The sequence below is a fragment of the Phaseolus vulgaris genome, chromosome 4, assembly GCF_051622355.1.
Source record: "Phaseolus vulgaris cultivar YP4 chromosome 4, ASM5162235v1, whole genome shotgun sequence".
NCBI classification, from domain to species: domain Eukaryota; kingdom Viridiplantae; phylum Streptophyta; class Magnoliopsida; order Fabales; family Fabaceae; genus Phaseolus; species Phaseolus vulgaris.
Genome location: NC_143501.1, coordinates 49,138,510 through 49,206,895, shown reverse-complemented (window position 1 = coordinate 49,206,895; position 68,386 = coordinate 49,138,510). Strand labels below are relative to the sequence as shown.

Genomic DNA, 68,386 nt, shown 5'->3' with positions numbered 1-68,386 from the left:
AAAAGGACTATTTATGGCTTCTCTTTGATGATCATCTGTAGGGGTTTTTCATCTTGGGGTTTACGTGACAAACATGAAATATGTAAGGGAATAGAAATGCATTATCATATTGATGATCTATTTCTCCAATTGCTCACTGTTTAGATTTTAGTATCAAGGTTTTAAAATGGAGGGGTGTAGTTCATTTGTAAATAAGCTTGTTGCTTGGCTTGTCTATGATCTATATGCTAGCATTTTGATTTTTACTTCACAGGATTTCATGTTATCCTCATTCATTATAAATGCAGATGGCACAAACGCCACTTCATGTTTCTGCTGGTCACAATAGGGCAGAAATCGTTAAATTTCTTCTTGATTGGCAAGGGGCAGATAAGGTTGAGATGGAGGCCAAGAATATGGTTGGTAGTCGTCAATTTTTTCAACTCAAGTTGTTTTTGGAGTATAAATACATAAAATATGTAAAATCTAGACTTCAAGTTAATTGCCTTGTAATTCTGAAAAGTTTTATTTATCTCTGCAGTACGGAGAAACTCCGTTGCACATGGCAGCAAAGAATGGGTGCAATGAAGCCGCACAATTACTTCTTGCTCGTGGTGCTGTTGTTGAAGCCAGAGCAAATGTGATTTTTTGTCACTTTCTATATCATTCAATTTTGTTGAAACCTAACAACAATTACTTTTATGCTTTATAGTAACATAAAAGTTTGTTCCTAACCCTTTCTTGCAGAATGGTATGACACCTTTACATCTTGCTGTTTGGTACTCTCTACGATCGGAGGAATTCTTAACTGTGAAAACATTGCTTGAGTACAATGCTGATTGCAGTGCTAAGGACGATGTAATGAACTTTGTTTTTTTTTTTATGTTATTTTAACATTTTGGGTGAAATTGTCATAGATGCTAAAGCCAGTGAATTGCAGGAGGGAATGACTCCTTTAAATCATCTATCCCAAGGCCCTGGAACTGAGAAACTTAGGGAACTATTACACTGGCATCTTGAAGAGCAGAGGAAACGACGAGCCATAGAAGCATGCAGTGAAACCAAAGCTAAAATGGACCAGCTTGAGAAGGAACTATCCAATATTGTGGGTCTTAATGAGCTAAAGGTACAACTACGCAAATGGGCAAAGGGCATGCTTTTGGACGAGAGACGAAGAGCTCTTGGCCTGCATGTTGGCACAAGAAGACCACCTCACATGGCCTTTCTTGGCAACCCTGGAACAGGTTTTTATAATATGCTCATATTGGTGACTGATTGTTTTTAGAACATCTCATGTGTTTTTTTTTCCAATCAAAATTGGAAATATGTCTTATTATGCACTTAATTTCATTTTCTCTGTTTACCATTTCATGCTACCATATTTAGGTCTCAACTGGATAAAATTTTCAGTAAACATTTCTCAGAAAAACGTAAGGTAAAATGAATGAAGTTTCTCCCACAACTTAAATGAGCGACTTCCTATATAAAAGCTGAAGTGCTAAGTTGATTTTAACTTATGGCATAAACTTGATTCTTTTTATTGTAAGTTTACACATGAGAAAAACTTAATTCATTTTACCATCTTGTAGTTTTTCTCCTAAGTGTTCATTGAGAAGTTTATCCAAATGGGTGCCTTATTATTGATTCTGTTTCTATTCAATTCTCATTTTTTTACTTCAGCAGTTTGGCTTGATCTTCCCATTGTATATGCACATGTTCATGAACACTGAATTGGTGTAGGGGTATGATATTTAGTTGAGATTAATTTATATATGACTTGTGCATTGAATAGGTAAAACCATGGTAGCAAGGATTCTTGGAAAATTACTCCATATGGTGGGAATTCTACCTACTGATAAAGTAACAGAAGTACAGCGAACCGATTTAGTCGGTGAATTTGTTGGTCACACCGGTCCAAAAACCAGGAGGAAGGTATGTTGTTGACTTTAAAATCCTTCCTATCTGTGAAACCAAATTTTCTGCATTGCTTATTGAGTTACTTAAAAACATTGCCTACAGATCAAGGAAGCAGAGGGGGGGATTCTTTTTGTTGATGAAGCTTATAGATTGATACCAATGCAAAAGTCTGATGACAAGGACTATGGGTTGGAAGCCCTAGAGGAGATCATGTCTGTGATGGACAGTGGCAAAATTGTAGTAATATTTGCCGGCTACAGTGAACCAATGAAGCGAGTCATAGGTTCTAACGAAGGTTTCTGTAGAAGGGTGACCAAGTTTTTTCAATTTAATGATTTCAACTCAGAAGAACTAGCACAAATCCTTCACATCAAGATGCATAATTTAGCAGAAGATAGTTTGCTATATGGATTCAAGTTGCATCCCAAATGCAGTATAGAAGCCTTGGCTGCATTGATAGAAAGGAAGACAACAGAAAACCAGCGTAAAGGGACAAATGGTGGTTTGGTAGCTACCATGTTGGTTAATGCTAGAGAAAATTTGGACCTAAGGCTCAGTTTTGACTGCATGGATACAGAAGAACTTCTCACTATCAGTTTGGTAGATTTAGAAGCAGGTCTTCAGCTATTAACACAGTAATCATTCTTTAGCAATCTGATAGATATTTTGGAGAGATTCATTTCAGCTTACCTCAATTTTCTGCAATGGATACACAAGTTTTACATCTACACAATGAGGAGCATAAATCTGCCACAATAGGTGATTTTTTTGGGAAAATTTTTCCTTCTGTATTTTTTCATTGATAATATTATATAAAGGCTTCATTCATGCACTCTGCTATATTTTTTTTTTATCTGAATAAAGATTTGTAGACACCTAATGCAAATCTACACCTTGAGAGAAAGAGAAGTAAGAGAAAAAAAAGTGATTTGATAGAGAAATGAGAGGTGCCAAACGAGCCTTTATAGTGTTTATGTATCTATATATAAATTTTTATTTGCTTGTCATTGTAATTTTGTATGTTATTATTCATTGTGGGGCAGTAATTGGTGATGCTTATTTTATTTTATCAGTAATTTTGTTAATTAATAATGCTAAACTTTTATTTCAAAAATTTCCATAGAATTTCTTTCTTTAATAACATTTAATACCTTAACATTTTTTTCCATGAAGGCTAATAAAAATATATCTCATTCTGTTTCTAATAAAAATATGAAAGAAAGGGAATATCAACTATATTTGGATGTATCTGAATACTTGCTGAATAAAGAGAGTTTTTCTACCTATTAATTTTAAATAGATTTTTCATAGAAACGAAGGTTATTGTTACAAAAAGAAGTTAATACTTTATACTTCATTATTATATTTTTTTATGAGTTGTTCACATAATACATAGAATACAACGTAAAACCGACTTAACAATTTAATAATTATGGCAAAGTAAACATTCACAAATTGTTATTAAAGAATAACGAGCTCTTTTGAACCCAACTTAATTATCTATAAATTGAAAGAACTAATACAACTACTATAAATATTAATAAAATCAAAGGTAATAGAACTCTCAAAAACTTGAAAGATATAGAATGATAAGTATAAAAAATATGAGCTAAGAACAACATTTATTAATAACTAATAACTTTTCATAGAATAAAGAATATAGAATTAAGGATTTATCAACAACTAATAACCTTTCGTAACATATAGAATTATGTTGGGTATGAAATCAAGATTAATTGGGTTGAGCTTTGACGAAATCATTGTATTTGCAATTGGGGTGCAAGGACATAATGAAAACTTAATAGTTGTTCGTGTGGATGTAGATTACAGTTGGTGACCGAACCACGTTAAATCCTGTGTTGTTTATTTTTTACCGTTTGATTCGTGATTATGTGTGTTGCTTTCGCGTATTTTTTATTTATAAATTAATCAAATTACATACAACTCTTTCAATTAAAAAATATTTTTCCGGAAGAAGTAACCCTTAATGACCTATATGAAGACTCAACTTATTTGCAATTGCGTGACAAATCAATGGTTTTACAAAGATTATGGAATTCAAGCTATAAGACATGCACACTTCACCTAATTATTGACCAAAACCTTGTCTTGAAAAATAATCACACAATCTAATAAGCAAAATGAGCTTGTTCTACCCATTAACAAAATTCAAGAAAAAGAAATTATTACGTGCAAGCCAATGATATCAAACACTTAGAAAAAATTTGCTTAAAACAGAAAGAGTTTGTTTCCCCGAAGAAAACCCAACAAATGAAAACAAACAAACAAAAATAGCAAGACACAAAAGTTACATGTTCAAAGATTTTATTTTATTTTATTTTATATATTTTTGTCTGAATATAAAGGTGAGAGTTATTAAGTGATAAACCACCACTAATTATCTAAAAAAACATCATTATTGAAAAAAAAAATTTCTCAAAAAACTGGTCCTTCAGTATTTTTCAAACAAAGAAAATATAAAACAAAATTAGCAACTGAATATTTTGCTTTTTCATGGACATGTCAGTAATTAATCAACTGTTCAGTCTGAAATCGCTGCTAATTATATTTATTATTCTTTTAAAATTTAGTATAAAGTTGTATATTATTAAATATTTGATCATTTAGCAAAATATGAAACATTTGTTTTATGAAGAACAAACTAAATTCTATCATAATTATCGAAAATCATATTTAAGTCTAATAAATTATTTTAAAGACAATTATTTCGAAATTTAACCATTTATTTATTATACGTATATATTATATAATTTCCTATTAGGTAAGAGTAAAAAATATTGCAGGAAACGAGACATTCATAATTAAAAAAATAACAAAGTTAATAAAAGTTTACGATTTACACAAAAATTGTGTACATAAATAAATAGACTCCACCCGAAGCTAAAAAAAACTCAGATATTTTTCATTAATAGGTAAAAAATTTAACATTAAAAAATAAAAGATATTTATTAAAATTTTATTCCTCACTAGCGGTGAGTGTAAGTGGTAACTGCAATAACTGAACACAACATGTTCGGTTTTCGGTGACTGAGAGAAAAAAAAAAAATCCTATTTTTCTGGTTATCCAAACACTCTTTTCTGTGTCTATGTGGGTGTGTTGCAGAGCATAGAAGAAGAAAAATGGTGTTGGCTTCAATTTCAATTGTCTCTTCTTCATCTTCATTCATCTCAGATTCTCCTTCAACTTCTGCTCCCACCAGAAACAGACCCTTTCTCTTCCCTTCCTCAAACCGAACCCCTCTTTTCGGGTTCCCCAGAACACCCTTTTCAAGTTCTACCCTCAGAGCCTCATCACCCTCTTCTTCTTCCGCTTTTACAGCGCAGGAAAATGGGTCGCCGGAACAGTTCCTCGAGAACAATTCCATCGCGGATTTCATGCGGTTCAAAAGCGGGGTCGAAGGTGGTGGCAGTTCCGAGTTGCAGACAGCTCTTGTGAGCTACAGGAAGAGGTTCCCTTGGTCCCTTTTGCGCCCTTTCCTTCAGGTCCCTCTCAAGTTTCTTTCTTTCTTTTTTTTCTCTCTTGGGTCTCTTGTTTTTTATATTTTAGTGTTTCCTGATGTTGTGTTGTTTTTGGTGTTGTTGTAGGTTGACTTGGTTTCGACAATTCACATCGCCGATGAAGAGTATGTGTTTGTCTTTCTGAACATCTCTCTGTAGTCGTGTGTTGGGTGTGGTAGTTGTTAGGAGTTACTTAATTGTAGTGGGGTGTTAGTTATTTGTTAGGGGATGAAGAAGTGGAAGTAAGAAAGTGTTGGCAATGTCAATTTCAAATTTCCAAATATTAATTCCAGTGAGTGAATTCAAGATTTAATAATTTTATAAGTGAAAGGTTGTGATTATTGACATATGTGTATAGTCATTTCAAAGGAAGGTGACTTCATGAATTGTAAGAAATAAGGAATAGATACTTATCAGTGAAGTTTTTATAAGTCATTGTTCATTACCACCACTATGGATAGTTCTTAAGATAAGAAGAACAATGCCGTGTACTCAAGCAGAATAGATGCGAGAGAGTTATTACACTTCCTTTAACTTTTGAGATGTAGATTCAGGGAGGGTTTTTCTCAAGTTTGTTTAGAAAGTTTGTATTCTTATTTGAAATAGTGAGTATTTGTTGAGAGAAATGCTAACAACACACTCTTTCGAGTACACTCTAATATCGTTTGAAATTTATTGAAAATTACAAAGTTTTGTGAATCTATCTTTTATATAGTGTGCCTCACTCATGATTTGTAGTTTCAAAGAATTTTAATCAATTATAAAGAATGTGCTCAAAAGAGTGTTTTAGAAATTGTGTTGTTTAAGTGTTTATCGATGTAGACAATTGGGGTTGAATCGTGTTAAATCTGTGTTTTTTGCTGCTTTTATTTCTATAATTGTTTGTGTTCTATCCTTTAATCTTTATTGTGTGTGGAGATTTTTTCCCCAACGGAAAGGAAGTGAAAAAATTCATGTGGTTCTTGTGGTGAGGATGAGTATAGAGAAATATATTACGGTAGAGGGGGTGTTTGAGTTCTAAGATCAACTAGTGTAATATGTCAAAATTAAAGATGTTAAATTAAGAGTTTGATGAGGGTGGTTTCAGACATATATGTTCATGCAAGTCTAACAAACTACTGATTTGTAGCTTTCGTGGTTTTGGATAAGATTAATGGCATTGCTTATTGATGATTAAATTCAAGCTTTTCTTTTGGTATTGTCAATGTGAACTTCTATTGATAATATTGGTGAGCATAGGAGGGGTATATGTAAATGATTTGTTTAGTGATGTTCCTTGCTTGATAGTACTCCCTTTCTCCAAAATATGTCGGTTCATAATTACCTTGATGAACAAGATGATCATCGTGATATTCAAATTCAATTGCAAGTGTGCATTTTTCTAAACTGCATGCCAGACTAAATACAACCTGTTAGCTTTGTTGGTAGGGACAAACTTCCTAGGTTTTGTGAAGTCTATATGATCAACACTTTTCAAGTTTGGGCACTATTTAATATTTCTTTTGATAAGTTTGAGTGCTTTTTGTTGCACTGACTTTATGTGTTTATTTGGCTTTATGTTTTGATTTCTGAGGAATATTACTATTCATTTGGGTGATCTATTTTATATAAACAGGTATTTTCTGGCCCTCCAGAAGGAACTTGAAAGCTATGATTCTGTCCTTTTTGAAATGGTAGCTAGCAGAGAAAGTTTAGAGAGTAGAAGAAACGCTACTGCTACAAAAAGGCTAAAAGGTTCACGCACCAAGGGTTTTAACATTTTGGGATGCATCCAGAGGCAGATGGCTCAAATTCTTACACTTGATTTTCAGTTAGATTGTCTCAACTACCAGTCTTCGAATTGGTACCATGCAGATCTTGATTATGAGACCTTCAAATTACTTCAGGTTTTAAACTGCTAATTTTTATTGGTTAATTCAACATGGTGCATGATTATGAACTCTATTTGAAATACAACAATTGAAGTGTTACTGTTCTTTCAAGACAATTTATGATTCCATACATTGCATTCAGTGTCATTCATTCACATGTCTCATCATCTAATAACTGTCATTTAAGAACCATCAAATAATATGAACTACCTGCACTGAACTTTGAGCACTTGCACTTTATCATTTTTCCTTGTCCCGGTCTAATTTCATTCTGTAATTTCAGGTTGAAAAAGGTGAAAGCTTCTTCTCTTTTGCAAAAGATATGACCCTTAGGTCTACAAAAGCAGTATTGCAGGCAGCTTCAATTCCGGAAGATCTTGACCCTTTGAGATCCAAGCTTTTATGGGCTTCACGTGTACTTCCTATGCCACTTGTTGGCCTTCTTATCATTGGAGGTGTTTGCACAGATGTGGGAAGTCAAGCATCAGAATATCCAGAAATTGAGGCACTGTCAAGGCTTGATTTTAGTGCTGCAATGAAGGTCTTCCTTGCAAAGAGACTAACATCTGAGTAAGTTCCTCACATTTATCTCTTTCAATCCATCTCTTTAATTTTCATTTTGAACCTTTATAAACATTTTTATGCTAATTCTAGTTTCTTTAGAAGAAGTGATATATTAACAATTTGCACCAGTCTACAACTCCATTTTTTTGTCTAAAATTTTAGTTTTTTTTTTTCATAAAATGACGAAAATACCATTTCTTCATATCATGAATCACAAACAGGTTGTATATCATTATTGTTTCTTTAGAATACATTTTTATTTGAAAGTATAGTCTTTGTTGATTATCCCTTATTTTTCACTTGTAGACTGCATGTACATGTACATAATAAGATTAATTTTCTTCTGTTTAGTCACTATTAAAGATGATCACATATATTTGTAAAGGTTCACACTGGTGACAGCAGATGTAGAGGAGAAATCAGTTATAATTGGTGAGAGAAATAGAGTAGCAATAGAAGCCCTGAAAGCAGCAATGAACAAGGGACACAATAGAATTGCAATACTTTATGGAGGTGGCCACATGCCAGATCTTGGAAGGAGACTCAGAGAGGAGTTTGATTTAGTTCCATCAAATGTAAAGTGGATAACAGCTTGGTCCATAAGGAAAAGGGACCTAAATACTAATTCATTTCCATTTCTGAAGAAAATTGCCAAGGCTTCAGGCTGGCCATTGAACCGCTATCAGACATTGGCATTACTCATCTTTTCATCAGTCTTAGCAGTGGATCTGTGGTTCTGGGAGCTGTTCTTTGGCACTGCACTCAATTGGGTCTCTGAACTTGGCTCAGAACTTGTTCAGTATGTTGGTAATTCACCAATGATATGATCATTGGACTCAGAAAATTCATACTAATTCCCAAATAGGATGAAAAGAATTCTTGTATGTGGCACTGTAGATATGAAAAGCTTTAATTTTGTTTACAGATATGAAATCCCAGCTGTTCCCATTTCTCAAAGTGTTAAAATGTACAATTGTTTGCATTCAATGAACTTTATTGGCAAAATATATATTTAATTAATATCTTGCTTGATTACACCTAACTCTACTTTTACTATTCTCAAATAACAGAATTCTTCAAACTGTAGATGTGTTCATGTGCTCATTTTGGGTACAGTCAAACCAATGGAAAAATTTAGCCATAATTTTTACAATGGGTACATTTATATCCAATTTTATAAATTGGAGAGATATGTTTCATATAATTCGCGCATTATATAAAATTATTATCTTAGAGAGAGGTCAACTGGAGTGGAAGCCAAACGATGAGACCGATAATCTGTGATCGATCCGAAGAACCATTGTCAGATACGATTCTATTCCCCCTTCGTACTACCAATGTGATTCTTGTCTGGCTTTCTTTCGGGTGGGATCTGGAGATATATTTTTCATATAATTCGCGCATTATATCAAATTATTCTTATTTTTACCACATATATTATACATTTTTTATATGGAAAATATAATAATTTCGTAGAAAATATAATAATTTCATGTTTTAAAATAAAGTTTGAAATGAAAAATAATAAATGAATAATTAATTATGGATAACTATTGAATTTTATTTTAATTAAAATAATAATAATAAAGACAGAAAAATTACAAATTTTGTAGAATATATCATCTCTAATTGATGGTGGTTTTGTGAGGAATTGGAATAGAAAAGAAAAACAGATAAATATTATATAAGATTGTTGAAGATATCACGAAAGTATAACAAGTAGCAATCCTAAAAAGAAATAGAGCACGTAATAACAAGTAAAAGTTTGAAACTATAACATGATACATGATCAAAATGTCTACGTTAATGCAGAAGACAACAAAATTAAAAGTAATCCTAAAATTTAAAACTACACTCTTTGATATATTTTTAATATTCTAGGTTGGTTCCATTAACAAAGAACAAATTCAAGTTATATAATAAAAACAATATAAAATTTAGAACATGAAAACATACACAAAAATATTTCTTACATATTATTATTTATATTACCTATAATAGAAGATAGGGTTGAACATTTTAATTTAAGAAACATGTCAAAATGTCTACATTTGTGGAAGTTCATCTTAATCTTGTTGTTCTTCATATTAATCTATAAACATTTTTCATTCAAACTTTCAAGAATTATCAAATAAAAAAAATACTATTATTATTTGTTAATTCTCAAAGATAATGATTGGTGAGATAAGGTAGCCAAATCATCAAAGTTACAAAAATTTGTATCTTAGATTTGTTGTCTTGTGAAATCCATGTTCTCTTTCTATATATATATTAAAAAAACATGACATCATTTTCAAAGGTTGTGTGTTTATAGATTTTTTTTCTTATATGTTATTTAATTATTTTTAATTTTATTTGATATAGGACTTTTGAATTCTTAATACTAATTTTTTTTCTTAATCCACACATAACTTGTCATGCTTCATTATAATATATATGTATAGATATTAGTTAGAAATACATGGCCAAAAGAATGTTACAATGAAAATAATCTTCTCAATTAATATTAGATATTTCAAGTAGAATAAAGATAAAGTTATTTCATATTATATAGGTACAAATTTTAATTTTTTAAAATTATATTAAAATATATTTTAGCCAAAATTTGTTGGTCTCTTCTATCCATTAAGCTTGGTCTTATATAGCAAAATCAACTTACCTCTTTTGTTGTTCCAAATTGAGCATAATTGTTTGCTATTGTAGACAAAATTACCAAAAAAAACTAAATTCTAATGCTAAGACCAATTATTCTTTATTTAAATCATTAGAAAATTGATTTTTTCACATCTAAATTTGATGAAAAGAATAAAAAAAATAGCAAGTTAATTTTATCTATTTTATAAGAAAGAAAAAATCCTCACATAATAATAGAGAGATATGAGGTTAATAATTTGAAAGAGGATGGGACATATGAAAAGGACCAAAAGAGCATTTAACACGTGCACTGTCCTTCCCTCCTGTCTTTTCACATTCATTGGACACAACTCACACTTATATCAAATTTTAAAGTGTGATAAATAAATATTAAATACAAAATTAAACTCTAAAAACCAATTAATAATTTTATTTAACCATTAAGAAAGCTATTTAAAAGCAATTCATACATTTTGATTTGACTTTAATTTTTTAGACTAAGTAGTGTAAAGAGTTTTCATAATACTATTTAATAGTAAAAATAGTATTTTAAAATTATATTTAATTAGCTACAGAGTTTTTATACCAAAGAATCTAAATAATTATTTATAGTCTTTAAAATTAGTTTTTATTTAATATTTTTTAGTAGTGAAAATAGTTTTAAAAAATAATTAGTAAAAGTTAATCATTTTAACATTTATGGCATTCTATAGTTAGATTCTATTCAATGAGTTTAAATTAAATTGTTTATCTAGGAATTACTTTTAAGGTTATTTAATATTTGAATAACTATTTAGAGTTATTCATGTGATTTTGATTATTCATTATTTTATTTTTAAACATAATAAATGGTATGCCGTCATATTAGTCAGATCACTCATTGGTGTTTGTGTTAATCCCTTTACAATTATTATATTAGTAGATTTTTTTGGATAAATTTACATACTAAATCCAAGGTTGTCTTGTTCTTGTTCTTCCATTTTAGTGTCTGTACAAATTTTTGTAGTATTGCTTTGCTGTTCTTCATTTCTTCTCTCAGATATGGAAGAGAATTCTGCTGTGGAGCACCATTGTTACTACCCTCTTCCTGCTTCTGCTGCAAAAGCTGTTCCCAACCTCAGTGATGATGACAAGGAAGGAACTTGTGCAGAGGAAGATATTCTTCACAACAAGCCCAGCACATCACAGGGTAATCCTAGCATCAACAAATATGCACTTGGTGGTGCTATCTTGGCTTCCACAAACTCCATTCTCTTAGGCTATGGTGAGTTTTCACAAAATTAAGTTAAAAGAATCCAATGCTTAAGTATTATCCATTTCCCAGATCAAATCCCCAATAGATGGCAACATTCCAAGCACCTTGTTTCATAGTCGGTGTTCTTGAATCATAGTTGGAGTGTTGTCTCAGTTATTTGATTAGAAAAAGTTGTTAGTAATCTGCCCAATAAAGGCTCCCATTGTGTGTCAAAATGGATTATCACCTGGTTGAAGAACAACACCAAAAATACTGAAAGATTGGATTTAAGTTTTGTCTGCATTCCATGACCCCAAAAATTAAGAAAATTTGATAACAAAGTTGATGAATGTTGATGCAATTATGCAAGACTACATTTAAAAGTACTTGGTATTGATATTTTTGTGTGTGGGTGCTTGCAGATATTGGGGTCATGAGTGGTGCTGCACTCTTTATTAGGCAAGATCTTAAGATCACATCAGTCCAAGTGGAAATCCTTATTGGGTGCTTAAATGTGTGTTCTCTGTTTGGGTCCCTTGCTTCGGGCAAGACTTCAGATTGGATTGGAAGGAGGTACACCATAATAGTTGCTGCAGGAACATTCCTGATTGGTGCTATTCTGATGGGGTTAGCTCCTTCATTCCTATTCCTCATGGCTGGTCGTGTAGTTGCTGGCATTGGTGTTGGTTACTCCCTCATGATTTCACCAGTGTATGTGGCTGAGCTCTCTCCTGCTCTCACCAGAGGGCTTCTCACATCACTCCCTGAAGTCTTCATCAGTGTTGGCATTCTACTTGGTTATGTCTCCAACTATGTCTTTTCAAGTCTCCCAAATGACATAAATTGGAGACTTATGCTTGGTGTTGCAGCCTTGCCAGCTGTTGCAGTGGCACTTGGTGTGTTGGCAATGCCTGAATCACCTCGCTGGCTAGTAGTGAAGGGCAGATTTGAGGAAGCAAAGCAGGTTTTGATTAGAACATCAGAGAACAAAGGAGAAGCTGAATTGAGGCTTGCTGAGATACAAGAAGCTGCTTCTGCTTCCCTCAGAAACAAGGACAAAGAAGGTTCTTCTTCTGATTCTTCCAATAATTCAGGAACCTGGCATGGACAAGGGGTTTGGAAGGAGTTGCTTGTCACACCTACTCGCCCTGTGTTGAGAATCCTTGTGGCTGCCATTGGTGTTAACTTCTTCATGCAGGCTTCTGGGAATGATGCTGTGATATATTACAGCCCTGAAGTGTTTAAGGAGGCTGGGATTGTGAATGAGAAGCACCTTCTAGGTGTTACAGTCATCATGGGAATAACCAAGACATGCTTTGCTTTGATTTCAGCCATGTTCTTAGACCGGTTGGGGCGAAGGACCATGTTGCTGTTGGGCTCATGTGGCATGACAGTGTCTTTATTCTTGCTGGGCTTTGGTTCCACCTTCCTTAAGCTCTCTGGTGACACAAAGAATGAATTGGTCATTGCTTTGTGTGTGGTTGCTGTCTGTGCTACAGTTGCATTCTTCTCTATTGGGCTTGGGCCCACAACTTGGGTTTATTCTTCAGAGATTTTCCCTCTGAGGCTAAGGGCCCAAGGTTCAAGCTTGGCCATTTCTGTGAACCGTTTGGTGAGTGGGATTGTGTCCATGACATTCCTTAGTGTCTCAGAGGCAATAACTTTTGGGGGCATGTTCTTTGTGTTTGGTGGGGTGATGGCTTGTGCCACACTCTTCTTTTATTGCTTTTTACCAGAGACCAAAGGCAAGAACTTAGAGGAGATTGAAGCTTTGTTTGAAGATCAGACACATTCAGCTTAAGAGTAAACTTTAGATTAAAAGTCTTGATCTTTGTGAGAAGATCAATTTCTGAAGTTGAAGAAAAAACTGTGCTGTTGTTGTTCAAGAGATAGGCACACAACACAAGTGCAATTCTTTTTTGTTTAATTTATTGTTTTGCTTGATAAGATACATAGTGATTGATACAATGGGTAGATTATTGAATAGTGAAAAATTCAACATATCCTGGAATTATTTTCTCCCAGGAAAAATTGTTTGGAAATTGAAGCTTTAGCTTCTCTGTTTCATTGGACTAAGTATATTTTTTTTTATGAATCTAATTGTTTGTTCAGTGAGCATATGTCAACAAAGCATGTATATTTTGTGGTCTTCTATATTAATGATGTTATTGTTCAACCAGAGAGACTCTTCATGGATTTACTGTAGTACAAGAATGAATAAAAGAACATCCACATTTCAAAACTAGCATCAACCTACAACAATGTAAGAGCAAATTCACAATGATTTCCAATCAGAAATTGAAGGTGTCCTTGCCAGGTCTCAGAAGGAAATTATTGATATTGTGACTACTCCTTGAAAGGCAAATCCAATGAACCATAATTCAGATGTAACATCTGATCCATAACCTGATTTCTGTTTTACAAGAACAAAACCATGATCCCAATCTTGCGAACCATGTCTTCATCAACACCCTGAATCAGAAACACATAATACATTATGTCATATGTCACCAACACCCTGAATCAGAAACACATAATACATTATGTCATATGTCACATGTCACGGGTGTATTTGTATCAACCCAACATTTATGCTTGATATGTTCCTAAGACAGATCTCATAAATGCAAATGGATTATAGACAAGACAGAGACACATCAAAATTTATCAACCACCAATTGTTTATTCTATCAAGAAGGATTGAATGCCTCTGATTTACAAGGTTGTTATCAGAAAATGATCACGTGGCTTGTTGAATATAAATTAGGTAGGGTAGTGATCAATTATGAAAAAAGAAAAAGAAAAAGAGAGACATGTGTGTAATAATGTATGATCCTTAAGAATCAAGCACAAGTATATTTAGATTTTAGGCTATATACTAGTCTTATGCTCCTCATTTTCTGTGATGCAGACTGGTTCCAAACTCTACGCGTGGCCTTTTTCCATTAATGTTCAAACTTGACTTGTAGGCTAGCCTATCTGTTACTACCCTTATCAGATTTTGATGTGTTGTTGCTTAGTCCTGGTCAAATTTTGGTCCAGACAAGTGCTAGTTGTTGTCCATCTCATTCAACTTCCACTATTAACTGTTAGATAATAGTTATAGTTTGTATTTTACTATGTATAGCACTACAATTAGTCTTGAAAAGTTTCTAATAGCAAGAACCCTCATAAACAATTGTTTGTCTTTGAGTTTGTGATTAAAGATACTATAACCTTCTGAAATCAGTCAAAACCAAAAGGTCACCAATACCAATGAATGGAGAAATTTTCAATAAGATGCAGAGAGAACCACCTGTTTTAACATGAAATAAGAAAATGAGACAAAAAATCAAATTGGGCCAAATTTAGAGCTTGTGGGACCAAATTCTGTATGTATAATAGCTGTACTATCAGAAGCATTAACCTAATATGCAAGACAACAGATGTCCAAGACTGGAAAATACACAAAGAGAAGAATGGCTTAATTGTCAACTCCCTTCATCAAATCCATGACAATAAGTTAGAAATAAAAGATCTAAACAACAAGATTGAAACTTTGTTTTGACCCATCTTTTAAGGAGCATCATCTAATGCTTATTTATTTTCATTTACAAGGTTTGAATTGGTCCGAAGAAAATTAAACTCTGTTCTTTAGAAAACAAAAAATGCTACTTAAAGTCTATATGATAAAAAAACATTAACTACTTCAAATGGTGTGTTTTTTTTATCAGCAGAACAAATCGCATGTTTTTTTTTATCAGCAGAACAAATCGTGTGTATATTAAATGGAAGAAATAAATATCTTTCTTTTGCATCAATACAACCTGCTTTTCTTAAAATGAATAAAATTATCATTTTATTAACTGAATATTTTATAATGAAACATAACTTTTTTGTTCTATAATTTATGAGCTGGATAGAATGATAAAAAAGTGTAATTGTGTTCTTAATATCTTATTACTTATCACTGATGAGTAAGAAATGTATGGTTTAATTAACTTATAATTACATCATAAGACTCGTACATAGGAAGAAATTACATAATATATAAAAAAAACACACTTTATGTTTATTTAATCATTGTTATCAAAGTTTTGGCCAAATGAGCATGACTAAAAATATCAAAACATAAGGTCTGACAGCAATATAAAGTTTTGCAGCAACTGAATAACTGGGTTCTGGTTTCTAAATGACACCTGTGAACAGTGATTTCATAAAGACAAGAGAAAAATAAAAATAAATGGAAAAAGAATAACAGTACACATGCAGTTGTTCGGCATGGAAGATAATTGATTTTGACATGACTATGGCACCCATTTTTCTTCCTTTATTACATTTTAACTCATCATTAGAACCACTTGCTTCAGTGTGTGTACACAATTAACTCACTCACATGACCACATTGAACCACCCAACCACATCTGCATTAGTCCTCATACTTATGAATAATTAATGAGTTATCTTATTTTTGTTCATATTTTTCTATACTTCTCTTGAAAAAAGTTATAACAAGAATAGAATGTGTTTGGAGTAATGTTTTTTTTAGTTTCTCTAGAAACTTGAAATTCACCTGATATGCTGTGAAAATGCATTGGTGTACTCATCTTCTGAGGTAATTGTACACACTACACACAGTCACGTGTAGCAAGACACTGACCTTTCAAGAGAGCAATCTGCATTAAAAAATTTGTAGCCAAGCAAGGTTTTTCTTTCCCTTGTAATGTTGTATTCAGACATAGCAGTATCCAACTTGTCAAAATATACGTTGCACAGGTACTAATTTCATTATGAATCTTTTTGCTCAAAGTAGGTACCCTCTTTGAGATTATTTTCAACATAATAAGAGCTATTTAAATGGTACTGATTTTTGGTAACATGTTATTTCATATATACATATATGGATTCAAAGATCGAAGTTCTGATCAACCATATTATAGCATGTTACTTATTTGAATATGAAGCATGGTTAATTAAGACAAAACAGGGATGTGGTTAGTGATTACTGATTAGGAGAAAGATGCCATAAAATGTAGGAACAGAACTGTTCAGGAAAGGTCCAATTGAACAACCACCACCCCACTTTCATTTTCCCAAGTAGGCTGCATACCAACTCCACCCTCAAAAGTAAAGGCAACGAAACTTACAAAACTTGTTTAATGAAAAAGGGTCACTATCTTCCAAGTTTGGAGATTGTGGGGTCCAGTTAGGAGGCAGAAAAAGAAAATGAGACAACACAAGAGAGTCTGAAGAAGACAAAGGAGAACAACAAAAAGCAAAGCAAAGAAAAGGGAAACCCTCAAATCCATTGATCTTCCGAAAGGAAAAACTAAAGTCTCTTTAATGGCTCCTCTCCTTGTGCCAACTTTATAGAGAAATCTTCACTGAGATCATCACCTAAAAAGAGATACATTTAGAGATTCTCACATACAACTTTGTGTCCCTTATCTGCATCAGAAGGTACCAACCAGAAAATCTCATTTATAGTTAATTATATACATTCTGGAAGTAGTAGTACTATCCTTGCCATCACCAATGTTGCTAAGTTCCATTTCCAGCACCAAGAAGTTCTTTCAAAAGACTATAAAGAACTTCAAGTCTTTCTTCTCCCCGGGTTACCAAAGGCTTCCAAAAACTTCTCCTCATAGCCATTTCTCTTATTCTGTGGCTGCATCAAGTGCCATGGACATTACCAGCAACACAAGTTACCAAGAAATGGAGAAACTGTATACTGATTTCTCAGACCAATGGGAATCAGAAACAGAGAAAACAAAGACAAGAACGAAGAAGAAAGCTGTATCTGCATTGCCATCAAAGCAAGAAAGTGAGGTCTATAGTGGAAGCTACATTAGCTTGTCCAATGCAAGCCATGCTCAGAAGAAGAACAAGGTGGAGAAAAAAGAGGAAGGTGGTGACAACAACCAAAACAACAGGAGGAGCTTAACTCTAGAAAAGGAAAGGCATCCGAAAGAGTCATCATTCATGTCTATGTATATGAAGGAACACAGATACTGCATGGTGGAACAGAAGCTGAGGGAGTTGGAGATGTTGGACATAAACAATGTGGAGTATATATTAGACATTGAAGAGGTTCTTCATTACTATTCTAGACTCACTTGCCCTGCATATGTTGAAATTGTGGATAAGTTCTTCTTGGAAATGTACTCAGAGTTGTTTGGTCCATCTATGAGGCATGCTTCACCTTCCAGAGTCTCTAGGAACAAGCTAAGATATCAGTGAGAGGTCTTAGGTTTGTTTGGCTTTTGTCTTGTTTCTTAACTTCTTGAGACCCTCTAAAGATCATTTGACGTTTTCTTGAGTTGATTCTGTGTTTATTGACCTTCAATTTGGTGGATGGTAATAGCTGTTTGTGTTTTGTTTGTCTAAATAATTCAAAAGGTTTATTTATTTTTGTTCATTATTATATTTTTCATTGATCAAAGCATTTCATTGACATTAACTAATTACGATAAAATATTTTGTTCTGAAAATCGCTGTGTTTTCCAAAATAGTAAATATTTTTTAAGATTATTTGCTGGGTGGTCTTTCTGGAGACTGAGATGCAAGATTAGAGTTCTTTTTTATGTGCTTTCCTTTGGGAGTGAGTGGTATGTACTTGAAGGAAGAAATACAAGGTTTGCATTTATTTTCTCTCTCTAAACAAGATCATTTTTATTTGTTCTCTCTTTAGCATTTTTTTTATAAGCAAAGAATAATAACATTAGACTAGAGTATTTAAGGGATGTTTTAAAATAAGACCTATTAATTCTCTACAATAGTTCTATTAAGCCACAATACAATTTTGATTAACCAAAACCCTCAACTTACAAAGATAAAAGAACAGTCTAAACTCCTCTCTTCAATTTTACAGAGTTTCCCTCTCCTCCATCCCTATACGACAACATCTACACATACCCAGTACATTAATGACATTGTATAATCACATAGATTTTAAGCAAACCTTTAGACATTGTACGAGTCTGAGTAAAGAGAAATTAGTTCTAGGAATTCTATGGATCATCCATACCCAGACATAGATCTGTGTCATAGAGAATAAATCTTCAACATAAGCCTTAGTGTTCTTAAATATAATATTATTCTTATGGTTCATATCATTCAGACTATAGCTACCAAAATCCATATTTTATTTTGTTTTGCATTTAGTTCAAATAAATGGGATTGTTGAAAATGTTGCATTAAACTCATTGTGTACTGATTGAATTCCAACCCATCTATCACACATCTGACAGACAAAATTTAATTTCTTAAATCATACAATGAGATGTATTACAGTTCCATCTTCATATTGACAAAATATACACAAAGTATTAGATAATACTATACCGTACAGACCAATTATATTTTAATACACATTCTCTCATTCACTAAGTGTCAAACAATATGTTTAGCAAAAAAAAAAACACTTGAACACTAATCAAATTCATTAAGTACACTACTATCATCCTGTAAATAGTTAAAAGTAGACTCTATACTTTCCATTTTCTATACTTCCCACTTCCATGAATCTTCATCTTCCTCTTTTAAATTTTTACCCCATAACATTTGGATAAGATATACTTGCAGTTGTGTTACATGTTTGCTCTCAATTTAGGATAAAAACAAATTTAAACCAAGAATGCTTTATTCCTTCTATTTGATTTGGTTCTACAATTTCTTTTTAGTCCAAATCACATTAATTGGATTGAAATTAGGTTGGTTTTACCTGGGTCTTAGATTATAATAAAAATTATTTTATATGTTTTTGGCATTTGTACTTTTTGTGAAGTATAATTGTGGCTCTATATTTTAAAAATTGAATAATTAGTTCCCAAACTTTAAAATGGTGCGAATTTAGTTTTAAAATACTTTAGGTCTATTATTTTTAAAATTGTATGAAGCTATTATTTTCTTGTAGCCATCTTTTTACCTAGAATTCTACGTGGAGGGTAAGCATTCCATGTCAATTTAGTTAACAAACATTAGAAAAATATATATGTATAAGAGATTAAAAACTTACTATATTTTTTATTAGTAAATTTACTACATTTAAAGGTATTAAAGAGACAAAATGTTATATTTAGATGAAATAAGTACATATTTAATTTGGTACTCATATATCATAAGTACATGCAGCTTTCGAAGGTTTTATTTGTGTGGATAATTTTTAGTGCAAATGTGAGGGAAAAAGTGTAAAGGGTCATGATTATCATAATTTGGGGGCATTTAGAGCCATGATTCACTTTAATAGCTCAAATTTTCAAACAATAATCAACATTCTTTTTAATTTTTTATTTCTTTCTTTATATGATACCATCATGGTACTTACATAAATGAAAAGTAAAAAAAAGACTATGAATAGCAAACAATCCTCTTAAAGATGCACGTATAATTTATATAGGTGTTTGAGTTGTTATATAAACGACTCACTCATTTTGCATGCACTTTTGAGGAGGTGATGAAATATCATTTAACTCTCTAATAAAAAGTATTATAATTACACAATCTTAAATGTATTTTTAGATTTAATAATACATTATAAATTCAAAATATATTTTAGATAGTATATTCTAAAAGATATTTTCATAATTAGAATGTCTGAATTATACAATTCAAAATTCAAAATGTATTAAAGCATTTAAAATTTTACAATTAAAAATATATTTACATATTAATAAATATTTTTCAAATTTATTCTAAATTGTATAATCTATAATTTCTTTAATTTAAAAAAAAAACATTTCAGTAATTGTTATATAAACAAAAATCATAAATTTGTCTACATCGTATTGAATACAATCAATTATAAACAAAAATAAAATTATATTGAAAATTAAATTTGTCTACATTAGTGCACTCAATTGTATGCAAAGGTAACATATGTGTGTGTAACTCCCAACATTTAGGTAAATATTTGTATCCTACTAATATAACATGAAGACCATAAATTAGCATATGCATAACAATATATAGATTTATAGTTGGTATGAGACAATCATCTTGCAATTTCACCTACACCAGTTTGGAACGCATAATGTAATTGGTAAATGTTAGGATTATGAATTTTACAATTTGAAATAGATAAATTTAACTTATATCCTTTTAGATTGCACAATACAAAAGGTCATTGGATTGTGTATTTCAGAACTAGAACTGTAACATGAAAACAAAACACTCACCGACAACCACCGCCCAACATCACTACCAAGTACAACAACCACTACCACCACCACCATTAAACATATCAAACACCGCCACCAAGCACACCACCATTGTTCACCATAATGAAACTCAACCAAAAACACACAAAGTCACCTCATAGTGCCACACCTAACTTATTTACATAAGGGTGAATTTGAAATTTCAAAATTTAAGCAGTGCATGTTTAAAACATGCAAGTGTAAAAAGAATGAACCATAACTATAGGCCCAAGAAGAGTATAGAATTTTGATGACTTTTGCTTCTTGCACCCCTCATTTTTTGAACTACACCCATCATACTAGTCAATTGACATATATGCCCTTGAGGGTTTATAATGAAAGCTTAGTTTTGTTTCTCCCTCCTTCCCTTTTCTTCGTCATTGTTGTATTGTGTTGTGCCACTATTGGTTGCGCTTCACATCCTCCCCAATTGTGATTTACTTTCCCTCATCCATTTTGTTTCCTTCTGCTTCGTTCTAACCACCTTCCGTTGTCTATTACCATCATTGTGATACAAATGATTGTTGTTGAAGTGTTGTAGGTAAGAATTTTTTATTTTTTTTGCTTTCCAGAAAGGATGGTATGGAAGAATACCAGATTTTAAATTCTATAAGGGGAGCTACCATCATTATGAAAATTTCTGGAATAAGTTTTTCAGAACAACTTTCCAAAATACTTTTTCTGGAAGATGTTTCCAAAATTATCATTTCGTAAACATATTTCGAAAAGAGTATTTTGAATAACTGTTTTGTAAAACTTATTTTAGAATTTTTTTTTTCTGCATGACTAGGTGTAGCTCTTTAAATAGGTGGAGAAACATGGTTAGAACTAGAGGAACTGTTCTCAGACTAAGACTGATTGTGTATGAACAAACGATCTACTAGACGAAGAGAGCGAGGTGGTGCTAGTAACATTGTTGAAGATGATGTTGTAGAAAAAAATATGGTAGTTGAGAAGGTCCATGTAGCCAAGGATGAACCTATCTTGGAGAGTCCGTGTATAGTTCATTACTCGTCGGTTATGAGAACCATGTTATTAGACAATTATGAAATGGGGTGGTAGGTAATAATGTTCATATACATGCATTAAAGTTAATGTTTTATTTATTAGAAATGCTAAAATGATATTAATTGACAATTGTAAGATTATGGTGAGATGAAATTGGTCACACATGACAATAAAATGAATAAGTTAAGAGCTCCACATGATTATATAGAAGTTGTAATTGAGTTGTCAGGCTTAGTCGATCTTGTTTGTGTTAGGTATGACACTACATAAGAAGGAGTGTTGTTTGCCTTGTAGAGAGGTTGCATCCCAATACAACACATTCTCTCTCACAACCTAATAATACATATATATTCCTTCCTCGTTGTCCATTGACGTATGCAACTTTAATATAACAATAATAAAATAAAACTCATAAATAACTTTTCTTGCCCACTTCAACCGTTCATCACGAGTAACAAATACTTACATGACAACTTTATATTTCACCAAATATGTTTCACATATGCATGTTATGTAAATATTAAAGTGGAAGTAACCTTTACCGATACCACATCGGTTGACAATGAATCAATACATTTGTTTATCCGACATTCATTATTCAATGCATTACAAAATATAGAATACTCCATATCAACATCATCTATGGAGTACTCTTCCTCCAGCATCGACCTTCAGTCAAAATCACCATTTGAGTCTTTCCATGGAGTTCGTGCCTTTAAAATAAAACTCCCAAAGGCAAAATTGGTATTTTTAGAAATTGAGAGAGTGATAGTAAAATTGTGAGGGTACAAAAAGCAAAAGTCAGTTTTGAAGTCCAATATTCTCCTATTGGGTTCCCAAATTTGGGCCCTTAACATACATATAGTGGGAAGCAATGCATGTGCAATGGGATAGTGTGACATTGAGAAATGAATTGGTATGTGACATTGAGACACACACACACATTGAAGATGAATTGGAAGTTGAAGATGAAGGCATGAGCAGTAAAGCAAGTACAGAATTAAAGGTTTCCACTTAGCAGGCACATATGGTGGATCCCATCTCATCTCATCTCCCACCCACTGAGATCAAGGAATTGAAAGGAAAGGCAAACAAGGAATCCCAGTGACAGACACATGCCAATCATGTTCCAGGAGATATATTGTTCTTATGTGCACCTGCCTCATTCTTCAACACAAGGAAGATTCCACTAGTATCCATTCATATTCCAAGAATATGGGGTCAATATCACTAACAAAAGTGAGTTGGAGTCTCCCCCTTGAGACAAACAAGAGGTGATTGAGGAGCCTAGACTTTCACCACTGTCTCACTCAAATGCCTATCTATTGGTAAAATCAAAGGGCTAGGACTCATTTTAGGGCTATGCTTTCAAGGAATATTGTTCTAGCCAGCTAGTATCTAGGGCATGTTAGATAGAATTACCATCATGGCCCAATTGACCTATTTCCTACCACATACTACTGCTATCTAACTTTAAGGCATTAATGGACCTTGCATCATAGATGCTCACTTCCTTCTCATCCAATCAATCAAAAGTTGCCCTAGCTACCTACCTCTAATTCGTACCCAAGCACCAAAACAGTATCAAAATTTATGCAAAATTTAAGACTTCAAGAACCTTGTCAAGGATGCATAATATTGTTGACTAAGATATTTTCCACCTACTCTTTCACTATACACTTGACAGACTCACAATTCAAGTATAATCAAGTATTCTACACATATACCATTAGCATAAAAGATAAACAAACTGATATCCCAAGAACCTAGTCAGAATTTCGAGATGAATTCAACAGATGAGATAATTTGAGTCTGTGGAAACTATAGTTTCTGTGATGGATCAAACATCCCTTTGGAACAGCTTATAAAAACAGTTAAGAAAGATTAATGAAAGCACACGAACTTTTGTCTAATCAAAGTGTGCAAATGTTTTATCATGTTGGTTGAAAGTGAAACTCATTTGTTGACTTTTGTAGAAGAAGACGCGTGGATGAGAGGACCCTCCTTGGTTGTACGATTCAAATATGCATGCTTTTGATTTGTCAGCACACTGAACAGGAACAAGTTTGTTTTATTTTGTCTCGCTAGATACATAGCTTGCTCCTTTATTTTTTACACGTCCTTTTGCATTATGATCGAGCATCGTGACAAATAACCAATTGGTGTTGTAAAATATCCCTGAAGGTGGAGAAGAGAGTGATAGAGAGATTTCACGAAAGTGGTAATGGAATGCAACATCTTTGGTTTGGAATCCCCAGAAAACGTGGAGTGAAGAATGGTGCAAGTGATGTACAAGACAAGTTGCAAGTGGCATGCATGGTCCATGGAAACTGTCACCCAACTGCTTCAAGAGAAAGCCTCTCTCGATGGAGTGTACAAAGATGAACAGTTCCCATCTACAAATTCTTTTCTCTCTCTCTCTTTCTCTCTGTGTTTCAAAAAGGAAAATGTTAAACATGAGATCAAATGTACATGGATGGAAGGAAGAAAGAGAAGAAAAGATAAACTAAAAAAACTGAATGAAATTGATAGATGTGACAAATGATGTAAAGATAAAATAACTTGTAAGGAAAAGTATCACTCAAGAAACATCTTCTTTTTACCAACCCAACCATTACTGAAAATTATCACACTGCATGTTCCTTAGTAAAGATTTGAAATTACACCCAAATGCCAAAATAAATTTACATTACAATCCTAATAGTTTGAGTGTATAAACAGAAGAAAGAGGACAGAAAAAAAGTAATAGAGATATTTAAGATTACTACCAGAAATGAAAATAAATAAATATGAATCAACTCAACTCAAGAATGATCCAATTCTTATACATCTTAGACAGAAAGTTCATAACTGTCCAAATCACAACATGAGTCTTTCACAAACAACAAAAGGAATCACATACTCAACTTAACACAAATAACTTGTTTTTAATCAAAGGATCAAGACACCAACATGAAAAGAAAAAACAAGTTAATGGAACTTTGAAAGAAACTCAAGACCAGACATTCAGTTGAGTCAAAGAGAAAATTTCAAAATGATCAATCACTCTTCCATAAATCCGAACATTAAAAAAGTTATATTTGTTTTCAATTCATTCAAGAATTGAAGCTTTTGAAAACCATAAGAGGTTGGTGGTGCAGGAAGAGGTCCTTTTTTAGGTTAGTTTTTTTTTTTTATAGTGGAAGATAATGGTAACCTAGGTTAACGACGTGACACACACATAGTGTGTAGCAAAGAATCTTTGGTTCCATATATGAGTATATCCCTTTTCTGTTTTTCTTTTTGAGTCTCTAATGGTTCTGACGAAGGGTCATGGTCACACTCACACGCTCACAAGCCTGCATGTCTTGCCCCTTTCATCTACACGTAATAAAGTTGAACAGAGAAGATCCGTTTCCATGCCAACCTTCGCAACCATCGTGCCATGGTGCCCATTTTTTTGCGTCTGTGTGCATACATTTGACAAATATATCTTACTAATTTCTACAGGACCATTATTAGGTCTTCCTAATTTTCTTCTTCTGCCTATGCATCAAACCATGTCAATCTCCTAGATCCAGGACAACCTTCTTTTAGGGTTTACTTTTAGTTGCTTAATCACCAAAAACTCTTTTTCAAATTCTGCAATATCTTTGTTTCTCCGTTCAAAAATTATAGAGAATCTTGTATTAACCTATTGTAATGAATCAACTAGGTAGATTGTAAAGCATAACTAAAACTTTAATTAAATATTAATTTTAAAAAAAAAATTATCAGCAAATAATTAATAAATTAAAACAAAGACACTTCAGGTGTCCCAACCCCGTATATAAAACCAACTCATACCAATTACGCTAATAATTTTTAGAAATTATTTATTAATAATAGAAACTATTTTATATACTAATAGTTTTTCTAGTATTTAAAATAGTGTTTAATTTAGGCTTCAGGTAGCTTGTCTAATTTTGCTTCGACTTGTTTTTTTTTTATTGGTGTTTCGATCCGCTAACTTATTTGTTCATGATGTTCTTTTAGGTGTCTTCGTTGGTTTTGTGTTGATAGGTTATAGCATGATTGCAGGGTCTCTCTTTTGAGTGGAGTTGTTAGTATGCATATGAGTTGGATCACCCCTTAAGTGATTCGTATTTATTTATTTTTTTGACTAAAAAAAATTTTGGTTTCTAAATTAGTTTATATTATTGTTAAATGGTTTCTAAATTTGTATCTAATAAGCTACTAAGGTTTTTGCTACCAAATTTAGAATCTAAATAATTGGTAGTTAAAATCTTGGTAACTAATTAGATACCAATTTAGAAACTATTTAATAATAATAGAAACTAATTTAGAAACTAAAATAAAATTTAGTCTCTAAAATGGTCTCTAATTTAGTCACTATAGCAACTATTTTTTTTTTCTAAAATTGATTTCTATTTCATGATTTTCTTGTAATGATGTCACTTATTTTAATATAATATTATTAGGGGTAAGGAAATAATGAAATTTGGAGATGTATGTGCGTAGCAATATGGGGTATATTTTAGAGATAATGTGGTGGATGAATGTTTGAAATCTACTAAGTAATGTTCCTCTTTGCAATATTTTTGTCTTTTTACGGTTTATATACAGAACTTTGTGGGATTTTTATCTACTGTTCTCTCCCTATTTAAGATGTATGAGACTAATATTTTATTTTATTTTACGTATTTTGTGTATATGAGTTGGAGTATTCCCAATATTCTTATTTTTTTTTATTAATATTAAAAAAATAACTTGAACATGACATGTCTATAGATGTTCAAAATTAGAAGTATTGAGAAAAAGATGAAAGATGAAGTGTTGAACATGAAAAGTGCTTAGTTAGTTTAAGGGCATACCAATGTTGACCTTGAAGTTATGTAAATAATTAAGATGAGAGGCAAAAGGCATGTGAGACATATTTGGAAGTGAGAAGGTTTTGAATGTGAGCTATCTGAGAGTTCTACGTGCTCTTGTTTTCCTCCATAAATATTTCCAAAAGAAAACTAATGGCAAATGGTCCTAAAGAAAGATACGCCACACTCATCAATCATATGGTCATTACAATAAATTTCTTTTTGGACCACGTTTATGGATGGCATGGATATTCATGACCATGTGCACCACCATCCATTCTGTATATCTGCATTGTACAATATGAAAACTGAGTTTTGGGATTAAGTTTCAATGGTTTCACGTGCCATTTGGACCATATGTAAGTCCTTCACCCTTAATGTCATACTAGTTGACACTTTCCCCTCATGTACCTCCTAATAAATAACCATCACCACACTTCCTAACCCTAAAAATAATATAATAACATTATATATATTTGCTATTTACTTTCTCCCTTCCTTCTCAAATGTTAATTTTTTTTAGCATTTTCAAAATTAAAAGTTGTTTATATTTGTATACTTCACCTATTTTTTTAATTATTTTATATGTATGTACATTTATTATGATGTAGAAAATGAAATGGTAAAATAAAATAAAAAGTTTAATAAGTTTTTTGGTTCTAATATTTGTCGTAATTAGTCGATGTGGTCTCTATTTCTTTTATTCTCAATGAGATCCTTTTTTTAAATGACTTGATGTGATCATTTTTATTAATGTTGCTGCAATGACTAACGACAGAATGAAATGTGACATTTTAACTTATTAGGTGAATATTATGTGACCTTTGTAGTTATTTACTGAGGTGGAAAATGTTATTTTGTGAAGATTATTTTTGACAAGTCAAAAAACTAAAGAGACAAATCAAAAAAGAAAACTAAATTAGTGAGATTGAATATGTTCCAATTTAGAGAATACAAAAAGGAAGCTTCTTTTGGGCAGTGTGACTAGATGTGAGAACATGGTGACGATGAAAGAGTTGAAAAATCTCAATCATGCATCCTATCTAGTGTAAATCTGGGTTGTCATCTGCTAAAGATTGCATAGTTTTGTTGTCATATGAACTTTTTTTTTTTTCAATTGAACTAGACATCTCAACTACCACAATCAGTTGCATCCTCTTCATAAATATGTATGATTTATGACTCTTATATATATTGATGCAACATTGAAAAGTGCAAACTTATTTTGAGAAAATAATATTATTCTACTGCAAAATAGAAGAATATGCAATCCAAAACTTCACAAGCTCACAAGGACTATCACCATCTTGAAATTAAACCATTGTGCTAAAAAAAATAGACTAGATGGACCTCCTTTCTTTTTCTCAATTATATGCAGTACTAACCCTCACCATTACAAAAAGAATAAAATAACTTCCACAATTCTGTAGTCCTAAATGGAGGAAAGCATTCAGAAAGATAAATTTTCCCCAATTACAGGTAATGAATTTCCAATAAAAATATAGAAAATATCATGTCAATTTCTACAACAACTGTAACCAATTTCTAGATACATTTACAAAGTTCTACCTATTTTCTAGAACTCCTACTCCCACAACCATGAGAGGAATTACATTGGTTTTGCAACTACAACTACACAAGGACGAGAACCAATAACGAGAGATTGATAAGGAATGAATGACAAACTTAAACCCAAAAGAATAGAAGAAGATATTACAAAGTGGACTTTAAGCCTAACTCAACCCCATAAAACCGGTTCATAGGTGAGGTTTGCACCCACTTATATACAATGAAAGGTTCTAATCGCTAGTCGATGTGGAATCTCCAACAGAAGAGAAAGAGTAGAGGGAAATAAGATAACCTAACTACAAAAAATGGACAAAGATGATATGATCTCATCTGTCACTGTACAACTATTTTAAATCATCTACAATGTGTCCATGTGCATCTGTGTAATCATCACATCCTTAACGATGTCAACGTCAATTGTAACAACAAATTGACTATATTGAATTCTTTTCTTCTTTTTTTATAAAAGTTTTCATGTTAGGCATCACTATGCAACTTGACATCTCAGCAAGGCTGACACCTCAAGTAACAACAATCATCTGCTATCACATGAAAAAAGTATTATTAAAAAAAGAAAAAGAAAGAAAATACAACTCACATGTTAACAAAAACGATACATAGGTAGACTATACCTATTCATAAAGAATTCTAAGAACAGACTAGATGTAAGTCTATTATACCAATTAAATGATTCTCCATGAATGAACCCTAAATTAGCCAACTTATCATCACGTGCATTCCCCTCCCGAAAAATATGAGTAACCCTAAACCTGATTGTCCCACAGTAATTAAGACAAGAATTTCATCGATTACGAAGCATCCACGGAACATTAGTCCTAGCAGTAAACGCAGCACAAACCAAGATCGAATCACATTCAAGCCAAACATTAGTAAGTCCCATCTTTTGAGCTTCCTCCATAGCATGTATAACTCCATAAAACTCAGCAACCAAAACAGTCTGAACTTCAAGAAACCCTGAAAAAGCACCAATAAATTCTCTCATACTCCCACGAAAAATACCTCCACAAGTAGCAAGACCAGGATACCCCCTAGCAACCCCATCCGTGTTAATTTTAACCCAACCTGGTGAAGGAAATTCCCATCTAACAGGAAGAGGACGAAGAACTTTCCCACTACGAGTCTTAATACCAAAAAACTCAATCACGTTGAAATCCAACATATCATTCTTCATTGAAGCTTTAGATGAATTTCCCACTAGACAAGTTAAATCTTTTAACAAAAATGAGAACTATATTGAAAAAATTTTAAAAAAATTAAGGGACCACATTGACTAATTGCGACAAATAATGAGTTTAATAAATCTATTAAATCTACAAAAGTTATAAATATTTTATTAAAGTCAAGAAAATTTACCAATGAAAACAAAGTCAAGAATATTTATTTAATTCTTTATTGTTTTAAAAAAAATAAACAATAATTAAAGAAAGAAAAGAAAGTATTGTTTATTCAAAAAAAATCTTAAATATCATGTTCTCTCACTTTTGGTTAAATATGTTGTTGCAGCTTTACACTTTGATAATGAAATGTTTACCTTTAATTAAGATAATATCAATTACTGCTACATATCCTTCCAAGCTAAAAGAAGAAATAAATAACCTTGAAAGGACTAAAATATGATGCATGCACATCAAAGATGGTTTGTAGGTTCTGTTCTTTTTAATTAAATTAATTTTTTTATAAAAAAAATATTATCAATAAAATATAACCTTACAAGGTCTCTAACACAAACATGATGAAAGATGCAAATTGCATCTGTCATTGATTTCGTTATATACAAAAACACAAACTAGTTACATTCAAATATGAGTTTTATATGTTAGCTTGATTGAAAGTATGGATAGTGAGCATATGAAAAAAATTTATTATAAATAAATATAAATTTATTTAGAAGTGGTTCAATCATTCTGCAAATCAAACCGAAAACAATTCGTTACTCCATTCAATCAAACTTAAGCTACTAAATAGAGAAACATAATAACACCAAGCAAGCGTTTTACTCAAACTAAAAGTCTGCAAAATCAATGACTTTTAATCATAAACAAACATATTAACGGATTTAGAAATCAATCCGATTAGAAAAAATAAGCATATGCAACTTTAAATGTAATCCAATATTAAATCTTTAGTTGAAAAAAAAATTAAAATAATCTATCAATGAATTTATTCTCATGTTTCGAGATGTTACCAAACAACTACCGAAATTCAAACACTCTAAAAAAAACATTAATAGAGGTTGGGAGATAGTTTTGAAGTAAAAGTAGTTAGAGATGTATAATGGTTGTCTTAGTCTTGAGTAGTGATGTTATCCCTGTTCCACCGTCATTACAATGAATACATTATTATTATCACTATCACATTTCTTAGAATAGATAGATTAGGACACTGCAAAATCAAATTTGATATCCTTTTCTTTTATCATAAGAATTTTCAAGGCATTTAGTTTGAACTTGCTTGTCACTTTAATGCTCCCTATATGTGCAATCAACCCTAGACAAATCAAAAGTTCCATATATCTTTTTCTAGTATGGAATCACATGTATCATTATATATATATATATATATATATATATAGAGAGAGAGAGAGAGAGAGAGAGAGAGAGAATTATAAAACCAGTTTAGCTGTGTTATGGTCTAACACGGAACAAACTTAAAGGATTTGGCTGGCTATGTGGTTTGTCTTCATTTGGATACATAGTTTACATATAAATAATAATATTTTTAAAATATTGCAAATGCAAAATATGTTGTAGATTTTATAAAATTTAGGTTTAAGTTGTGGTCAAAATGAAGATTTTCCTTTCTTTTTTAGGAATAATCAATTAACCATAAAAAAAATAGTCCATTTCTATTTTCTTATTAGGATTGAGATATTCATTAAATATCTCATTTTATTTATTTTATCAATAAAAAATTATTTGTTGAAAATTTTTCTAAAATAACTACTTGAAAAAATTTAAATAATAAAATATTATATTTGGATGATAATAATAATAATAATAATAATAATAATAATAAACATAAATAAATAATAATATACACTTAAAATAATTCAATAAAAATCAATTTTAAAGAAAAATAATAATTAATCATTATATTATATTATATTGATTAAATTAAAAATTAATTTCAATACTAAAAAATAATAATCTGTATCTAAAATAGTTTCTGCTATTAATAAATTTTGTAACCTAGTTTATAAATTGGTATCTAATTAGCTATCAACTTTAAAATTTAAAATCTAAAATAATTGGTAATATAGTTAATTAGATATTAATTTATAAATTTTATTAATAATAAAAATTATTTTAAATACTAATATTTTTTTTAACTCTAAAATAATATATAATTTAGTTAATATAATGATTAATTATTTCTGTTTTTAAAATTAATTTTTATTTATTTATTTTTTAATGATATTTAATTATATATAGTGGTTATATGAAATGATAAGGTGTTATGATGTTTATATAAATTTAATGTAGATTATATAAACTTTGTATATAACTTTGTATACATATATATATATATGTTCCTAACATATTATATCCAATTCTGAAGTGGTTTTCAGTCAAAGTGGAAAATGGTGGTTCTAAACACAATTTTTGTAGATGATGTTTTGATTTGACATTTAGTGGTTTGGCGAGTGCAGAGCTTGAAATGGTATAATTTTGTGTAAGTGTGTGGTTGATTTGTTATTCCTCATTAATGTATTTGAAAAAAATAATATTAATAAAAAAAATAAATATAAACTAATTGAGAGATGATATAATCTTATAAAAAAAACACAACAAACTCCATCTTTCACCTTAGAGTTTGCTGAAAAGCTTACAAAACTAAAAAAGAAATAACTCATCGAATAGCAAATTAAAACCACAAACACATTCTACATAAAGAGAAAATTGTGGTTGAGAATCACTTAATAAAAAACATCAGAGATTTGAGAATATTTTTGAAGTAAATCGAAGGGTAAGTGAAGAAATATATGAAAATGTGATCCAATAGCCCTTATTCTATGAGACAAGATGTCCTGGTAAATGGTAGTAGGGTCAATCTATAAAAACCAAAAGAAAGATGTTAGTGGGAGAGAGGAAACGTGCACAAATCCAAAAAGAGAAGAGATGGATGCATTATCTTCAGGAATCATTGCTCCTATGTTGCCTCTTTTCTTTGCTTTCATATATCATAACAACATACTTTTATTTTTTTATTTTTTTATGGGTTGAGAGAAAAGAAGATAAAGATGGGAGAGAATTAAGGGTTGTTAAGGATGGAATTAAGAAATTAGATATGGGGCATGCAATAATTAGTTGGTGGTCCTCTTTTCTGAAAAAGGAAACCCTTCATGCATTTGTGTTGTGTTGTGTTCTAGACCTATTTATTCATTCCTCTTCATTCAAAACCCTATTAAGATTATTCTTTCTCTTCTCTTCTCTTCTTTTGTGTATAAAAATCTCATCATCAACTCTCACTTGGTCGGAACAAAACACACCAACCTACCTATCTTTATCTTAATACTATACTCTAACTAATAACTATCTCCATTATGGCTAAGTTTCTCACTTTCAATCTAATTCCAAAATCATTTCTGGTTTACCTCTTTTCTAGCAATATTTTCTAGAGCCTATTGCCACTTGTTCTATTTTTTATCAATAAATAATAAAAATGAATAAATAAGTATATTTAAAGAATATTCACATAATCTTTCAAAACAAATCAAATGACTATTACATGAGGGTTCCCAAAACCGGGCTCTCCAAAACATAATCCATAATATCATGAACCTCCCCACAACCTGTTTCATGAATTCTTGAAAAATTCTGACCCTTTTGTCTGCATTGATATTGTAAATATCTGCATTGATATTGTAAATATCTTGGTTTGTCAGTTTTTTGTGTCAATCTTACTGTAAAGTAGATTTTTTGTCAAACAATAAATTTTAATGGATTAAATATGTTTTTTTTTTCTATATTTTCACGCGAAATTGGTTTCTTATCTAATCAAAACTTTAAACCGCATAAGTATTTATAGTAGGAAAAGTATTGTTGGACTAGAATGTTAACATATTTCATGTTAACTTATTTTTGATGTAGATATTATAATATTATAATACAGTATCCATTAAAAAAATTATTAAAAAAACATTACAAATATTAAAAAATTCTAAAGTTTAAATTAATAATAAAACTAATTTCGCGTTACAATATAAATACAAACATTAAATTAATTTATGTGTATTTACTCGCACTCTATGTTTGATATATATATATATATATATATATATATATATATATATATATATATATAAATTAAGTTTTACCATGTTAAATCAAAATATTCAAGAGTATTGTGTAATAATATAAATTTTCAATTTGTATCGACGTTAATTAGTATCGTCATCACATTTATTGAACTTAATTTCTTTTTACAAAATCCATCATTTAATTAAAATATTTTATAATATGAATTATGTTTACAAAATCTTCCATCGAATTATTTAGAATTTCAATGATACGTGTGTGGTTAACATCATATATGATTTTAAAATACATGAAAATAAGATATACTTAATTTATTTCATTATTACAATAATTTAATTTTAATAAAATTTTACATAAACAATTAAGATAATAATTACTTAAAACTCAACAGTAAAGAAATATATTATGTATAAAGGTATTAAATGAATATGTTAAGTTTAAGAAGAAAAATTTATTAATATATTTTATTTTCATTTTTTAGTTATTTATTGAAACCTTTTTTCTTAAAAAAATAGCTTTAGTCTTTTAATAAATGCATTATTTTTATTTGTTACAAAAAGTATACAATTTATTTGTGAGTAAATTAATAAAATATGTTCAGTAATTCGTCCAAAATTAAGTCCAAAATTTTTTAAAGTTAAAAACTATAGTAATTTTAGAATAAAAGTAGTATATAGTTTTACTCTCTTTTTTAAAGCTCCCCTTTTAATTTTTGGTTCCCTACCTTATTTAGATGAATGGGAAACAATTGCTTAAATTGTTGTTAATAACAACACCAAAAGAAGTTGTGGTCAATAATTAAGCCTAAACCCACAAGTAAAGTGGAGAATTTATCTTATGTGTAATTTCTCCTAAAAAAAATAAGTTTGAAGTATATAAAAATTAAATAGAATTTAATATTTTATGTTTATATTATCATTCATTCATATTTTCATAATAACTTTAAAACACATCTACATCATTTCTTTAAAAAAAAAAAGATTGTATTCATAGTGTATGAAAAAATAAATTTTCATAAAAATATAACCTATATTTATTGAAAGCTTCATACTATTTTTCTAAATTTTTTTATAAATAAAAATAAATAAATTAAAAGAAACACTTCATAAGTTTGTCAACCCTTATATACATATATAAAATATATACATCTAACTAATAAGAGATACTCAAACACACTACAAACTCCATCCAAAACAAAAAATTTAATTATCTTATACTCGCATTATACACCATTCATTACAAAAGTATAAAATATTTTCCTAATATTAGGATGAAAATCCACATATATAAAAGTATAAAATATTTTAGAAAAGGGGTGAGAGTGATGAAACTATAAGATTTAATTAATGACAAACACTACAAGAAAATCATGAAATAAAAACTAATGTTAGAGACAACAAAATAATTAGTTGTTATAGTGACTAAATTAGAGAACATTTTAGGGATTAAATACATTTTTAGTTTCTAAATTAGTTTATATTATTACTAAATGGTTTCTAAATTGGTATCTAATTAGCAATCAAAGTTTTTGCTACCAAATTTAGAATCTAAATATTTGGTAGTTAAAATTTTGATAGCTAATTAGATACCAATTTATAAACTATTTAACAATAATAGAAACTAATGTAGAAACCAATTTTTTTTTAGTTTCTAAAATAATCTCTAATTTAGTTACTAATTATTCTGGTCTTTAAAAATTATAATTTGTTTTTATGTTATGAATTAAACTTTGAAGGTTGGGTTTGTAGGTGTTGGTATTGAGAGAGATGAATGAAAGTAAACGATGGAAGACATTTTTGTGGATTTGAAATTTGAAGAGAGAAAGTGGTCCGTTTTGATGATAACGATGGAAAAAGAAGATAACGAATAAAGTAATTGATTTTATAATAAGTAAAATAATGGGAAAAAAAGTAACCTGCATAAGTCGTGTATATATAGATAATCAAAGGGCCACTTTCCTCTTCATGGGAATTGGGACCTTTCCTTAGTCTAATGGACTTTTTCTTTTTATGCTATTGGATTTTTCTCTTTTTCAATGCCTTTTCCCAATCTACTTAATTAATTACATAATATTCATACATATCATCACAAATATCATACTACCAAGGCCAAATCTATCAATACAACAACCATTTTTTTAAATGATGTAATTTTATTTTAAAAAAATTAAAATGAAAAAAAAAATTATTGAAATTGAATTTTTTTCATCAACAAAATTAAAAGAAACGGAGTGTTCAACCCTTATACAAGAATAAAAAAGTCTAACCAACTTAAAAAATATGACAATAATAGCAGGACTACTCAATCTAAATAAAACATGAATACTCAATCTAAATAAAACATGAATGTGTACTAAAGTTGTATTTTACATATACAATCCATTTATATAATTCCATTTATATAATTCTGAAAGAAAAAAATTTGTTGTCTATTTTAGAAAATAACAAACAAAATTACACTCTTTGAAAAAAAACCATAGAACAACATTAGCCAACATTACATAAACATAATTTGTATATAGGCTCAAAAAATTCCACTAGCTAGGTAGGTAGATAATGCAATGTACAAGATATACAAATGTGTAATATGGAAATATAGTAGGACTAATTAATTTCAAGCCATCGAAACTAAAAATACACATTAAATTGGTCGCCACCAATCCCCTAGTTTGGTGAAAATGGATATATTTATGGGAATCACACATTCTATACACACATATATGCCCTCTCATATTTGGTTTCTTTTCCATCTTTTCTTTTGTTGCTCAAACTCCTTTTTCCCTTTTGAGGGTGGTGTACTCAAATGGGAGAGAAATTGTTTGGTACACAGCAATGTGTCAAACAAAAGGCACCACCAAGAGGCTTTTTTTTTTCTTCTTTTCTTTTTCTAATCCTAAAACATTTGCATCTTTCAATTCCCACATCATGCAAGTGGACAAGGGAACTCCAAAACATGCGTGGCCTCAGCTTTCCAGCTATGTTCAATATCTTCTGCAATCCTCTTTGCATCAATGGATGCACCAAGCAGCCCACGTTTTGTGAAACCCACTGCATACACTCCATTTTCACCTTTCCACCCATTTGGAAATGCCTTTCGGGGCAACCCATCTTTCTCACTGAACATCTCACTCCCCTGCTCAAAGTAAATTTCAACCACAATCAATACTACTAATCATATTATAAAACAAAGTTCACTACTTAGTAACGAACCAAAATCTTTATACAAGAACCAAAGTTCACTACTTAGTAGTGAACCGAAATTCTTATACAAGAACCAAAGTTCACTACTTAGTCGTGAAAGAACCAAAGTTCACTACTTAATAGCGAACCGAAATCCTTATACAAGAACCAAAGTTCATTACTTAGTAGCAAACCGAAAGTCACAAAAATGAGTTAATACTTATACGCAAGTTATTGTTATAACTCGAAAGAAGATTTTTACCTTATAAATCAGTTTTATAAAGTTGATTTTATTTTCGATTTATAAGGTTGGGTTGATAAAAATTTAGTTTTTAATAGAAAAGAAATTTATTAGATGTATAATTGGAAAAAGGGTGGAAAGTTTTGATTGTTGGTGAAAAGGTTATTTACTGGGTATTAGGGAAAATACCAAAACTATACCAAAGTTAGGAAGAAAGATTAAAGGAAGCACCTTTAGCCAAGAGGGTACATTGCTTTTGTAACCAGTTGCTAGAATGATGGCATCAAAGTTCTCAACTTTTCCATCAACAAACTCCACCGCATTGCGTGCTAGTCGTTTAATTCCCCGGCAAACCTGCACACATAATTGGACAGGATTTAATGTTGGAAACAATGAAACAAAAAAATGTCTTTTGTTTTTTCATTTTGTTGGCTTTGCCTTGGAGAAAAAAAGCAAACTTGGTTGATTAAGACAAGGAAACAGGATATGATGAGAGGTCTTTTGGATTTGATTGGCAGAAGGGTATGTTGTGTTATCATGTTGTTACCTTAATTTTTCCATTTTTGATCTGAGCCAGTGTCCCAACATCCAAAACTGGTGTCTTGCCGTACAAGTTCTTGAGCTCTAGAGGCCCAAGTTTTGGTCTGCGAAGTCCAAATTGAGCTGTGTCTCCAAGAATCAGATGTGACAACAGAAGCAAAAACTGATCCACAAAACGCATGGGGAACCACTTCAGCAAGAACATTGATAAACCAAAAGTTGATTTCCCAAGCATCTGCTGTGGCAAGATATGCACCTGCATCAATGAAAAGAAAAAAAGATCACATTAGAATTGAAAAAAAAAAAAAAAGTGGGGTGAAAAAGTGCCATGGCTCGAGAAACTTTTTAGGGAATTGTAGACACGAGGAGGCTGATGACAATAATCTTTTCATGCTTCCAGTTGCTTCTGTGAACACTGACACGCAGTGGTTGTGTGCAGAGAAAAGATTGATCTTATTATTCTAAGATTTTGGGATGCTGACCTTGTTGCGCATGCAATTACAATGAATGAAGTGAGAGAGAACAATGACACAAACTCTTTTGAGTCTTCTAGTTATAGCAAATATAGTATAATATGTTAGCAGACTGTGTTCACTCTCCAGAGTCAAAAAACATCACAGATTCAGAACTCACTACAAGCCACTATCATGATTTGGATGGGAATATATATATACACATTCATTATTTCCATATATTTCTTCTCAAACTGTGATTTTTTTTACTTTTGCACTGTGATATCATTAGAAATGTAAGCGTTTTGGTACTAAACCATTAGTTCAAAGAGTGATTACATCACCAAAGAGAATTTCTGAATAAAAAGTACCAAACTTGAATTTTGGAGTGTAGCTAAGAATTTCTCTATTTCACTACACCAAACTCATTATTCTTTTATGCCTATAAACATTTCAATTATATTACTATTGTGTGGAAATTTTTGGCATGTTAGTTTAAGTGCAAGTTTAATTTTGTTAAGTATACAACATGACATATCAACTCAGCTAAGCTGATAACTCAACTAACAACAATAAGTGAAAGTTTAGTTTACGAAAAGAAAGAGTAAGTTTTTTGTTAGGTGATTTTGAAACAAGAAGCAATAATCTGTGCTGAAAACACATGGTAAGCAATTAAACTCACCGCATCTCTAACCACTAAGGAAGGACGAGCATTATGGTTGCAGAGATCCAAACAAACCTCCATTCCTGAATTTCCACACCCCACTACCAAAACATTCTTCCCACAGAACCTGCTTCCACTCTTATAGGAGCTAGTATGTAGAATAGTTCCTTCAAATTCTCCCATCCCTTCAATCTGAGGCCTTACTTCCTCAGCACACTCTCCAGTAGCAACTATAAGCCATTGACAAAGATATTCTGCTGTCTCCTCTTTCTTGTGTCGACCTTGAGTCTTGACCCTCCAAAGCTTGCACACATGATCAAACTCAGCACTGATCACATCTTGGCTGAAGGCAGGTTTTATGCCAAAGTGATCAGCATAGACCTTTAGGTAGGCCAAGAATTGCTGCTTTGTTGGATATGAAGGCAAGGTTTTGGGGAATGGCATGAGAGGGAGCTGACAGAATTGCTTTGGGAGATGAAGACGAAGGCGATCATAGGTCCTGAACTTCCACATTGAAGCTAAGCATTGAGCTCTTTCAAGGATCAGGCTTGGAATACCCTTCTGTTTAAGGCATGCTGCTGCAGCTAGCCCTGAGGGACCAGCACCAACTATAACTGGTCCCGGAACAAATATAGGGCTTGCCATTTTACTCATCTTTATCTGCTGCTGATAACAATCATGGACACTTTTGCCTTCTAGTTCCTTCAAGTAGTCCATCAAGAAGGTGTGAGGCTCCAAGGGATTTGGTGTTGGTGGAGCTAGAGTAGATGCTCTGGTAGAGTAGTTTTTTTTTAGATTATGCTGGAGTGTTTGTTTTACAAGCTTGTAGTAAGAAAACTTACAAGCTTGTAGTAAGAAAGCTTAACTAATCTTATATAAGGATTGAAGTATTCCTGAAATATCTCTATTATTTACTTTCAGAAAAACTCACTCAGAGAGATGGGAGAGTTTGGAGAGTGTGATAGATTGTTTGAAGATATTGGAGGCTAGTGAGACTGAGAAGGTGCTGAGGTTATGCCAAAGGGAAACCATGAAAGACAAAACTCAAGTCATTTACTTACCAACTCTTTTCATCACCTGAAGAATTGAGTTGATGAGATGATGGTGATTTGATGTGGTGAGTAAGATTGGAGTATGGAAAATAGTGTGTTATAAAGCTGTAATTTGGTTGAGGAAAGTGAGGGTGAGAGCTTGAAGTTTGGTTTTGTTTCAATGGAGGAGAAAGCGGGAAGCAAGAGACATAGAGCAACTCTACTTATGGACACCAACAAAGTTGAGGAATAAAGGTAGTTATTCACAAGGGATTTCTACTGGGGTAGTGCCTTAAATATATATATGTCTCAATATATATATATATATATATATATATATATATAGGTTATAAAATCATGAATTATTAAGCTATTTTTTAATAGTAAATTATACTTTTATGTCGAACAATAAGATTCAGGTAGAATGAAAAATTACTTCAAATACTTCATGTAAATATATATAAAAATAAACAAATCTTAGAAGAATGAAAACAAAATAATTAAATAGCGGAAGACTACATCTAAAAGAATTAAATGAACTATTTTATTTTTTATATTAGAATTCATAAAAAAAAGGTACAAATATATTAATGGTTGAATCATATTGATGTTAAAGGTTACACAGATCATTGATAGTCAAAATGTATTAAATTATAATTCTCTAATTATAAGATTTATATATATATATATGAGATGGTTAATAGGAGGTAATTAAAATATTTATTATTATGTTGACTAAATTAAATATTATTTTATAAATTAAAAAATTATTGGTATTTAAAATATTTTTTATTATTAAAATAAATTTAAATTAGATATTATACTAACTAAAAATACTTATTAATAATCAAAATCTTTTTAAATATCAACAATTTTTTAATCTATAAGATAGATCTAATTTTTATTTTATTTATTTTTTAATTTTTTTTATAAAAAATTTTTATGTTAGACATCACTATGCAGCTTGACATCTCATAGATTTAATTTAATTAATATAATATTTAATTATTTTTTATTTTTAAAATTAATTTTTTATAGTGTTATAAGTATAACAAATGATTAAATTTTTTGTATAATAATCATAACATTTTTTAAATGTTTCAATTTTATTTATTTTATTTTATCATTATGAAAATGTAGAAAGTGTAGAGATTAAATATAACATAGATACATTAATCATATGTATACTATTTTGTATATGAGTTAAAATATCTTAAATATTCTATTGTTTATATTTTTTTTTTTAGTGATTAAAAAAAAGTGATAAGGAAAAAGTAACATTAACCAACAACTAAAAATATGAACCTTTGATCCACTCCAAGATTTATTTTTTGTTTTGAAAAAGGAAAACTAGAAAGGGGAAATATTGTAGGTATAAAGACAAAGGCACTTAGAGATCCTATTGATGGTTGTAGAAAGTACTTTCAACTAAATACATAAAAAAGTGGACATGACACGTGGAAGGTCTCAGTCAATTCCAAGTATATTTTTGGGATGTTTGGTAGTTGGGTCCATATATAAACAGTAAAAAACTACTCACATTTCATCACTCTCACTAGTTACTATTATTTTACTTGTTTACCACATGAGATCTTCATCAAAATTTGTTCTATACTATCAAATATGTTTTTACTTCGTAGTTTTTTTTTTAATTAATTTATTAACAACAATGAATAAAGAAACACTAAGAATATTTCAACTCTTTTATATGTTTTAGAATTAATCATGAAAGATGACACCATAAAAAAAAATTCTTTTTGGCTTGGTTTACATTCTTGTATCAACACAATAGTAGAAACAACAATATTGAATATTGATAGGAAATGAGTAAAGGGTTAGACTTAGGCCACAGAAATCATATCTAGTAGATGTTTATGTTTGTAATTTTTTCTAACGGATCGATCAACTCAAGGGTTGTTTACGATCTACAAGGTTGGATAAGAATATTGATCTGAGTTTAAGTATTTTGCTCATTATGTTCGGTATTAATGATGGAAGGTCCTTATTATTTTTTCTCCTGCAATTTTTCTTTTTGCTAGTGTAAGAGTTCTTATCAGGATTCTCTGATTTTGTTTTTACGCTTTTACATAATAGTTTTTGTATAAAGGTTGGGATATTCCTGAAATACCTCAGTTTATTTTATTTTTTTCTCCACTAATAAAGAAAAATAACTATAAAAGAATCATTTTGAAATTAACAGGGTAAAAGGTTTACATATACCATTCTCTCTTTTTTTATTGATAGAAAAATAAATTAATGAAATATTTAAAAGATAACTCTTATAAAAAAAATTTATATACATATATCTTGTAGTCTCTTGATTATTCATTTACATTGTTTCTAATAAAGTTGTTGAAGCTAATTATATAGTGGCCCATGGAAGTCTTGAAGTGTTAGTGAGTTGGTATTTTGTGAGATTGTGCTTGAAAGTTGTTTCTTTGTCTAAATACCTAGACAATATAGACTTTTGCACTCAAACTTTATATCTTCTTACTCTTTCAGCTTTTCATTTTCAAACATTAGCTTCTTTCAACTTCAACTTGGCCTAGCTTAGTTGTCGTTTACTTTTAATCTTCAATTTTGGTCTTTCTTTTTTCTTATGTATGAGAACAATTAGGTTTAATTTTAAAACATCATGCAAAATAACTGAATATTTTATATCATCATTAGACTAACCCTAATGAGTTATTTTAAGTTTGAGTCTACGAGAATATATTCCTTTATCGTAAGTTCATATTTTTTTCTCCTATTGTGATATTTTTATTTCTCCTTTTTCATTTTTCAACAACAAAATAAATATTTATGAAACAGATTTAGAACATATTTTGTTGGAGAACTCAAATCGACTAGAGATAAGAATATTTCATTGTATATAATAAGTGGGTACAAATCTCATCCTATGAGCCGGTTTTATGGGATTGAGTTAGATTTGTTCACTTCATAATATGGTATCACAGTCATTTCGAGTTTATCCTAACATTATCGGATTATTCATAATATGTTATCTCACGCACGAACAGTCACTATTAAATAAAAAATAATTAAATTAGATATTATTTTATAGATAAAAAATTATATATAGGCAGAGTACTTTTCACTATATCTACCATCTTTTGAGGGAAATTATAATTCTCAATTCCACTGTGAAAATGTTTAACAACCAAAATACTAATATAAATTAAGATTTTCTATAACAAACTTTAACTTAAAATTAATTTGGTTCAAGTTTAAATTAAATGAATGAATTATCCCCATAGTCATACCTTACCATACTTGTTTTTTAAAATTTAATTGAAAGAGTCAGACAAAAAAACAGAAAATGATGAAAAAATATATATTTACAATGAGTTTTATGAAACTGAATTTTATCTCAAATTTAGATTTTAGTTGAGTCAATTTTTGAACTGTACGTAAATTATATATATACTTTTAAGAACTGACTCCATGAAAGTACTTAAATTAACTAGCTTGCCATTTCTTACTGGTTTTATTAAACTCTAACCTGCAACAAATATTGAGATATATTATTACTTTTCCAATGAATTTGTGACAATTATATACTTTTATTCCTTTAGTTTGAAAAAGAAAAGAAAAATGTGAACTAGTTAGAATTAATTTTTACACATAAAACACGAGATAGTAATTTTGTTCTCAAATTACCATAAACATTTACTAGATACTGTGAAAGGAGAAAATATCTTTGCTGCAAAGAGAGATCACCCTATATATCCTTTAACATTTTCCATATTTGAATGGTTCTGAATTGCAAAATGGAATATACCTTTCCTACTCAATTCTTGCATCAAAAGTAAACTTCCTAGTCATGTAAAATGTTCATCAAAAACTCCACTATTCCACCAACTTCATCATCACACTAAGTTGTCAAAGGAACCATCTAAATCTGCACCTATTCTTTTGGAGAATCTTTAAATTATATCAGCTTATTATAATAATATTTCTCTGTTTTATATTTAAACAGAAAACAAAACATAAGTATCTTAGCTCATGGTTCTTTCCTTCCATGAACACCCTTTTCAAGCGTGCACACAAAAGCCTTTTGATGGTTTCCTCAGGCTATTAGATTGTTTATACATAAGATCTGTTCCCTTTTCAACAAAGAAATCATAACTGCAGGAGCTGTATATCCAGTCAAATGACTCATATATGCCTGTAGCTTTATACATAAACAAAAAGTATTTTTGCCTTCTTAATAAAAAAAATGTCTACGTTAATTGGAAACAGCTCGAAAGGCAAATGAATTTCAGTAGTGTACTGGTTGGATCCGCACGACCGACACTCTGACTCGGCATCCAGTCCAAACCAACCGACACAACCAAAATTATTACGCCTAAATAGGATTAACGAGTTTAATCAGCAATCAAGTACTAGATAATGCACTCTTAAGCAAGATCCAACTCCCTAATCTGGCCCAATAACAAAGGGTTCAGGATAATTATATAAATAGACACAGATTTCAAGAATCAGTTACGTCATAATCTAGTGTTAATAACACTGAGTGTCGAATACCAAATTCCACTTGAGCATCCGAGTACCTTTTACAGATACTATCTGTCCGAGTACCTTTTACAGATACTATCTGAGTCCAAAACTAGTTCGGAGGAGGAGTGGAAGAGCGAGTGTAAGAGTTCAACCGAGAAAAGAGAGTAAGGTACGGATCAACGAAAGAGTAATTCGAATCATTCTCTTAATTCTGTTCTATAACAAGTACGATACAATTCAGATTCACGTGGTATAAAATAATTATATGACAGTATATTTGGATAAAAGCGTGTGCATGTGTTTGTATATTAATTAGTAGTTTCCACAAAAATGATTGATCCAACAAATATCTCACGTGTATTGAGACTCAGTTTAATCTGAGTCTTGGGCTTAAATTTTCTGTTTAACTCCTTTTTGCTTGTGCTGAACATAACACATGATTCTTGAACATTTTCTGTAAAATAAATTTGAGAGAGAATTGATTCCAAATATGAAACAAAACACACCCCACATTGGCATTAGTATCTGTCGGGCTGGTCCCTCAAAGATTCATGTTTTTCTCTGCAGTCCAGCTTTGAGGCAATGAGACTTGTTGGCTGCCCCTATTTTCCATTGAAAGAAGGTTTGATTGGATGTTTCATATATGTTACACGGTCAACTTATGAGTGTGTTAGAGACTTAGTAGTATGAATTTTCATATGGGTAATTACTACTTATGCAACAGGTTATAATGAGAAAGATTTTAGGCCATTGTTGGTGGACATCATCACGTTTCAGTCTGACAAAGGGTTCTAGGTAGATCAACCCTGGGTCCTTGTGATCCTTTGATCAAGCCTAGTCCTTTCCCTCCTCCTGTACAAAACCAATAACATTCAATCCCTTTGCGATAGCATGATGCCATCTTCTATGTAATACCACAAATTTTAATCTCCTTCTTTAACCTCCACTTTCATTCTAATGTTGACCATCTTCTCCACGTACTAAGTCTTTCTGCTGCCATGCTTGGTTCTACATATATATGCAAGGAATCAGCTACATGGAGTCTTAGTTAACGATCAATGATGCTATGATAAGGACGTGTTGAATCAGTTAATGATGTTTGGGCAGCGATTTGGATTGCTGTAGTAACTGGAATTTGAAAATACAGGAATAATGTAATTTTTAGGGGGTGTGGTTGATGTTTTAGAATTGTTCACCTAATTTAGTTAAAGGTTTGATTTTGGATTATTTTCAAGTCACACACAACTTGTTTCTGTTATTCTGACTGATTTGTTATTCTGACTTGTATGAGATTGGTTAGTTGATGTATTACTTTGTTGGTTAATACTTTAGATGTTTTTTGAGAATTGGTAGGTGTGTTATTAGTTGTATGTTGGAGGTTATATGTTTAGGAAGACTTAGGGTTATTTTCCTGTATAAGAATTAGACCATCCTAATGAATTTACATTTATTTTATTTTTCTGGGTGATAAAAAAATATATACACATATAATATCAACAAATATATCTTTCTTTTCTGAACAACAAAATGTTAATCAGATCAACAATAAACTAATTTAAACCTCCTTCACAAGAGAGGTGCAAAAGTTCCATTATTTCTGTGCATGTATCCAAAAGGTGATTGCATGTTAATTACATCAGTAATTAATTGTTCCTGATTATGCTCCTTTTTTTCATGTGTATATACAAAAACAAAAAAACAGAAACCGAAAGGTTAAAACTGTGCATGATCTTAAGAGCATGATAAAATTTCATAAAATAGGGTTTGTGGGATAAAATAATTGGAGCATTTTTCTGAGTCAACTCCAAAACAGCTAGGGATCTTGCTTTAGGTTAAAGGAGATGATATATTATTAAGAAAAACATGCACATGTAAACAATAGTTAAGGTTACAATCAATGAATTCTATTTTTGTTATTCTCAACCATGAACTAAAATACACTTTTGGAACGCAGTGGTTCTATATATAAACTCTTCTGAGCAGCCACTAATTATATTATAATGGCACACTAATGAAAAGGCTATGCATCCATCTCTAGACGGTTTAAAAGGAAAAAGAAACCCTTAATTTTCTCAGGTCATTTGATGTAGCCATGTGTGTCAGAGATATCCCTTTGCAGCATTTGGGGTTTATTTAATTGTCACTAGTTTTAGGCATATATAATATTAGCATGATTCACTTGATCCATTGCACAGGAACTTAGAACAATAATAATCACCATGAAAAGAACCTAACTATAGCCTTTACAAGTACTTAATGTGCTATTAGCTAACTCCTATTCGTAGGTTTGTTTTATCGTTTAATAACGTTTTTTAAAAATATCTCTTTGCATATTAATTCTTAATCAGAGAGTCAGCCCCCACTATTATGCTACATTAATTGTAATATTATTACTGAACTCTAAGAGCGTCTTTCAACACACATCAAGATCTTTATGAACACTTTTCTTATATCCATTATTTATGGATATGATATTCATATGAAATTTGTAGTGGCCGATTCTAAATCACAATGAGTTATGTTTAGGGTAAATGATATGTGTGTGTTTGGCTTAGTAAAAAGTCTACATTATATTTTTTATAGAAGAACTAATCAAGTAAAAAGAGAACTTTTTATGTTGATTGTTAGTTTATTTCTAAGAATAATAAAATGAGAAGAACTCTCTCTTTGCATATTTGATAGCTTAACACGGGAGTAATGGAGGATGTAATACTCTCATAGCAACCTTCAAACAATATTGATTATTAAAGAAAAAATATTGTTTTTTTGCCACCAATTCATCATAAGTTTAAAGAAAATGAATATTACAAAATATAACATGTAATAAAAAGGAGAGCATAAAAAATGTTGAGTTAGAAGTAGTGGAAGAAGTAGTTGTACCAAAAGATCATATGATATGTGAATTGCAAGAAAATGGGTGAAAAAAAGTCTAATAGGCAAGAGAGAGAGAACGTATTTTTGATGGAGGGAAGACATATGTATGGTATATCTCTAAGAACCCTAGAAAGTATCAATTTTAGGAGCAGGTCATAAATGATATTAGGAAGAAACTGACTAAGTGGAAGGGAAGACCCCTATCCTTTGTTAGAATAGTGTGTCTTATAAACTCAATGTTGTCAACTATGTCTTCGTTCTATCTATTTGTGTTTAAAATATTTGGGTTGGTCAGTAGAGAAATTGTAAAATTACAAAGAAAATTCTTATGAGGCTAGGGACTTGAGGAAAATAAAATAGTTTGGATTAAGTGAAAGAATCTATGTAAAACTAAGGCTTGGGGGGTTTGGAATTAAGGATATTGATACTTTTAATATAGCACTCTTAGCAAAATGTAAGTGGAGACCCAGGACAGACTGACAGGGTATGTGGAGAAAGGTAATAGAATCTAAGTATGGTTCATGGAGGAGTCTAGAAGAAAATGGAAGTACAAGAGGGGAGTCAGTGTAGTAGACAGATTTAAGGAAAGTATGCGGAAAAAACATCAATCGTAATTGGTTTAAAACAACGTAAGAATGGGAATATGCTTAAATTATGGGAAAACAGTTGTATTACACAGATACCACTTAAGGACAAATTTTCTAGGCTATATGATATCTCACATGGTAAGGAAAAAACAACTGTTAATCTAGGTAACTGGCAAGAACAAAATTAGGAGTGGAAATTTGAGTGGAGCCGAAACAGATTTGAAAGGGAAAAGGAACAAAAACTACAACTAATGGATATTATAAAGGGGTAATCTTTAAGAACATAGAAGATGATATATGGGTGTGGAAGGGAGGAGAACAAGAATGGTATAATGTAAAGTCAACGTATGGTTGTCTGAACCAATCTGCATCTGATAACTACAACTGCTACCCTATTTTATGGAACACAAATTTGTCCCCAGGCTAAACATGTGGCATGGAGACTGCTAAAGGGTAGAGTACCAACATAGGTTAATTTGGTACGTAGGGGGTAGAGTCACCTGGTACTCTTTGCGAATTTTGTCATTAAGTAGAGGAAACAATCTCACACATGCTCTTAGTATGTATGGTGTCTTATTCTATCTGGTGCATGTGTGGCAATTGAGTTGGAATCCAATCAGTTCATCATAATAACCTAATGAAACATTTTCTAAATCTTAATCTAATGGAATTGAATGATAAACATAAAATTTGGAATAGCGCATGGGTAGCTATTGTGTGCATTATTCGGAACCACATAAACAGGATAATATTTAAGCAAGGAAAAGTATATGATCTAGAAGTTTTTGTATGGCACAACTGAATGCCTAAGTTTGGCTATCAAATAAAATACCTATAGCTAAGTTTTCATATTCGAATTGGGTAATGTATCCAAAGGAATGCATGAAAACTCTATGATTAGATGGAAGACAAGGATATATGATGGCTTGATTACATTAATGGTCAACATAAGAGTTTATCAAATCTGTGTAATACTAATACCTCCCAAAGTATATTGGGATTGTTTACTTGTTTAGGCAGGAGAAAGAGGTTAAGTTATGTTTGGTTTGGTTGATTGGATGTTAGTTGAGTGAGGTGGACAACAACAAGATGAATAAGAACTTGTAGTTTCACGAAATTGGTGGTTGAACACTTGGCCAAAGCAACATGAATCATCACAATCGTCCTAGTTCAAGTAGTAAAGATTTAGGTCAAGACATTTATTCAAGATGCTACATAAGAAGGGAAGACTAAGGGCACAACCCTAGATTGTGGGGATACATAAACCTATAAGGATGACAAGGATTCAAAAACCTCTAATGTGGGCAACTAGGTATGGAATTTATTTCTAGTTGAATTAATATTGTAGGAGACATTGTCTCAATTATCTAATAGTTAGCTCGATGTTATTGAGTGTAAGAGACTAGAATTTGTAAAACTGTAATATCTTTTGTATACACATTAGAACATATTTATGAAGAGTTTCTTTTGATTTTATTCTTTAGTTGATTAAAAAAATGTAAATAATGTAAGTTAACTTTTTCCAACTATGCTTTTACAACTTAATTACATTGGTCCATGAGTGAATAGCATGTTCTTGGACCTTTTGCTCCATTTCCATCACTGAGTATTGGTTTCTGATTTTTCTCTCTATCAGCCTATGCACGTTGCTCCTTTAAAAAGGAGCAATTACAGAGAAATGGCCATTGGAGTGATTTGCAGGGTAAAATTTGTGACAAAAATGAGTCGGAGAAATTAATTAATTAATTAATTATATATATATATATATATATATAAGTTATAAATATGCAAGTGAGTAAAAAGAAGATTGAAAAAGTGCATTTTTTTCATCTGCCAATTATTGATGTTTGGATTATATGTATGAAGTGAATGTGACTTGCACTAGCGATATGACAAACAAGTGAAGAGCTAGGTAGCAAACCATATATTATAATAATTAGCTTGTGATTAGCTTCAACTAAAATCCAACATCATAAAAGGAAACACCACTGCAACTAAGAATCCTCAAAAGAAGGAAACCTTATAAAACATTTTTCTTTTACATGTATATGTGTATACAACACTGTCTCATGAATACCACATCCTATTGGGAATACAATGATGCACATCCCAGCAAATTTGACTTTGTTAAAGCACTTTCCACAAAGGGCACTTGAGAGAATCACAAATCTTAAACATTTAAATTTCCAAATTAAAGTTATCAGAGATGATTGGTTAATCAGAAATATTAATGGGTATCTGTGTCTGTCTTTGTCTCACTTTCCAACCCTAAACATTCTTTTTTATTTAATTAATCTGCTTCTTTCTAATTAGGGCGATTAAGGAGTTATATGCAGTGCCACTATATGACAAAGGAATCTCAGTGGGAGCCATACATTTCAACTCTGATTAGACCCTCTTTTCTTCAAATCTTTCTACATTTCTTCCAATGTTTTCTAAATATTTAATTGCACTCACTTAATCTTTATATTTATTTATAATATTGGAGGTCTCATCAATGGGAATGGGTGCTTTTTTTATCAACAAAAGGAATATTAATGAAGGAATACTTAACATATTTCAACTCATATATATCCTTGTAACAATCATCATCAGTTATCTTCTTCTTAAAAGAAAACTATCTTCCTCTTCCAGAATATCGTCAATATAAAATTGTTCAGAATTCGATATCAATAACAATTTATATATATTTTTCTTTTTTAACTTATCGAATCAATAACAATTTATATATATTTTTCTTTTTTAACTCATTATAGTGTATTCCAGAATATCTTCAATATAAATTGTGCAGAATTCGATATCAATAACAATTTATATATATTTTTCTTTTTTAACTTATCGAATCAATAACAATTTATATATATTTTTCTTTTTTAACTCATTGAAGTGTATTTAAAAAAAAAACTGTGACAATGCATTGAGTTTTAAAATAGACAATAGACAATACTTTAAATTTCGGATTCGAATTCGAATAAGTGGTTGACTCTAACAATAAAATAACGGTTGGGCATGAAGTCAGAACCAATTGGATTTGGCTGACTAGACACCATGTTTTAGTGAATGGCCTTAATAATGGTGTCCCCTTTAAAATCTTTATTTAAAGAGATCAGTTCGAAAGTTTTGCAATCTTGTGTAATTACTTTCAATCAGTTTCTACAACATTTTGTCTTCTCTTATTTTCTTTAGTTAGTTCCTACAACAATAACTTTTTACTAAAATGTGGATATATAAGAAAATTCAAAAGTAATATTTTTCTAATAATAATTACTAAAATACAATGATTACATATGGTGATAGTTTTCATGATTAAATAGAAGCTTATTTACTTATATTTATCCAATCTCATCAAAATTAGAAGTTTATATTTAAGATCAAAATTAGATATGAAATCATGTCTTGTTGCATTCAACCAATCCTTCCAGATTTTCTTGCTTATTTTCCTTCACAGGAATAAAGTATAAATTGATATGATTTAGGAAATTACGTGGTTGGTTCATTGCTGAGAAAAAAAAAAAAAAAAAAAAAAAACAACGTGGTTGGTTCATAATTTAATGTGAAGTTGAATGCAAAATTTCATTTTACAAGAAAAATATTTGAAATTATGTGCAATAATTGCTTTTTTTGAAGAAAGTAATTAGGTGCACGTATTAAGAGTTTCAGAACTCATAGCCAATTAATTAGTTAAGGAAAAAGTACAATTATTGAATTTTTGTGGTATCCAACTGGAAGAATAATGAACAAGGTTGAAACTAAGGTCCTCAATAATAATAATAATAATAATAATAATGGCTAATTAGCTAGTAATATTTGGATTATTAAAAAATACTCGTTTATTTTTTTTTTTTAATACATACACCTTCTACATGGGACAATTTTTTAAATTAAAGTAATTAATAAAAATGTAAACAACGGTAAGAATGCTAATGTTCTGCTTTAATTAAATACACAATACCAATAAAAAAATTAAGTATAGATTGGTGATTAATGATTGATGTATCTTTATATCATTGGTTTATTTTTTTTTTAAGAAAATAATAATAAAAATGATAGTGGGAATTTATATCATATCTCAGAATTAGAAAAAAGTAAGAAGAAATTGAAGAAATCGATGACCCAAAAATATGATCTAAAGAAAGTTGACACGTGTTAGGACCATTTATTGGGCCACTCCTTTAAACTTGGATATGGCCCGTTGAGCAATTTTGTAACATTTTTTCTATTTTCTTTTGCTTAATTTTGTAATATACTTAGGGTCCACTTTGCAACCTTTGCTTGCAGATAGGTCCTTAATCAAGTTTATTAATGTGGTATACAAAAAGGAAACTTAACTACACTTTTTTTTAGATATTTTTTAAAAAAAATTAATTAAATTAATTAGATTTTGTAGGTATTGCAAATATAGAATTTTAGCTTTTTATATTTTAATTATAAGAATTAAGATTACTATATTTTTCAATTGTGCGGTTTTAATTTATTTTTGACACTACTATAGCTATATGATTGCTATATTAAAATACATCAATTTACATAATTAAATATTATAAGACTAAAAATCATACATTTATCACATCTAAAAAGTGTAATGGATATAATTGAAATTCAAAATACTAAATCAGACAAGGTTAAGGACACCAAATATTTCTTTATTTTATTATTTTTACTTATCCTTGTCTCGTATTAATTAATTGAACTGCTTTTTAAGTATTTTCTACACTATTCTAACAAATTTTATTCAGTGATATATATAGCATAAAGATTCTAATCACATTTCCTTATATTCATCACATATATTTATAGTATAATAAGATTCTTTTATGATTATTAATCTCATATAATCCTCAATAAAATGTTTATTTTCTGATAAGTACTGAATAAAGAGTGAAGAAGAATGAAACATAAAATGTTGATTATATGATTTCATTCTATAAGAAGTCTTGGTTGGTTAATGCAAATTTATCAAAAATGAGACACCAAATTTTGATATAGGGAAATGTGATTCAACAGAAATGAAATTTGTGGTGCCTTTTGTTGAGCTTCCATGCGGAAGTTCGAATGGGCTACTTCTTCCTGCACCTCCATACCTTCTTGTGTCACCCCATAAATTTTTTGTATTCCAAAAATACCCTTATTAATATTCTGGATTACATAATCTGGAAGTCTTTTTCTAGATCCATAATTAACTTCTGGATTATGTAATCTGGAAGCCTTTTGTGATAAGCTTCCAGATTACATAATCTGAAAGTTTTTTATACATAAGATTAGCTACCAGATTACATAATCAGAAAGTTTTTTCTAAATATGAGACTGCCTTCCAGATTATATAATCTGGAATATATCCGGATTACATAATTCATAGACTTATTATTTAAAATCCAAGAGAATGGCAAAAAAAGGATAAAACAGTATTTTTATATTTAATATGGGTAGCATAAAAAAGTATGGAGATGTAGGAAGAAAAAGTCGTTCGAATGACACGGGTCATAAATGTTAGGCCACAAGCACATTATGATTGGGCTAAGCTGAATCAAATTGCGGACCCAATTTAACTGTGATCTTACAATCCAAATTCACTTAGGCAAATTCTCCTGCAGCATATCAATTTCAAATTGTATCCAATTTGCAATTAAAATAACAAAAATTTCCTGTAAAATAATGAAAATGACCTTAAATAAAAGAATGGTGTAAATAACAAAATACTTTTGAAACTCCTTTTCCTGAGTACATTTTCAGATTTGGATTTCTGTAACACATTTATGAGTTCTGAATTTGGATTTCTAAAACACATTTCTGGGTTCTGAAATTTCTTTTCTGGAATGCATTTTTCAGATTTTGTGTTTCGGATTTTCTTTTCCAGCACACATTCTGAGTTCCAAAAATTCTTTTCGTGAATACATTTTTAGATTTTGTGTTTCCAAATCTTTTTCCATAATGTATTTTTGTATTTCGGATTTTCTTTTCCAAAACGAGATTTTGATTTTGAATTTTGGATTTTCAAATTTAAAATGGAGGGTAATTTTGAAAAATTTAAAAGATGATAAGGTACATATTGAAATTGATATGGATATGGTGCAGGAAGAATTCACCATTCACTGAACTATGAGGGATAAATTGCATTCATGGTAGATTTCACTTAAACAAATCATTGGCTTTTGCTTCTTGCAACGCATCAATTCTAACATACACTCTATCACTTATGTAAAATGATAAAAATGTTAATAGGAGTGAGAGGTACAAGTTATAATGTATTCTAGATTTGGTATCATGGAATAGAAATTCATATTTGTGTTTCTAGAACACTTTTTCTTATTGGGCTTTCTGAAATAACTTTATGGAATACTCTTTCGTTTTTAGATTTTGTTTATGTTTTTGGATTTTGTTTTCTGAAAAAAAAAACTGAAATGTATTATTTCTATTGCGAATTTGTCTTTCTAAAATGAGGTTTTTATTTTTCCATTCAATTCCAAAAATTTATTTCTAGAACACAAAATAATATATTCAGGATTTTCTTTTCTATAATATATTTCTCAATTTCATATTTACAGTTTCAGAATGAACTGTGTAAGACTAATTCTGAAAATTCAGAAATTGATAGGATACAAATTAGAATTGATTGGGTGTAGAAAGCAAAAGCCTAAATCATTTTGTAAAGATAGTTCATAAACATAGCCAAGACATAACATGACATGTTTTTTTTTATTAGGGTTTACTTACTTACCAAGACATAAGATGCATGTTTTTTGGTTCTCAACTAATTGACCCTAAACTTATGGAAAAAAAAAGTTCTTATTTGTATGAAATTAACATATCTAGTGAAAAGGATTGAAGTATATTAGTAATTTAACCTCATTATGATAAAAACATGAAATAGAAACCAATTTTAGATAAAAAAAAAATAATTAGTTGCTAAAGTAACTAAATTAGAAACCATTTTAGAAACTAAAAAACAAATTGGTTCCTAAATTAATTTATATTATTGTTAAATAGTTTCTAAATTAGTATCTAATTAGTAACCAAGGTTTTAACTACCAATTCTTTAGTTTCTAAATTTGGTAGCAAAAACATTGGTTGCTAATTAGATACCAGTTTATAAATCATTTAACAATAATAGAAACTAATTTAGAAACCAAAAATTTTTTAGTCTTTAAAATGGTCTTTAATTTAGTCACTATAGCAACTAATTATTTTTTGACACTAAAAATTAGTTTCTATTTCATGATTTTATTGTAGTGCCTAAGTATAATGTTGGAGATTCGACATCGACTAGAGATTAGAACAATTCATTGTATATAAGTGGGTGCAAACCTCACTTCATAAGCCGATTTTATGAAGATGAATTAGGTTTACAGTTCACTTCTTAATATGGTATCAAAGTCATTTTCGAATCTATCCTAACGAATATTTGTTGGGCTTATCAGGTCACCCGCTATCGAGTTATTATCAGACCTCCTATCATACATGAAGGGGTGTGTTGGAGATCACATCGACTAGAGATCGAGATAATTAATTGAAACTTAAATTCAGTTCTTAATATATAATTTTCATATGGATGGTAGAGAAATTGAGTTTGCAAAATAAAGTATGATGCAGGAACTCCATCATAGAATAGCAACATGTAGTAATTAAAGTATTGTGATGCAATTTATATGGTACTATAAGTGGACATTGTGAGATTAAAAAGTGATGGTTAACGTATAACACACGACATGGTGGTTAATTATGGTTAAAACTGGTGGCACGTAACACGACAGATGCTATTGAGGTTGGCATCATGAATGAATGCATATTAAACTGCAATTGCATGCGTCACTTAAACAATAACACTTTGATTATTTTATTTTGTGAGTAACGTGGGTCATTTACATTCGCAATTTTGTTTTTAATATGTGGTCGCAAATCACTGTAAGCTTTTTAGGATGAATCTGTGACACCAATTTTTTATCTCCCGAGACAAAGGGTTTTGTTGAATTAAGAATTTGGCAAGAAACAAGTGTCACATTGTGTGTTGTCTGAAACTGTGGTATCCACTGGTGCAAGCACACGTCTCCTACCCTAACAAATAGGAAGAAAAAGAGTAAAGAATGGAATATTTATTTGATTTGTAGGATCTGTACTTTGAAAAAGTGCATCTTTTCTGTCCTACAAATGCCTACTAGGACTGCCTCTACTATCAGATTCATATCCTCTTTTCTTTATACATTTTTTATTTATACATATTTTACTCTAAAGTATAACATGCCTTAAGATCTATTAGAATAAGGATCAAATTAATTTATAGTATATAACTAATTATAAATTTTATTTTATAAGTTGTTCGAGATCTAGGTCGACTAGATATAAAAATATTTTATTGTATATAAGTGGGTGTAAACCTCACCTCTTAAACCGGTTTTATGGGTTAAGTTAGGCTTAAAGTCCACTTTATAATTTGGTATCATAATCATTTAAAGTTTATCTTACCAAGTGTTTGTTTGGTCTATCGTGCCACCCACGCACGAGCTGTCATTTTCGACGTGAGGGAACCTCATCCATGAGTCGATTTTATGGAGTTGGGTTAGGTTTAGAGTTCACTTAATATAAGTTTATCTTATATAATGGTTAAATATATTTTTTATTATGTGATATCATGTAAAATTAATTTGTGTTTTTAATTTAAATTTTAGATTTTTTTAAATATTTGTATTAGGAAAACTATTGAAAAGAAGTATGTTAGTTTTGTTTATTTGTTCAACAAATTTATAATATGAACTATAATATTAAAATATTTGAATGAATTTGTAATATGAACATTTTATTGATTTATTGTGGACTTAGATGTTATAATACTTTAATATTGTTTATGTTGAATATTTGTTTGTTATTTAAGAAAAAATTCTTATAAGTATTCATTCTAATAATTTCTTTCTGAAAGTATTTTAAAATATCTAAAATTTAAACTATAAATAGAAATTAATTTCATGTTATATTAAAAAAATAATATATTTTATCCTTTATAAAATTAGATTTTTTAAATTATAGATTAGATTAAATTATAAATTAGTTTCATAAATAATTTTATAAGATTAAATTAAATTTAAAATTCATTTATTAATTCATAAATAATTTTATAAGATTAAATTAGATTTAAAATTCATTTCTTAATATAACTTAACTTTAAAGTTAACTTTTATAATATATTATTTATTTACTTTATCATTATTCAACTTTTTACCTGTTTTCAAAAACTATTCATTCAATGCCAGCTGTTTTCGATATTCTTTTTCTTCAAATAAACAAGTCTAGTTTCAATAATAAGGAATACGTGATTTCTTTCGAAAATTTTCTTTTAATTAAGTTTATTCTGAAAGAAAAAAATTGCTGTTTCTATCTTACTTCTGAATTAATCTTAAAAGTTCATGACTTTCTATATTCATTATTCATACGATTATTCTTGAATTATTAAAATATATTAAATTTTATTTTCGGTCACCTATGGTCTTAATCCATTCTGCGGGATAAAAATACGATAGTACAAAAAATTGGAGATTTTTTATTTATTTTTTTATTTATATTGTTTATTTTTTGTCAAATATATAAAACTTTTGACTCTGGTAATGATTATATAAATTGAAATGGAATTATAAATTTTACATTAGATACTATGCATTTAAAATAAAAAATTTATAAAAGTTTACAAATTTAACATCACACTCTATTTTGCATTTGATTATTAAAATATACAGTATAAAAAATCATATACTAAGAAGTGAATATAACTTACTCGTATGTATACAATCATAATGAAAATTATTAATTTTTTTATAAAACTCACACATTCTGTATATTTTTTTAATTATGTTGAATAGTCTTACTCAATAGTTAGTGTTTCTATTATGAATAATTCGTGTAGAAAAATTATTTTTCTAATCATTAATTATAAATATAGTCAATGATCAAACATTCAGATGTACAAACCACACTAATACCCATTACAAAATTATCATGGTTTAATAAATATATCAACATTATTTATTATCGAACAAGGTTGTAATTAAGAGAACTATTGAATCTTTTTTTTTCGATCGGTCTACTCTTCCCTTTTTATTTTCGAATGAACTATTTTTACACCTTTTCCACTACTCGTTTCAATAAAATCTGAACTCAGATAGCATATATAAAAAACACTTCAACATTTAAGTAAGTTTTCAACTTTCGACACTCTATGTATTTAGTATTAGAAAATGACATACTTATCGACTTTAATGACATAGAACACACCAATACACTATTAAATATCATTTATTACTAAAAAGTACATAAAATAACTTGAGTTTAAAAAAATTGCAATGAAACATCCTCAAATCATCTTGGGAGAAAAGAAGTCTCTCTTTACTTTTATAAAAACAATGTCCTAAGATATTTTGTTTAAAATGTCATTTTTATGGTAATAATTATTTATTTTATTATTTATAGTATTATTGTAAAATGGGTGATGAGCTGTAGAAGTTACACGTGGTGGAGCCAAAGCAGTAATGGAAGTGATGGGTTCAACGTCCACCGCAATACTGTGTGACAGAGTACCACCATAACGCTGCTCATTCTTCCTCCTGTGTGGTGGTCTGTGAGTGAGTGCAAAAGTCACCACCAAGTCCTAAAAATTATAGTGTTCCATTTTAATATGTTTATATTTTCTTACATATAAATGTAAAATTTATTTATTTTTTAATTAAATACATAATTATTAAGAAAATTATTTTAAATTTAACTCAATCCAATATAATCAAATTTAAAAAGATTTGTATTATTTATATAATATAAAATATTTTTATTTATCGATACTGAATTTATCACATATCTCTTACATCAAAATTATGTATATGACACTCTATATATATAACAATTTGATAAATATAATCTGATAAATTTGATATAGAATTTATCACACATTTCTTATATCGAGATTATTAATTCATATATGACACTATATATTTATGAATAATTAATAATAATCTGATAAGATATGATTTAATAAATTTTTTTAGAATAAATTCTAAATAATTTATTTAAAATTAGGAGAGAATTTAAATAATTGATATTAGAAAATGGAGTTTAATAAGTTTGATCGAATCATATAATATTTAAAATGTTTGATAAGTATTTGAAGATGTAACAGGAAGGAGACACGAGTCATGTAGTGGCCCCACGTGAGTTGCACGAGAGGCAAGGTGGTAGGGGTCCCGTTTGAAAAGCGAAAAGACCGTAGAGTTTGTCCTTACGTGAAGCCTGGGACCCACCCAGTTCCCACTTTTTCTCCCGTTACGTTCCATTATTCGGAACGATGTGGGTCCCGCGTTCGCCACAAGATGCCTCGTCCTCGTGACGCGTGTCGCTGCCACCAGCTTAGATGGTCTGGATTGGGTCCCACATGATCAAATTCTCGCGTGCATCCGTCGTCATCCCTCACCCTATCATACTCTATCTCTGTGCCTTTTCTCTTTTCCTAAGCTTTAATTTACAATATTTTATTATTATTAATCTTGTTCAACTTCATTTTAAATTCTAATTCTTTTTTCAGCTTAAATAACTTAAATCGTTTTACTTCAGAATTAACTTTCGTCCAATAATTTTTTATTTGAAATCAAATTCAAACAACTTAAACTTTTATTTGAAAAAATTTCACAATTTTTCTTAATTCTTATGAAAAAATTATTCTAAGACTGTTAATCATATTGCTTAAAAATTAAAGTATAATTTATATACTTATTTTTTTTTCAATCTATCAAAACACTTTTAAAGATAAAATAGTAACGAAAAATCTTCAAAAACAAATAATATTTTGAATACGTTGATTAACCATCGAAGTTCTCGAACTTCTCAAACTTCAGGATGAAGTTTAATGAAATTTAATGAATTCTCATTTCTCCATTATATACTATAATTTTTACTTAATTTGGAATCTACAATTGTTCATGTGAAGAAAATGGAAAAAAAATTAGGTTTCTCTTGTAAATTTATATAACTTAAAGTAAAATTATTTAAAATCATTTTTAGAAAAAGGTAAAATCAAAAATTTATATCATAAGTAACTTAATTTAAGTTTATAAAACAATATTCATTTTTTTTTTCGGATAAGAGTTTAATAATGAGTTTATTAAAAAGGTTAAAAAAAAAAGTGTTTCATTGTTAGTGTTGTGTTGCCAACATACTAGGTGTGTCTACAAATATATTCTCTCTTTTTTTACATAAGAAATATATTCTCTTAAGAATAGAAAAATGCATATTATTTTGTTTGTATTGGGTTAGTGTTGCATAGTTATTCTACAGTATCATTCCTTTACATGTTTTAGAAGCTATGACCTACATGGTTAACATGCTAATTATATATTAATCAAATTTAATTATTTCAAACAAATTAATAATCAGTTAATTTATAATAAAAGAAATTCATTTTATATTTTTTTTTCTATGATCAATGTTTGGACAACAACACTGTATTTCTTGGATATTATTTGTTTTGAAATGAAATAAATGAATTTTTTTAAAGCAAATTGTAGAAAAATGTGAGGGCAAAAAGTGAGGTGAAGTGACCTTAAAGAGGGACACACGTGGGTTCAGAAACACACTTGCATTGTCAACTCTTTGTAGTAGAGTGGAGTTTCCACTCGTGTCACTGTTATTAACTTATATTTAAACAAAACTTTGCAGAGAAAATTAATTAAATCATTTAATTTATCGGTTTTGGAGCCATAATCAGATGATCAATAAACTTTATAATCTCAAATAGTTAAATAAGAAAAAAAAATAATACCTTAATTATCTTTATTAAAAGGATACTGTTTTATGTTTTCACACAGTTGATTTAATTCTTATTATCCAAATTTATAGTATTGTGTTTGAGATTGAAAAACTAAAGTTGTTATTTCATTTTATAATAAAATCAAATGGTAGATATTCAATTAAAAACTATAAATAATTTGGATATTTAATATAATAATATTTTTTTAAATAATACTCAATTAATAAGAAATTTAAAATTTAATTATTTTTTTATATGAAAATACGAAAATAATAATAAGTAAGATATCGGTCATATTATTCAAATTGATAGTAAAATAAAAATAATTTTAAAAATATAATTAAGAATATAAAAATTCATGAAATACTTAAAGTTTTTTTGATATAAGAAAGGTATTGAAATGTTATTAGTGTATATGTTGAAGAATTGGTTTAAAAATAATAGTAAAATGATAAAATTTGAGTTCTTTATTGAGATTTTGATAGCATTTTTATTATGACTTAAAAATATAGTAATTTTAATATTTTTAAATATATTGAATTCATCCTAAAAAATTAATAAAAACAGAAAATGTGTACTGAAAATGATGATGTAAAGAAATGACGTTGAAGAAGATTACATAGTTAAAATAGTTGGAAGAGAAAGAAAGAATAGAAGAGTGATTGGAATGTGTGGAAGAAATAATTGAAAAAATGAAGATGAAATAGGAAAAGGTTTGAGACATTGGATGCAGCAGAGCAGTGAAAATGATGGGAACAAATAATCAGAGATTCAGAGCAGTGGAACAAATAATCATTATGTCATCTCTGCTAAATATTTACTACAAACTATATTACTAACCAAATATCTAATTCTCTTTTTTATCACTTTATTTTTTATACTGTTTAATAAATAGTAACCAACTATATAGTATATGAAAAAAAATAATTATATGTTAATAACTCCAAACTAAATTATAATATGCACATGTATGGTACATTATGGTCTCTGATTTTTTACTTTGGTTTTCTATTTGTTTGTTAATTTTTTTTACTTTCATATTCTATTTGTTCTTTAATACTTGATTGAAGTTAATTTGTAAAAGATTATCTAATAATCAAAGTAGATAATTTGTATAAAAATGAATGATATATCGATGAAAACGTATTTTTTATTTTTGTGAGACAATGTTTATTTATAATAACTATTTTGTTTATGGACCGTACTTAATGCATATTCTTACTAAAACAACATTATTTGATTTATGGTGTATTATCTAATTTATATCATATTATCTTATTTATAATATATCTTTTTTTTGTTTATCTTAATATGTTAAATCTATTTTCGACAGACTTCTTATACGAGTAACTTCATCCATTTAACTCCAATTAATACATAATAAAAAAGAAATAATTTTTTTGTTAAAATGTAAATCTTAATTAAAAAAATAAATTAATTTTAAAATTATATTATATCACATCATATAATTTTAATTTGGAGATATTCACTTATCATGAAATTATATCATTATTAAATTAATTATATATCATGAGGTGAGGTTTGCACCAGCTCGTACGTGGGATAACATATGATGGGTGGTCCGATAACAACTCAATAGCGGGTGGCCTGATAAGCCCAACAAATATTTGTTAAGATAGATTCAAAATGACTATAATAACATATTATTAAGTGAGTTTTAAGTCTAACTCAACCTCATAAAACCGACTCATGAGATGAGGTTTGTACTTCTTATATACAATGAATTATGACGTGGGATCTCCAACATAATTGTTAAAATAATATTTATGTGAAAAAAAACAAATGTATTACCCTGACTTGTCAATTAAATAAATAATAAATAATCAGAAGAAATAAATACATTCATATAGACATACAAAGTTTATCCAATTTCAAACTACATATTTATTTACATATCAATCAAATTTTAATTTAATGGAAACAAACATACTTTTTACCATCTAATTCTTAAATTTCATCATACAATTCTTAAATATTTAGTAGAGAAAAGTTGTGTTTGCATTTAATTAAAATAATTTAGAAACATCATGTTTTTGTTTTTTACCTTCATGTAGCCAGAGCATAGAAGTAGAACCTGCAGGTTCTGCATACAGAGGCTGCGCCACATTCAGAATACTGCATTGTTTCAGTCTTCATTTAGTACCTTAATGTTTTAGTACATTCATGCTTCATTTTCATCTAAGTATATCTCCAACATTTTAGGTCCATTAAAAATAAAAATATTTTATATTATATAAATAAGTGTAAATATTATTATGTAATTTAAATTTATAAATTTGAATTATATCTAAAGTTTATTTTTAAGAAATATAACAAAAGTATGTTGTAGCTTATAGAGTTTTAAAATTAATATTTTTCTTTTGAGATAAAAAAAATATGTTGCAGTTTAAAAAATGTAAATAAATTTTGGATAGTAATGAACAAACCGTAACCTTTTTGTGCTATTTATATTAATTTCAAACATTTTGTTATAAATTTTTTAAAATTGGAAACACTTGTTCTGGTTCATAACATGACTATTTTTTTCTGCAATTTTTAAGCAAACACACCAATAAAAAGTAAGTCAAATTATTTTATCTTAGTTTTAAACATTAAAACATAGAATATTTGAATTTATTAAAAATTATTAAACTTGTAACATGATCACCATTCGAAAGAGGTTGGAAAATAAAGTATTTAAGAGTAGAACGAGTGTTTAAAAACTATTCAAAAAAAATATCTAATATATTACAACTATGATATATACTTTGATTTTCTTTTTATTAGTATTTTCCTTTTTTAATATATTACTAAAAATTATTAAAATAATTTTTAAATTGATATATAATATTAATTATCAAATTTTTGACTACTTAGTACATTATAAATTAGTTTTTAATTAAATTAATGATTAACTTTCTCATTTTAAAGACTAATAAATTATTTTTTTAAATTATTTTTTCTTATAACATTTTCTATTAGTACTTTTCAATTCTCAAACATATATTGTTATTACTTTTCAATTTTCTTTGATTCCTTTTTATTTTACTTTTGGCTTTTTATTCTTATTACTTTGATGAGACCATGAGTTAAGGTACCATATGTAACTCAAGGTATAAGTGTGTTCCTTATTATTAAATTGTTTTTTTTTAAAAGCCATTCCATTTCAGATTATATGACAAAAGTAAAGCAAGATAAGTTTCAAATTTGGTGACTTTAGGTTACACATGGACTAAAATGTACATCATCAATGACAAAAAGGTTTATATCTTAAATAGGAAAATTTACGAGGTTTATATCTTAAATAGGAAAATTTATGTTAACCGTGTAATTCGTTTTTGTTATTATAAATATGGGTAATTTTTATTTACTACGTGTATATAGGTTAATCATGTTTATAGGAAATAATTTTATTTAATAATTATTTTGAACCAGCATGATTTCATATTTATGACAAAGAAATTATTTGAAAAAAAAATGATTTTGATTATTAACTAATTAAAGTTGTGAACCTCTTGAATGACTTTAAGTTTTAAAAACCTGTTTCTCCTATACACTCCAATTGATTTAAAAATTCAGCTTTTTTAAAAGTTAGGTATGTGTTGAACAAGTTTTGTAATTGTAGTGTCTTTAGTTTATTTTTTATTTGAGTCGTGGTGTATTTAGTTATTTGAGTCGTGGTGTATACGACTCCAATTGATTTAAAAATTCAGCTTCTTTAAAAGTTATGTATGTGTTGAACAACTTTTGTAATTGTAGTGTATTTAGTTTATTTTTTAATTGAGTCGTGGTGTATTTAGTTATTTGAGTCATAATACAACAATTGGTGGTTTCGCAGGAATGAGTCATTACTTTAATAGTTGGAATTTGGCCCAAACTACTATTTGTCTGAGTACTACCACTCCCAAGAAAATTAGTGATTCTCTCAAGCCTCCACCATGGGGCCTTTTCTTTTTGAACCTCTAGAGGAAGAAGTACCACCTGATGTCTGAGATGACGTTGATGGGTGTTAGAGTCAAACAAGAGTTGTATGAATCGACATGTTGTATAAGTGAGCGAGGAGTTTTCCATTGTGTCGCATCGAATTCTGGCTCCTTTGAGATGTAGTTCATATTGCTATCATTAAATTGTTGAGATTGGACTCGATGTTTAGCTTGTCGAGTTGTCTTGACCTCATGTTTGGTAGCATGATCAACATCCCATAACTCTTCCATCAAGTCGTGGTGCCTGATGATATTAACGCTTCACTTTGCTTGAGGGCTTTGGCTGAAAATTATTGAAAAAAATTACATTGATAATCATAAATAGTGCTTAATGTATCTAAGGTGATCTATCAGTTAAATATATTACATGTATCAATACATCCCACACTTCATCCTCTATCTTAAAACTTTTTGAGGTTTCGTTCCATTTGAAACCACCAAGTCACCAAATAGATTGTGGAACTCGCGTCATTTGTTCTTTATACTTTTCTGCCTGATCTTGACATCATTCTTTGTAATCCCTACCAATCCACTCTAAAGTAAGGATTTACAATGTTAGAGTAACCATGGATAGTTCAACTATCATCCATTTAATTACCCAATCGTGTCTCATCAACCATGACACTGAGCAGTCGAAACTTCATGTTCGCGATCCATTTTTGTGTTCATGAATGTCTGCAAATGACTTTGGAACAATACTCTTCCCATAAACTATGATAAAACCTAATAAAAAAAATTAAACTTTCACAATAACATAAGCAATTGCATACCCTTATATTCATAAAGGTTGAATGTGAACATTAAATCAACAACTTTTTTTTACAAAAATATAAACATTAATTCTATAACATTAATTATTAGAATAAGTTGTACACATTTCATTCCTTACATTATCTTGAATATGTACATGGGGTAGATGGGGGTACCCAATGACACATCTTATGTTTCATGTTTCCCTGATTAAAGGATGCCTCAAGGTTTGATACAATGAGACTTGTTGGATTCTTTTGAAAGTTAGAAAGAGCTACCACTACAAGAAATCATTAGGCCAATGTTGCAATCCAATGAAAATGATGAGATGAAATCAAAAAATTAGTTATGCAAAAGGGTTAGGTGACACAATTTGAATCATAAAAGTAGAAGAAAAATGAGGAAAAAAGAAATAATGTTTTATTGAAGGATTATGTGGGATGAACTCATTATGTGTATAATATGCTTACTTATAAATATATTTATTATTCTCTGTGATTCTTATATCTTCTTCCGTGATATCTTATATGTAATTCTTCACAAAGTTTTATTAATTGCTAAAACTTATGTATCTACTTTTATATTATAGTGTTTTAGTAATTTAATGATCTATTAAATTATATACAATTCTATCGATTGTTTCTTTGATAGGAAATGTTTTTAAGCACGTTACTTGAATGCTGCATATTTGTCTTACAAGGAATACATCTTTCTTAACATTTGTGACGAAAAAAGAGTATTCAAAGTGCATGTGCTTGGTGATTTTCTTAAAAAATATTTTTTACATTTAAAAATTGAATACATGTTTGGCGATATTATTTTTTTGGAATACATTTTAACAGCTATTATGCTCTTTAGTTTTTAAACTTAAAAGGTCTTTAACTTTGTCTTTTTAATTTGTTATTATTCAGATTCAATTATACGTGGTTCTAATATTTATTCTCACTTACTCTCTCTTGTCTTTTAAACTATAATTTTAAAAACTTCTAACATAAATTTCAATAATAAAAAAAAACACAACACCCATAATTTTGTCATGTTCTTGTGTTTCAAGACAATAAAGAAACATGATATAGTTAAATAAGATCATTATAAATTTAAATTTGTCTGTTTGAATACTTATTAGGTTACATGTCCAAAACTCATGCTTAAACCTGGTAATTTTTGCAGGAATGGAGGTAATTAATATAAGTAACTGTGTTATGTTACATGGTCCACTCCAGAAGTATTTATTAAAACATTAAAAATAAACAAAAATAAATATCTAACAAAAATAGATATTTTTCTTCTTTCTTTTCCCCTTTTCTTTACACAGAATCAACGCACAAAAGGATAGAACTTTCAAAACAAAGGACAGAATCCAAGATAAAATCTTGTGGCAGAAATAATTCATTCATATCATAACCTAAAAAATAAAAACTAAATCTAAAACCCACCTTCCAACAGCGAAAACGGATAAGGCGGCAGCGCACTCCCCTCCGCCGCCATTTCCCCAAACAAACTCCCACGCCCCAAATATCCTCCACCCATCGCCGGCGCAGCCGGCGTCACCACCGTCAACGGCGTCGTTACTCCGCCGCAATTATACCCATAACACCCTTGTTCCCCCCAATACCCCGCCGTCACCGGCGAACAAATAATATTATTATTATTATCGATTTCCAAACCCGTCTCCGGCGATGAAGACATGATGTTACCTTCGTCTTCTTCAAACTCCGTCTTGATGCCGGAGGAGGACGAGGAGGAGGTCGCCGCCGTCGAAGGCGGAGGAATGAGGAGGCGTCGCTTTTTCTCGCCGAGGTGTTTTTTTTCTCTTTCTCGGAGAATCCGAGAGAGAACCTGCGGGTCTTCCACAACCTTCGACAGAAAAGCCATCATTTGTTGCGGTCGTTTTTCCGTTGTCTCTAACCTCTTGTTCATTCCTTGAAGCTCTTCCTCCAAAGCTTTCTGCTCCTCCTTCAACCTCGCTATCTCCATCACCATGGCATCGTCGTCCAACTCCTCAAACTTCAGGGCATGCAAATGCGATTGCGAATTGTTGCTCCTCCCTCCGCCGTGCTTCCGCCGCACGATGTTCCTCAACAAATGCTTCTGCCCCCGCAGGAACCACTCGTTCGCGAATTCCCACCGATCCGGGTCCACCTTTCTGAAAGCCTAACCAACATAAATTAAAACATATTAAAGCTCCCGAATTTAGAAAAAACAAGAGATACCCAGAAAGAAAAATCTAACTTTCTGAAACTGGGTTCAGTCCAAATTGAACAAAACTCAAAAAAAATTCATATTCTTTACATGGGTAATTTATACGTTGCCCATAACTCACATATAAATTCGATTATTAAAACTAACCTTTTCTTCGAAATTTAAAGCTATATATTTAGGAAAGATTTGTATTAAACTTAAGACTTCAATGATACTGCAAAATTGAAATGAGTAATCCATGTTTTTTATGAAAAGTTTACATTGTGGGGAAGCATAAATTAAGAGCAAAGAACTGTTGAAAAAGAAGTGTAAGAATTGAATTTGTTGGTTGGGTTAGAGAGTGAGGTGAGTGATACTAACGTAGGTGTTGAGTTGGCGAACGAAGCTGGAGAAGTTGTTGTGCTTGAAGAAAGCAGGGAGCAGAGAGTGGGAGAAGTCGAGGGGATCGAGGACGATGAAGCTGTTGTTGGCAGGGCCCCACGTGATGAGTTTATCGGTGGTGGGATCGTTAACCATGTTGTAGGTTTTAATGACAAACGGTGCGATCCCGTTGTTGGTGTTGCCGATGATGTTGTGTTCCATCATTCCATGAAGAAGGGAAAAAAGGAAGAGAAGAAGAAGAAGAAGGGATGAGGAAGAAGAAACAAGGAGGGATGGTGTGTGCGAGGTGTGAACGTGGGTGTCTGAGTATTTTCTGTGAAGGTGACAGAGAGTGAGAGTGAGAGTGTGAGAGAGGTGAGAGAGGTGAGAGGGTGAGGTTTTTTTCTTTGGATGAGGGAGCACCGTGTATATAAAGGGGACGCGTGCACAGTAGCAAGAGGGCCACGTTGCGACCATCCATAGGGGCTAACCATATTTGCTGGGATCGTGGTGGGACCAGGCTCGGTACACGTCACGCTTCAGCTGCGCGTGGGGTTCTGGAACGCGATGCTGTGGCGGTTGGCGGTGGTCCCCGCCCTTGGGTGAGGACAAGGCCGAGTAAACGACAGCGTGTTTTTGGTCGAAAGATGT

General features: G+C 30.2%; 6 protein-coding genes across 8 annotated transcripts in view; 4 read left to right on the top strand and 2 right to left on the bottom strand.

Annotated features, from left to right (window-relative positions):
* LOC137838077 (AAA-type ATPase family protein / ankyrin repeat family protein) overlaps positions 1-2,909 on the top strand; it is a 3,817-nt gene extending 908 nt beyond the window's left edge. Inside the window, exons 2-7 of the mRNA XM_068647299.2 lie at positions 288-398; positions 521-619; positions 727-837; positions 920-1,223; positions 1,772-1,911; positions 1,999-2,909. Coding sequence (XP_068503400.1) covers positions 288-398; positions 521-619; positions 727-837; positions 920-1,223; positions 1,772-1,911; positions 1,999-2,535 — 1,302 coding nt within the window. The 3' untranslated portion in view covers positions 2,536-2,909. The remainder of the gene's footprint in view (positions 1-287; positions 399-520; positions 620-726; positions 838-919; positions 1,224-1,771; positions 1,912-1,998) is intronic.
* A 1,979-nt stretch (positions 2,910-4,888) lies between these two features.
* LOC137838076 (thermosome subunit gamma) lies at positions 4,889-8,870 on the top strand. 2 transcript variants are annotated; one of them, XM_068647298.2, is made up of 5 exons: positions 4,889-5,400; positions 5,503-5,540; positions 7,031-7,301; positions 7,570-7,856; positions 8,236-8,870. In XM_068647298.2, the coding sequence occupies exons 1-5, from the start codon at positions 5,038-5,040 to the stop codon at positions 8,675-8,677; spliced, it is 1,401 nt and encodes a 466-aa protein (XP_068503399.2). In that variant the 5' UTR covers positions 4,889-5,037; the 3' UTR covers positions 8,678-8,870. The 2 variants fall into 2 exon arrangements, with proteins under 2 accessions (XP_068503399.2, XP_090157557.1); XM_090301431.1 differs by having other exon boundaries at positions 4,892-5,400; positions 8,256-8,870.
* A 2,608-nt stretch (positions 8,871-11,478) lies between these two features.
* LOC137838075 (putative polyol transporter 6) lies at positions 11,479-13,894 on the top strand. Its single transcript, XM_068647297.2, has 2 exons — positions 11,479-11,748; positions 12,141-13,894. The coding sequence occupies exons 1-2, from the start codon at positions 11,526-11,528 to the stop codon at positions 13,517-13,519; spliced, it is 1,602 nt and encodes a 533-aa protein (XP_068503398.2). The 5' UTR covers positions 11,479-11,525; the 3' UTR covers positions 13,520-13,894.
* A 2,962-nt stretch (positions 13,895-16,856) lies between these two features.
* Positions 16,857-18,115, top strand: LOC137836546 (uncharacterized). The gene has a single exon (XM_068645214.2). The coding sequence runs from the start codon at positions 17,233-17,235 to the stop codon at positions 17,935-17,937; it is 705 nt and encodes a 234-aa protein (XP_068501315.2). The 5' UTR covers positions 16,857-17,232; the 3' UTR covers positions 17,938-18,115.
* An 18,055-nt stretch (positions 18,116-36,170) lies between these two features.
* On the bottom strand, positions 36,171-40,001 carry LOC137838074 (indole-3-pyruvate monooxygenase YUCCA2). Of its 2 annotated transcripts, none has more exons than XM_068647296.2 (4): positions 38,695-40,001; positions 37,568-37,816; positions 37,252-37,374; positions 36,171-36,732 (listed from the first exon to the last, which is right to left on the bottom strand). In XM_068647296.2, exons 1-4 carry the CDS (start codon positions 39,391-39,393, stop codon positions 36,523-36,525), a joined length of 1,281 nt encoding a protein of 426 aa, XP_068503397.1. In that variant the 5' UTR covers positions 39,394-40,001; the 3' UTR covers positions 36,171-36,522. The 2 variants fall into 2 exon arrangements, with proteins under 2 accessions (XP_068503397.1, XP_090157968.1); XM_090301842.1 differs by lacking the exon at positions 38,695-40,001 and adding an exon at positions 38,043-38,184.
* A 26,429-nt stretch (positions 40,002-66,430) lies between these two features.
* On the bottom strand, positions 66,431-68,155 carry HSFC1 (heat shock transcription factor C1). The gene is made up of 2 exons (XM_068647294.2): positions 67,736-68,155; positions 66,431-67,327 (listed from the first exon to the last, which is right to left on the bottom strand). Exons 1-2 carry the CDS (start codon positions 67,958-67,960, stop codon positions 66,599-66,601), a joined length of 954 nt encoding a protein of 317 aa, XP_068503395.2. The 5' UTR covers positions 67,961-68,155; the 3' UTR covers positions 66,431-66,598.
* Positions 68,156-68,386: the final 231 nt, after the last annotated feature.

What these genes read in the sequence shown, in the direction of transcription:
- HSFC1 (XM_068647294.2), bottom strand. Translation starts at nt 67,960, where the DNA reads ATGATGGAACACAACATCATCGGCAACACCAACAACGGGATCGCACCG. An exon ending in TTCGCCAACTCAACACCTAC is followed by an intron (nt 67,328 to 67,735) that starts GTTAGTATCACT and finishes TATGTTGGTTAG; the next exon opens with GCTTTCAGAAAGGTGGACCC.
- LOC137838074 (XM_068647296.2), bottom strand. Translation starts at nt 39,393, where the DNA reads ATGGACTACTTGAAGGAACTAGAAGGCAAAAGTGTCCATGATTGTTAT. An exon ending in TCAAAAATGGAAAAATTAAG is followed by an intron (nt 37,375 to 37,567) that starts GTAACAACATGA and finishes TTATGTGTGCAG; the next exon opens with GTTTGCCGGGGAATTAAACG. An exon ending in ATGTACCCTCTTGGCTAAAG is followed by an intron (nt 36,733 to 37,251) that starts GTGCTTCCTTTA and finishes TACTTTGAGCAG; the next exon opens with GGGAGTGAGATGTTCAGTGA.
- LOC137836546 (XM_068645214.2), top strand. Translation starts at nt 17,233, where the DNA reads ATGTTGCTAAGTTCCATTTCCAGCACCAAGAAGTTCTTTCAAAAGACT.
- LOC137838075 (XM_068647297.2), top strand. Translation starts at nt 11,526, where the DNA reads ATGGAAGAGAATTCTGCTGTGGAGCACCATTGTTACTACCCTCTTCCT. An exon ending in CTCCATTCTCTTAGGCTATG is followed by an intron (nt 11,749 to 12,140) that starts GTGAGTTTTCAC and finishes GGGTGCTTGCAG; the next exon opens with ATATTGGGGTCATGAGTGGT.
- LOC137838076 (XM_068647298.2), top strand. Translation starts at nt 5,038, where the DNA reads ATGGTGTTGGCTTCAATTTCAATTGTCTCTTCTTCATCTTCATTCATC. An exon ending in ATTCACATCGCCGATGAAGA is followed by an intron (nt 5,541 to 7,030) that starts GTATGTGTTTGT and finishes TTATATAAACAG; the next exon opens with GTATTTTCTGGCCCTCCAGA. An exon ending in GCAAAGAGACTAACATCTGA is followed by an intron (nt 7,857 to 8,235) that starts GTAAGTTCCTCA and finishes ATATTTGTAAAG; the next exon opens with GTTCACACTGGTGACAGCAG.